This window comes from Lagopus leucura, unplaced genomic scaffold (assembly GCF_019238085.1).
Source record: "Lagopus leucura isolate 7727_CA_CO unplaced genomic scaffold, USGS_WTPT01 Super-Scaffold_100021, whole genome shotgun sequence".
NCBI classification, from domain to species: Eukaryota; Metazoa; Chordata; class Aves; order Galliformes; family Phasianidae; genus Lagopus; species Lagopus leucura.
Genome location: NW_024962274.1, coordinates 4,313,011 through 4,383,464, shown reverse-complemented (window position 1 = coordinate 4,383,464; position 70,454 = coordinate 4,313,011). Strand labels below are relative to the sequence as shown.

Genomic DNA, 70,454 nt, shown 5'->3' with positions numbered 1-70,454 from the left:
GGGGGGGGGGGCCTGCTGCCTGAGTGCTGCTGCTTCCTCCCCCCTGCTGCTTCTGCCTCAGACCTTCAAAAGTCGTGCAACCAGACTGCTGCTGGATCCTGGTGGTGATTATCTCTGCTTTACGCAATTTTTGCTTCTTTCCTATCTTTTCTGTTGCCCTCCTTCCCTTTCCCTTCTCCCTGATTAGGATTTGTAATAAAGTGGTTGGACTAACATATGAACTGTTGTTTTTTAATTTCACACCGGATATATAGATATTAAAAGAACCTTATTTCCCTGCTCTAAGTTGGAGTTAGACACTTCCCTGTCCCCCCAATCCCCGGAGGGACACTGCCTGTGACCACCCTCCACCCTGACACAGCCATTTACCACAGCCCTCTGGCTGCATCCAGGCAGCCAATTCATAGTACTGTCCATCCTTCAACTCCTCTCCCATTTCGAGAGAAGGATGTGGTGAGGGACCACGTCAAAGGACTTGCAGAAATGCAGGTAGATGAAGTCCACTGCAGCCGTCACTCCATTATGAAAGGACTTCTATTGGATTTGGGTAAAGCTGTAAAAGCATGAAAATGACTGGGATAAACCCCCTGAACCCCACCACGTAAGTCATCAAAACAATGAGGAAAGCGTGCTTAAAAGTTTTTTTATTAGCATGTCTGAACTATCTGTAAATGCACCAAGTGTTTCTATTACTGAAACTTGGGAGACAGTTCTTATTAATCTCTCAATAAATTTATTTCCCTTTGATAATAATGAGTAAGGACATACAAAACAACATACACTTCTTGTTGGCATGACCAGGACACCACAGACAAAAGGGTTGAGGGGACAAGGAGGGATAGGTTTGAAAGCCCAGCTACAGAGTGATCTTATTTTCCTCTCCAGTAAAGTATAATGATTAGGAATGGTTTTTAAACACATCTGGCTCCCAAGGACCCAATACTGGCATTTGCTTATGAAGAATGAAACGGGCACAGGTTCTACTTCCGTCTGAGTCTTTGCAAGATTGCTAGTTTCCCAAAACATCCATCTGCAGAGAGCAGGACGGCAATGATCAGCTGGTTTCAACCCCCCTGCTATGTGCAAGGTTGCCAACCACAAGACCAGGCTGGGGCAACCTGTGCCAGTGTGTCACCCCCCTCTGAGTGAAATGTTGCTGGCAATAAAATTGGTGATCTCTATGTGTCCATAATGATAACTTTTTTTTTTATTATTATTATAAATCTAAAACACATTAGTCCTGTTCAGCTTGCAAGGCCACAGCTGTGTTTGTCATCCTCCTACGTAACTCCATGTCCACTATGCTTTAGCATGGTGTGTGGTGCTCCCATTTCCTTTCATTAGCCAGAGCTCTGAGGCATGCAGGATTCTCCATGTGCTCCCCAGCGTGTTCTTCTATACTCCAGTTCTGCTCCTGCTTACTATTTCTAAGAGATTCACTAGCTGTACCTGAAAAAAAATGTTTGTAAAGCATCTCTAAAGCATCAGACAGGATTTCATGCCAAACTCCCTCTGATCTTGCTTCTCAGCCGCTTAGGACCTGGCTGATCTTGAACTTCAATTGTCAGCTCCTCCTCCACCAGGAATTTCAGCCTTTCTGAGAACTTGGCTCCAGCTTGTGACCAGTATATATATAGACTACAAGCTGTTGTTGAACAAAAACCTTTGTGCAGTTATATTTGCCACATTACCAAGACTACTGATTACCACCTGTATTAGTGTGTATTATAATACTATAGTTGATATGTTGCTCTCCAAATATTAGTTTCATATCATCAGTACCATACAGTTTGTGTTTTCCACCTGCAATCCTTATAACACTTTCCTTAACACACAGGCACTCTCAGGTAATTCCTTAATTCAAAATCATAATCCTTTCCCTGTCCTCCTCCCCCTCAATGTAACACTTAACTGTTTTGCACAACTCAGGATGACAGTAACTTAAAAAAAAAAAAAAAAAAGCCACAATCTAGCACACTACTATGCCTCATTCTTCATAATATATTCTCTTTGGTCAGTGATGACAAAGTGATTTAGGGCAATTAAAGATCAACCACAAGTCATCAAAACACAAACTCGGAGTGGATGCAGACCAATGCATCAAAAAAATAGCCATGGTCTGTAACAAGTCTAAATTAGCTAGTTTGCTTTACATCATTAATTCTTAAACCATTAAACTGCACACCTGTTTTGGCAAGTCCTGTTTGTTTCAGCTGCAGCTCAACGTTGCCCTCCTGTGGGCCAAAAGAAGGCAAATGTGCTGTGTTCACACCTCCAGTGCCTCAAGAGTCAGCTGTGCATGGACATCTCCTTCCCAAATTGCAACAAAGGATTCAATTCCCTGTCAATTAAGTAAACCCAATATCTTCCCCCAGATTTAGTCACTTCTGGGTTCCTCTCAGCACAAATCTGCTCCAGTTCAGCCATAGGAATAAGCACTGCATCTTGCCAAAGTAATCACAGCTTACAATATGGTATTTTCATGCAGACTTTCTTCCAACTGAGGGAAGCAAGGTGATGCTTTCTGTTTGCTGGAACAATGATCCACTCTTCTCATCATTTTCAGCATATTTGACTGGCGGAGTGAATTTGCGTCATCCTTTGCCTCCTGCTGGTACAGGTGCCCAACAATGGTGTCTTCAATCATGATGATGCTCCTGTATAAAACTTTTTTTTCCCCTTAATTTCATGAAGGCCTCTCCCCTACCTACCACTAAATTGTTCAGGGGATGCCACACAGCTAGGTCAGCCTCCAGCTAGCCTTCCGCTTCCCAAAGAAAACATAGAGGGGCAAAATTCCCACCAGCAGGAAGTAGGAAATGCTCCAAACCCAGTGACTTGAGAATCAAGAATGGCCCTTAAGGACCGGGAAGCTAATAAGCAAGTTCTGCATACTCAAAGTCCCAGTCAAGAGATGGGATGGGAGTACCTGGTGTAGAGAAGAAAGGCACATGCTCCTGTTCTTCTGCACGATGCATGAATGCTGAGAGTTGTGAGTAACACAGGATACCTGAAGTTTGTTTTGTCATTTGATCTTTCCATCCTTCTTCCCACATCAAAACCACCAGGGAACACCACTGGCTATACTTTCCTTCCAGAACATGTCAGTGACAGCAGCAGACTGATCCCAGAGCCCCAAGTGGGACCATCGCTGTGTTCAGCTCTGTGTTACTGCTGCTGCAGGCCTCCGAGAGAGATGGTGCTGCTTCCAGCCTACCCAGACACTCTCCTCCTCTCCAAGGTGGTATCCGTGGGCTTCTGGTGCAAAACGAGAGGGCTCAGACCTCTAGGTCCCTTATTTATTTTTAAACCGGATGGGCCCCAGTATTGACTCATGGGGGAAACACTTGAAACGGGTCGCCAGCTGGACTTCACTCCATTCACCACAACCCGCTGGGCACAGCCCTGTAGCCAGTTCCTTACCCAAAAAAGCATATCACAGAATCACAGAATTGTAGAGGTTAGAAGGGACCTCCGGAGATCATCGAGTCCAACCCCCCTGCCAAAGCAGGTTCCCTACAGCAGGTCACACAGGTAGGCATCCAGGCAGGTCTTGAACATCTCCAGAGAAGGAGACTCCACCACCTCCCTGGGCAGCCTGTTCCAGTGCTCCATCACCTCACTATAAAGAAGTTCCTTCGCACATTTGTGTGGAACTTCCTATGCTGCAGTTTCCAGCCGTTTCCCCTTGTCCTGTCTCCATTCACCACTGAAAAGAGTCCGCCCTCACCATTCTGCCCCCCACACCTTAGATACTTGTAGACCTGGACCAGGTCCCCTCTCAGTCTTCTTTTCTCAAGGCTGAACAGACCCAGTTTACTCAGCCTTTCTTCATAGGAGAGATGCTCCAGGCCCTTCACCATCTTTGTGGCCCTCCGCTGGACTCTTTCCAAGAGATCCCTGTCCTTTTTGTACTGGGGAGCCCAGAACTGGACGCAGTGCTCCAGATGAGGCCTTACCAGGGCAGAGTAGAGGGGGAGGATCACCTCCCTCGACCTGCTGGCCACGCTCTTTTTAATGCACCCCAGGATGCCATTGGCCCTCTTGGCCACAAGAGCACACTGCTGGCTCATAGCCAACCTGTCATCCACCAGGACACCCAGGTCCCTCTCTGCAGAGCTCCCCTCCAGCAGGTCATCCCCCAACCTGTACCGGTGCATGCAATTATTCCTCCCCAGATGCAAGACTCTACACTTGCTTTTGTTAAACCTCATCCATTTTTTTTCTGCCCAACTCTCCAGCCTGTCCAGGTCTCGCTGAATGGCAGCATGGCCTTCAGGCGTGTCAGCCAATCCTCCCAACTTTGTATCATCAGCAAACTTGCTGAGGGTGGCCACTATCCCCTCATCAAGGTCATTGATGAAGATGTTGAACAAGACCGGACCCAGCACAGACCCCTGGGGGACACCACTGGTTACAGGTCTCCAGCCAGACTCTGCACCGCCAACGACGACCCTCTGCTCTCTGCCAGTCAGCCAGTTCTCAACCCACCTCACTGTCCACTCATCTATCCCACAGTTCCTCAGCTTTGTTATAAGGATGTTGTGGGGGACAGTATCAAAAGCCTTGCTGAAATCAAGGTAGACTACATCCACTGCTGTCCCCCCATCCACCCAGCCAGAGACATCATAGAAGGCTACCAGGTTGGTCAAGCATGACCTCCCCCTGGTGAACCCGTGCTGACTACTCCTGATAACCTCCTCTTCTTCCAGTTGTCTGGAGATGACATCCAGCACCAGTTGTTCCATCACCTTGCCAGGGACAAAGGTGAGGCTGACTGGCCTATAATTGCCTGGATCTTCCTTCTTGCCCTTTTTGAAGACCGCAGTGGCATTGGCTATCCTCCAGTCTTCAGGCACCTCCCCTGTCCTCCAAGACCTCTCAAAGATGACAGAAAGCGGTTCAGCAATCAATATATCTGTTCAGACCACGGGCAGTCAGTTTCCCCAGAAGAAGCCTGTGAGGGACCACGTCAAAGGCTTTGCTGAAGTCTAGGAAGACTACATCAACAGCCCTTCCCTCATCTACCAGACTGGTCACCCAGTCATAGAAGAAGATGAGGTTGGTCAAGCAGGACCTACGTGCTTTCATGAACCCGTGCTGGCTGGGCCTGATCCCCTGGACACTGCGTACATGCTGTGCAATCTCATCCAAGACGATTTGCTCCATAACCTTCCCTGGTACCTCAGTCAGGCTAACAGGCCCATAGTTCCCCGGATCCTCCTTACAGCCCTTCTTGAAGATGGGAGTCACATCAGCAAGCCTCCAATCCTCTGGGACCTCACCAGTTAACCAGGAGTGTTGATAGATGGCCGAGAGGGACTCAGCAATCACCCCTGCCAGCTCCCTCAGTACCTGAGGGTGCAGCCCATCCGGTCTCATGGACTTGTGACAGTGCAGACAGAGGAGGAGCTCTCTCACTGTCTCCACCAGAATTGCTGGGGGCATATTTTGTGCAGTGTCCCAGACTTCCAGATCGGGGCATGAAAAGCCCAGAGGATAACTGATCTGGCTGTTAAAGGCAGATGTAAAGAAGGCATTGAGGACCTCAGCCCTCTCCTTGTCTTCAGTGACCACATTCCCTGCTGCATCAAGTAGAGGATGAGAATTACCTTTGGTTCTTCCTTTCCCGTCAATATATTTATAAAAAGATTTCCTATTGTCTTTTACTGCAGAGGCCAACCTGAGCTCAAGTTGGGCTTTTGCCTTCCTAACTTCTTCCCTGCATACCTTAGCTACTTCTTTGTAATCTCCCCAAGCAGCCTGTCTCTTCTTCCAGAGGATGTAGACTTTCTTTTTCTCCTTGAGTTTCAACAGTAATTCCTGGCTCATCCACACTGGTCGTCTTCCCCTGCAGCTCGCCTTACGGCACTCAGGGACAGCCTGTTCTTGTGCCTTTAAGATTTTTAAGATAATCAACATGAAGCAGTGACTTGTGTAGTCATGTTATTGGTAAATGCCACATTCGAATTCAGAATTGAACTCTGTGGCCAAGCCCTGCTGATTCTATAGGCCAAACCAAAATCTCAAAGCCAAACATAACCTCAGGCTGAGGAAGCTGAGGTCAGACAACTGAGGTTTGGGTCTGTGTCTTGTTGCTACCAAGTCAAAGACTCCCGGCTCAAAAACAGAGTGCTAATGATCAAGTGACAATCCAAACACAACCAACAAAGGAGCACCAAGAAAACATCTGGAAGCAATTCTTGTCAGAAAAGAACAGAGACTTCGTCAAGTGCTTTTCTGCCAAAGAGGGGGAAAGAAGTATTAATGACAAGGGGCTTTTCCCTGTCTGCATTCAAAGGTCACCACTGGGACATCCGTACAGAATAAGACTCACAGAAAGAGTACATACGTGGCTAGGGGAATGAAAAAGGAATAAGCGCTAGAAAAAAAAAAAACAACTCTGCAAGATCTAGAGAAGGCAGCTGTTTGAACAGTTAAGCTCTACCTGGTAAGTAACAACCAATCTGTTGATTAAGCATCAGGATAATGCAGACTCAAATTAGTGCAAAAAATCACTGGAAACTTTTTCTGTAATATATACGAATGTGGTGGATAGAACAAATTAAAACAAATGCTGGAGACTGGCAGGCAAGAAAAATATGCTGAAGCAGAGGCAAATATTTAAAGCAGATCCACACAACTTTCAGAACGTGTAACTTTGCTACTGCTTGTTTGTAAAAGCCTGGTTTGCCTGTAAAAACACCCATTGCCTGTTTCTCATTGCTCACTGCCCAGCTCTGGGTGACTGGGGCTCCACATGGTGGTGGTGGGTGCTGCTTCTCACCCTATCCCCTCTGGGGGAAACCTGTAGTCCATATCCTGAGACAAGCCCTGTCTGCATCTTCCTGCTGAGGTCCTGCTGGCTGCAGACGCAGCACACAGGAGCCAGCACCCCTCACAAAAATACAGTGCCTGTTCTCCACAGGAAAGGCTTTTTGAGGAGCTGGTTGCACAGCTGAAGGTGCTTTAATCTACTGTCAGGTTGTGTAACAGAACAGGGATCAAATTACTCCCTCCTCACAGCCCTGCTCCACAGGTTTTACTCCTTCTCTCAATCATTCATTTCATCTCTACCTCAGTCCTCCAGTTAAAAAGCCATTGCTAGAAGTACCTTCATCCAAACTACAGTTTAAATAAAATATACTACACGCAGACATTTATTTGTGCTTAATAGCAGTGCCTTGATGGGTATATACTTTCCACACATTTTGGAAATGAAACCTTAGAGATTTTTGAAAGGAAGTGAGATCTGAAGAGTAAGCAGCTGCTTTATTAGAAGACATAGAACTCTTGATTTACAGGTTTCATTCACTCTGAGCTGAAGAACATCTCATGAGCCTACTGCTGTAAATGTTGGCAGGGCCCAAAGACAGCACTAGGACATTTCTGTTGCTGCCCAGCGTTGTTGCCTGGGCCCAGCACAGCAAAATGCCAACAGATCCTCTAGAAATGCAGCAGCTGTAAGCTCCCACTTCTGTGCTGCAGATCACTCTGAGGGGCTATGAGAACGGACACCTGCCTTACCAGCCTGCCAGCCCTGGGTGCGTGTCAGCTCTGCTTGGAAACTCTGGACTTGCCAACAATGCAATGAAATTCTTATTGCTAAAGAACTGCTTTGTATTTTCAGAGTACCTAAATCACTCTGGCAGTGACCACGACCCCAGTGGGACAGAGGGGATGACGTTTGTATGAAAGTGCTGTCATGTGGCACAAAGCTGCTCAGCGTATGTTAACACGTGCAGCAACCTGCTTTCTTTTTAAAGAAATCTGTTCTTTCTCCACTTTTAACCTGAGTCAGTACAAGCAACCACAACTGGTTAACTTAACAGAGAATTACTATATTTTGCATTCTTAACAAAAAGTTCTTAACTCTTCATGAGCGGAATCTTACATAACCAGCAAGCAAAATGAAGATGAAACCAGCAAACAAGCCCCTGAGGCTAGTTCAGGATTTTCCAGCTACTACCTTTAAAACGCTATTCTCTCTCACTCTCCACAACTGAAAAGGATATTCTGCAGCATGCAATGGTTCCATGTGGCCCAAAACCAGGTCATTATGAAGAGGGAGTTAATCCCTAATAAGATTGTACACTTGTGTACTCTGATCTGCTGAACTAGTGAATTCAACTTCCAATCCAAAAAATTCAGACTGGTTTTAATTACTAAGAAATTGCCTCTTATCCCAGTAATGACTTCCTCTGACAAATAAATTACACTGAAACAACTGAACTCAGCCAAGGGAAAAATGTATGAGATAGAAAGTAATCTTGGCGCTATCAGAGCCAGTGGCTCATGATCTAGCCCAGAGCAGAAGGGAAATAAAGTTATTTATTAACTATGAACTTTTATCAAACAGAATAGTCAAAGAAGTTTATAGGTTTTGGTACACAGCATTTTGCCATTTTGTCTTTCTCTCTGCAGTATAGGGACCACACAAACAGTTAACCTGCTCACCACGAGGTAAAAAAAGTCTCCCTTTGATTTTTTCTCTAAAATGAGTAGGAAAACAACTGCCTAGAGCTGATCTTAAAGGCTTGCTCTCCCTAGAACTTTTCTTGTCAAAGACTTTAAGAAATTTTTCTGTGGAATTTATTTTTAAGTATAGATTTTTTTGTTAAGTACACATTTATTTTAAACCTGGCTTTGAGAAGGTAGCAACAAACATATGTATCAACAGTCACTTAAAATATTTGATTCTATTTTATTGATAGAGGACTCAAATATCCAAAGAAAACCAAACAGGGCTTTGACTGAGTAAGTAACAAGATGAAGTTTTACAGAGATGAATTATTTTCTCTTGAACACATAGCTAGAGACCTACGAAAGGGGTCCTACCTTTCTACCACACGCACCATCCAAAAAGACAAATCCAACATCAGGAAAACAATAAACAAGTTATTTACTCCATCATGTATTAACACAGCCCCTGTATAAAATAAATATTCAAACAGATGCATCAGAAGTGGTGACATTTCACTTGCATGCCCAATGAGTGCATAAATACCAGGGCGCTGGAGATCTGGTGCTGCACAGGGCAGCGCAGTGCCACCCACAGATAGGACGAGGAAGGAAAGAGATGCTCCCACTGCATTGGCCAGCTCCAGTAGGCCAGAGATTTTGGTTCTGTACCAAGAGACATTTTTAGAAAGGAGCAGAATAGGACCAGGGAAGATAGCCTGCTCTAGACAGCAGCACGTTGGAGAGTTTCTCTCACTTCCTGCTTTGTGCATCGAGCTGGCTGAGAGCTGTGTCTGGTATTTGAGGCACGTCCCATCCCGCAGCCCGCTCCTGTCCCCCCAGGCTGGAGCAGGGCAAGGCTGCAGATGCTCGCCCGGCTACTGAGTCACTGAGCTGCAGCTCAGAGCCAAGGCTGCAAACAGACGCTGCTGTCTCTTCCCAGACCTGGAGCCAAACATGATGACCAAATCATTTTTTCTGATCTTCAGTTCTCCCTTCTACTTATGAAATACTTTGATGAAAGGCTATAGAAGTACTGCTCTATGAGCACACTACTTCATTCCGTCTCAGTGAGTAGTTTGCAACTGCTACCTAAAAAATGGGTACAAGAATATTTTTCCTTTTTTGAAGGCACATGCATCTAAATGCACGCTGTCCACAAATGAACGTTACTAGACTTGAAATTCAAAATTATATCTTCACTATTAAACATTTTCACAGTTATTATGCCTACTCTAATATCATGTGCCTTTCCTGTTTTTAATAAGCAACTGTAAAATTCTGTTCGGCCACAGGATGGCAGGCAGAGTATAAAGACACTATTTTATCTCCAACTTTTCACCAGGGAAAAGTATGTACATATGGCAAAGTAGTTCTTCTTTCCACTGTCCCTATCTGCTCATGCTTTTATTAATTAGATTAAGTACTTGGACCTACACAGCAAATGCAGAACAGAATTTATAGAATAAATATAAAATGGAATCAAATTGACAAAGGTCAGGTCAGACGTGCTGAAATTCAGCCATGTGAGACATGATCCTCAAAAGAGATCTCCTTATTTTACTGTTCAAAAATACTAATTTTAGTTTTCAGACACAGGAAGTCTCACTATTCCCTATTCTCGCAAGCTGCCTTAAGTAACTACCAAATTAAGTGATGCTGTTGTAGTATATTTATTCTGTACATAGCCAAGCAAGCATAAGAAATAACAAGAAGCTCAGCAGCCAGAATATTATGAAAATCCTCAGAAGTTATTCAACAGTTAAAAGCATATTTCTTTGCTGCTTTTATTCTTGACTCTAACTTAGTGAATTTGAGATTTTTGATAGCCTTCAGCACCAACCCCTAAAAAAACCAAGCACTTAAGCACAACCAAACGCTCCAGAGGGATTTCTCTGAGAACTCTGCATTCCTCTTTTGCCAAAGCGTAACACATTCCAGCTCACAGAGAGCAGCAGCTCAGTTCAGACACTTGTAAAGCTTCTTCAAACTACTTCCTGGGAGATAAATAAAAGCCTGTGGCTGCACTAAGGACTTCACCCTGTATCTATGCAAGTCTCTCTGCTGTCTTGAAGATATTCCCTGTCTAGAAAGGTAAGGAAACTTTTTCTTCAGCTTTTGGTTAGGCAACATGTACGTCTGAACTGAAGAAGGGATGGAGACTGTACAGTCAACAAATGTACAGTTGGAAAGAATATTGTAGTGAGATGGCAAAGGAACAAATAGAGAAGGAATGCTCACCTGTATCCAAAGATTTAGGCTCACTATGAAAAGCTCCACAAAGGAGGGATCTCCAGAAAGAGATCATTCCCCAGTGTTAGCCCTTAAATGGGGTCTAGGAGGGGACAAACCAGGTCCCACCCCTTCCGGTCACACAGATGAATTGCCTTCACCTGTGCTCCCAGGCTGACCCAGTCCTTGCTTCAGGTGATCAACCAGTGATTCAGGCTGTGACTCAACACAGCCATTACACAGTTACCATACAGAGGCAAAGAAAGGAACTAGATCTTGGAGGAGCATTCCACACAGAAACCATACTTCCCATTTAAGTATCATTTATATTGCCAATGCTATTGGCTGGCTTGGAGCGTTTGCTCCTTTCCCACAGCATTTTACTACAGAGAAAAACATTCATAATTCAATGCTTAGGAGGTTGGAAAGCTGGCTGAAAAGGGTGAATAATCTCTTTATCAAAGTTCTCTTTACATGGAGGGCTACCAACATTCTGAGCTAAGGCCAGGTGCAAATGCAGAAAGAAGCTCTGTATCTACAACCAGTTTCCAGGAATTTGAAAAAAGTGAAATGTTTAATAAAGCAGTAAGAAAGGACTGCAGGCATGTCTATAATCACTTTACCAGTGGACCACAAGCATTTATGAAAGCGCTGGATTCAGGAAAGAAGTTGGCATAAAGTGTGAAGAAATGCCATGCCTTAGTACTCATATCACGAAACATTTCACCATGCAACACACAGATAAATCAGCACAGTAAAGTTAAAAGTAACAACAATAATAATATACCAAACTGATTAAGAAGCTGAGGAAAGGAGGAGGAAAGAAAAAGCAAAACAGAACAACTTCTAGGATTTCCTATTGTCTTACAGATAATCCTCAACGCTCCCACTGACCAAACGTGGCAAATAGCAGCAGAGACGTTCACTGAGAAATCAGCCTCTACGCAGAATGAAAGACAGAAAAGGATCTAATTCTGACAGTAGCAACCATTAGCACCATTCCTTACAGTCTAGCAACTGGATACAAACAAGGATGCTGTACTTAATGCTGTTTATGATATGCAGTGTTGGTCAGTAGCTTACTCAGCCCTACTGCCTTCAACTTTTTTTTTTTTTTTTTTTTTCCCCCTCCAACTACTATGGGACTCCATTCTTATGCATGAAGATTTACATCTTTGCTTCGTACACAACCACTTGATTGGCTCCACTGAATTAAAAAGTTTTGGGTTTTGTTTTTTTTGGGTTTTTTTTCCCCCTTTCTTCCTCTTCAAAAAAAGAAAACTAAAAAACATCCCAATTTTCCTCAGCAATTATTTTGAATCTGCCACTTTCGTTAGTGAACAGAAATCATTTCTATGATTAGGAATAAATGCTCTTATCTTTTCTCAGATATTTTAAAAAAGGTTTAAAAAAAATACAAAAAAAAAAAACAGTAAAGTTGACTATCAAGATTTTTCATAGGCAAATATTCAGTGGGAGACATTCAATCCAGAAAAGCTTCTTTAGCTTGGTTTAAAGTAAAGAAGCAGCACTACCACATAGCATATTGTACATAAAATTTTCAGCTTGAAGACTGTACAGTAAACAAATACACAGTTAGTAGAGTGATGTGGTTAGGCTGGTATTTTACATGTTGTATAACTAGAAGGATTATCACAGCAGAATGAGATAACCAAAAATAAATGAAAATGCTCACCCATGTCTTAGGCTCGCAGAAAAACTCCAAAGGGAGCAACCTCCAGAATGAGACAGCTCCCTAGCAGCAGTCAGCCCTTAAATGGGGTCTAGGAGAGGTGCAGCCAGGCTCCACTCCTTCCAGTCACACAGCTGAATCGCCTTCACCTGTGCTCCTGCAGCTGACTCAGTGCTTGCCACAGGTGATCAATCAGAGGTTCAGGCCATGAGTCAACAGTTCCCGTACAAAGACAAACATCAGAAAAGAAACAACAGAAGTGGTATTTTGTACTTCTATTATAGGAAAGAAAATTCCACCTACATTTGTAATGTAAAGAAACTGTACTGTATGAGTATTTATGTATGAGTTATAATATGTAGAAAGGTTTCTGTGTGAACAAAGGAAATGTTTTGTTCATTATGAGACCAACTCCTTTTGTGTGAGCAAAGAGCTGCAGTTTTCTTTCTCATAGAGCATTTATCTCCCATTAGGTACAGAAATCAAACAATTCTGAGAACATCTCCAGCACAAAACGTGAGCTTCACTCATTGCAGACCTCCTTCAACCTCAGCTGGGCACTGGATATACTTTGTCTACAGGAGTTTCCTTCTGTCTGCACATTTAAGTTATGTATTTTATCTATTTATTACTTCTCGTGTGTTAAGACATTTCTATATTCCAGTGGCTTATATTGCTCAAGAACTATATGTGCTTCCTTGCTTTGTCCCCTCATTAAATACACACACACACACAAAAAAAACAAAAACAAAACAAAAAAACAGTGCAAAACTCACAATGTAGTAAAACACTCTACAACGATGCAGTGCAAACTAGATTCCTTACCTTATCTGAACTTTCCTTCGTTTAAGAATTTTTTTTCTTATCAAGTTTACCCAAATTCTCTCACTTTACTGGAAGCTAAACTTCATAAATAAATTTTGAAATATTTCCACCTTCAAATTTGAAAAACAAACATTTTAATTACATCTTACTATTTAAATTCTAAGGGAAAGTCTTTAGTTTCTTCTTTATCTGAAGAGGAACTGGAATAGCCCATGAAAAATAAATGAACTTTGAAAAATGTCTAATGTGAAGTATTTCTAAAATATTAAATAGACAATGATACAATATAGTTAACACACAATTAAAGTATAAAAAGCAACACAAACCTCAGTAATTTTTTTCATTTCCTGGCTCTGCCTTCTTTAAAAAGTAAATTAAATTTTAATCAATACCTTGAACACTACTACGTATTGAAAGCCGTCCTGCATTTTAGCTTCACTGCCCATATCTGAGAATAGGAAGTTTCAATTTTATATTTATAGAAAACATACATTAAATCTGTTGAAAACGGTATTTCTAACATTCATCTTTTGTTTAACTATCAGGATAGAATAACTTCCTGACTGTGGAGTTTTAATGCTAGGCATGAGCACCATTAGGCACCCACACCAAGATTGGAAATCCAGACCTGCATTTGAATTCTGATGTTTTTCACCTTGCACATTTTTGTTGTCCTCGAAGAGAAGAGCGTTTACAAAGAAAGCTTGCAGCTAGGAGTGCTTTCTCATTTTTTATTTTATTTTATTTTAAGAATTATTTTTAAAATAAAGTTCAGTTTGTAAAAAATAAAAAATAGACCTTCAGACTGCGGTATTTTGACGACATTCCTCAAGTGTCTCCTCAGGCCTCTGCTCATAAAATACTCCATGCAGAGAGCAGTTCTGATGTCTTAATAGTTCCAAAATTTTCCTTTCCTTTGCAATATAATCTCAATTTTTATTTTTTTTTTTTAAATAAGCTTCTCTTTTCCGGCATTTGAGTGGCATTATAGCTTCATAATGTGTTTTTGTTCCTTTCAGACTAAAAGTAAATAAGAACGGGACCAACTTGGCTAGAATAAAACCATTTATTTGCTCAAGCAACATTTCAAGAACACCTGCATAGCTATTTTGGAAACATGCTGGTATCTCCATTCAGCCTTCCACGTCTGTTATCCACCTTCAGGTACATTATGCCTGCTTAATGATGACAAACGCACAGCATATCCCATACCTTCACATTCAGCTAAAGATATCTCATTTTTCTACTTCTAGCATTTGAATTTCTTCTAACATGAAATGGCCAGTTCCTGGAAAGTTTCTATTTCAGTGATATTTAGATAAAATCAAGCCTTGGCTTGTACTTTCCTGTGCTTCCCATTTTTCCAAATCTGAGGAGTGCAATAAAAAACCATCTCTTCTGCTGAACAAGACCAGGCTATGGAAAAGAGCAAACATGGGTTTCTGCTCTTACAAGGTCACTGAGAAATATCTTTTATGCTCCATAGAGAACCACATCACAGCTATACTCCAGGTATACAATAGCTCACCAGTTCTGCTACTAAGGCATCTTTCATTGCCACAGAAGCAGCAGTTAAATTTTACACTTCAAGGGCACTTTAAAACAAAGATCCCTTGTCTCTGCCTCCCTTGCTCCTAACCTCCACATGCCAAACCTGTGTTGTTGTTTTTTTTTGACTGAGCCGGAATGCTGGCATCTGACAAATGTATGAGACAACTTTGCACAGTTCAGGTGGAAAGCAGCATGTACAAATGAGTGATGATCAAGAGTCAGAGAATGAAGCACTCATAACTTGTGTGGCCAAAGCACTCTCACAGAGATTAAAGCCTATGGCTGAAGTGCAAGAACTGAGAACTTTCTCTTCTTGCAAATAATACTATCAAGATCCGTAATTCATGACAGCACAGCAAAGAAGTCTGAGATTATGCAAGTCTGGAAATTAAGGCAAAATGTTTTAGGTATTAGGGCTGTGACTGTCTGCCCTCATTTACGTGGTACGTGTTTTAAAGAACGATCAACTGTTTGACGTTGCTTGTGATCTCTGATGAATCACAGCTTGCAGAAGTGATTCAGAGATGACAAGTCTCCAAATTTGGCTGCGCCAGTATTCAGCATTGTGCACTTGCCCACTCAACACCCACTGCTTCCAAACATAGAATTTAGCGTTCAGCAGCTTATACTTGATACTTTCTGCCTCAGCTTCTCACACATTATGCCTACTTCATGCTGGTGATCCTCCCTTTGAAATGTTGCAATACTTTCATGCATTTGGAACTTTAAATTCTGAAAGGGACATTTTACAGAAATGCCTTCCAGTTGGCACTGTGCCCAGTTAGAAGCATCTGGGAAAAAGAAAAAATTAAATGCATTTACCTTTCCACAAATCCTCACTGTCCCTTATATACAGAGGCTTGTTGTAAGTCATGAGCTAAAATACCAGAAAAGTTTATTCTTTCAAAGCCCGATATATTTTCTACAAGCACTTTATATGCCTCAGGTACCCTCACCAGCTCCATCTCTCCATCTTACTACCATGGGAGGATGGAGACAGACTTATTGCTCAAGCACAAACAGCAGCAGCTGCATACACCTTTTCTCTGTCAGCAGCGCTTCAGGTTCTGCTGCTGTACTACGTGAAGTTGCCAATTTTCTTAATGTACAGGGAACAATATCCTTTAATTTAAGAATGAAGAATACTAAAATTACTACTCCAAAAATAAAGGGGTTTTATTGGTATATTTTTGTTTGTTTGTTTTTTAAATACAGAGTTACATACCTCATTTTGACACACCACCTGTGTGTGAGTGCACTTTGTGAGAGATTAGTGACCCAAGCCTGAGAAAGCCTAAAGCCTAAAGCCTTCAAGCCCACTTTGGAGAGAGTAAGCCCTGCTGTCTTAAGGTATTAAGAACTGTAAAACATCTCATAGGCTTAAAGTATTGCTCATGTTAATTGCCATTGCAGCCGAATCTGTGAAAATGCAATATTTTCATGCTTTGTCTGTACTAATGACTTTATGGTAAGGAAGCAGCTTATACAAAATATACTCTGCTACCTTCCTCCTCTCTCTGCTCCCTACTCCAAAAAGGAAGGAATCAAAAGGGTATAAAGCCATTAGTGGCTAAGCAACTCCTTTCACAACTAAGCAAAATTTTTGCAAATGGAAGAATTTTGGTTTCAAGCCAGAAGTCCAGTCCCTGAGTAACCCTCTCGCTATGCGACTACGCAGCTGCCTTGCCAACCCTGGCACTAGGGATGTTCAGCTGACACAGACCAGTAATAAACAGAGCAAGCACGCACACCGGGTACGTGCAGGACACAGACACAAGAAATCGTGCAGGTCCAGTGAGCACAGCACCACCGAAAAGCACTGCCTGCGAGGCAATCCATCTAATCCCCCAACACCGGCTGGGTCCCAGCTCTGCTACTTCTGAAGTTGTGCTGATGCCAGTATGGGCTGTAAGCACACTGAGTGAAACACTGCCTTTCGATTCCTGCCTTACTCTAATAAATTACTTAAGATGAATGCACTTTTATCAGATAGTTTATCTCACATTTCTTTCTTGAGCAAAATAGTTCCCAAGTGGCAATGCTATAAGCACAGCCAAAGTTGCTTTTCTGAAGTGAAGCTCACTCCAGAAAGAAAACTTACTTTCCAAAAGCAATAAATTACTTAGGGATAAAGAAAACGATGATCATTTCTGTATGTGTAGCTGCCTTACCACCAAGTCAGAAAATCAACTGCTTTCTCAGACCTCCTCCACAGTCAAGGAACATGCTGAGTGGTTGTGCCAACAGCTGCAGGTTGCTGGGATGGATTTTGAGGTTACCGAACACTGACTCATCCTCCTTCATTCCCCACTTCCAGAAAAGCACTGAAAGATACCCATAAATCCGTAAGTGGGATGTACTGAAGCAGATCTCAAAAGACTATGTCAAACAGATGTATCATTACAGGAAAGAAGTACACAGCTATCAAATAATACGTTTCAGTGAAAATGGTAGAAGCATTCTTTTCTAGTTGTGTTTAATGTTATTTTTGGATGTGAGAACGGAATTTTGAAAAATCAATAATGTTTCTGCAAGGTTCTCAGGTACTGTTGGGAAGGATGGTAAGCTTCAATAGTTCCCAAATTATTTGTTTTGCTAAGTTTTTGGCAGCAGCTGAAGGAAGAGAACCACTGGGGCTGAGTGTCTGAAGTTACTCTTCCCTGCAGCTCTGCTGTCAAACAGCTCCAGCAGTGCAACCAGTAGCTCTAAAAACTCAATATTGGTTCTCAAAATGCATTTTACAAAGGCTTTGCCCACTAATCTATACTCCACCATAAAATCAAACAATCCCATTAAAAAAAAAAAAAAATTAATAAAAAATAAGTGCTTTACCTGACACTTCAATCACAAGGAGTTCCTAAGACAGAATTCTGCTCCCTTGCACTCAGAAAAACAGCAGAGCACTCTACCCTGCCATGCAAGTAAGTGAGTAAAAGAAAATAAAGTTTCACCAGTACTTACTCCGTTCAGAAGTGAACCCATGGAAGACCACAGCAGAAACAAAAGGTAACTGAAATGCATGTGTTCCTTTAAAAGTTCATTGCAGCAGCCAAACAGAAAAATCTGAACAAATCTGGAAATCTGTCTTCTTTTGGGGCCTATCAGTCTCATTCCTATCAGATCACAATAAGAGTGGAGTAGTAATACTCAGGAAAAATAAAATAAAATATTAAGCTACAAGTAAACATTGAAATTCCTTGTTAAACAGTGATATTAAAGAATATTAAAGGTGTGAACATCCCAAGTGCTTCTTAGGAGTATCAAAGAGTCAGTATAGTTCATGAATATAAAATAAAAGACAAGCTATATTATTATCAGCTAAAAGCTGAGAGATCATTGCATCTATACGATGATCTGCTGCTCCTTACCCCCATCACAATCTCAAATTCAAGTACTTAGCAGCAAAAAAAATAAAATAAAATAAATTAGGTGAAAGCAAAACAAGCCAGATACTTCACAAATGTCTCTTTTGTTGCAGAGCACCTTCATGTCCCTGCACTCCCAAAGTCTCACATACACTGCTGGGAAAGCTGCTGCTTTCCTTCCGATGCACATACAAATGTCCCAAAACAAACTGTTAGAAAACTCAAATTTTTTAAAGTGCTTTTAAAATTAATGAAAATTAACAATAATTTCCTAATTCTGATTGCTTGAGATAGCTTAGTGACATTCAGAAAATGCAGCAAAGCTTTCAGAACTAATTTGGGTGAACAGTTAAGATCACACACAGAATCACACAGAATCGCAAGGTTGGTAAACGACCTGCAAGATCATCTAGTCCAACCACCCTCCCATTCCTATTAGTACCACAGGCTACTAAAGATCTTTTTCTGGTGTTTATTACTACCAGTAATTACATTCAGGCAGCTCCGTATGCACTGCCATCCACCTGAGAGTTGATAACCTTGGCAAAAACTTCTTTTAAAAGAAAAAAAAATTAGAAGTGTGAGCACGGTAAACATTTACCCTTCCAACCAGTGTATATTAAATGTAGTGCTTCATCTGACAGTTGATTAGTAGATGCAAGTAGATAGCAATAAGCAAGTCCTAATACACTGAGAGGAAAAAAAGATACGAAAAAAATAACAACATCTAATACAACTGAGGAGTAAAAATAATGCATCTAAGAACTCATGAAAAAAAGATCTCACTCTTTAAAAACTTCCCATATTTTTCATTAAAGGATTGGTTGTTCTTTTGTTGCTCATTTTTCAAGACAGAACCTCATAACACTAAACTATCTTTAACTGTTCCAGTGGTAAAAATATTCCCTGTTCTGAGTCAGTTTCACAGACTGCAAGCAAATGCTCAGAAAGAGGCAATTAACAAAAGCTGCTTTCATTCTGAAGTCTTGAAGACTTTATGCTCTGCAACATTAGCCTAAGCACAGGCTACATAAACATCCACAGACACTCACTAAGACGGAGCTGTTTTGTGTATGGAAACGGAGTTGGGAATACATTTATCGATCTCCAAATGCGAGCCTGAAACTGAGAAGGGTTGACAGTGTAAGAGAAATGAAAAGAAAGCAAAGAATTTCCTGTGAGAAACCATTCTTAACAAGCTCACTTGAGCGTACTGTAGAAATCACTACATTTTGCCGTAATTGCTTCAGTGTAACTTCAAGTCACATTACGACCTACTCCCCTAAGAGCAATGGAACAGGGAAATAAGCAGACAGGCTACTTTGGGGTAGTAGAATAATCTCACTCCTCTATCAACTCCAAACATAACTTTTGTTTAGGAAACCTGATATGAAGTGTCATAAAATATCAGCACGTAAAAGTGATCTGTTCAGATTATCAAAAACTTTTCTACTTAAAGAAAGAAAAAAGATGAGAAACATCCATTCTGCTGGGGTTCTTCTGAAAGTTCAACACAATTCCAGTTGTGATATGATACACCTGTTGGACTTTGGTGCACTTGTATCAGCTAACAGAAGCAACTTAATAACACAGCAAATGGCTGAAGCCTGTCAACGCTTCAAGAAGCTCCTAGCAATCCAAATATATCTACATTTCCTTTGAAAATATTTAGCAATAAATATAATTAGAGTAAGAACAATGGCAACATGCAAGAACTACTTAATACAGTCAAGTAACAAGCTGTTACATTTAATTTAAAATTACCTTTTATTTTTCACAAGTTTTTCCAACACATTGTGCATTTTGGCACCGTAGACTTTGAGATAGTTTGCTTCAAGTTTCTTTAAATTACAAACAGTAGATACAGTAGGATTATTTTAAACGGATTTCTTTAAAACAAATGGCAAGTTAAGATCCTTCGGTTCAAAAGAGGTTTCCGCAATTTCATTTTCCTGATAGAAAATTCAAGTAATTTTAAATAATAGAAAATTGTCTTTACAAAATATCCCGCTATTAGAATTTATCAGCACTGTGAAAATAAACATCAAATTTCCAGCATCAATTGGTTGCAATTACACATTTAGAAAAATAACTCATTTCAAAGGAAGGTCACTTGGTGAAGAAAAATAAATTTCCAAGAGGATGAGTTCTTAAAACAAATGATGAAAACATTTTTTCTTAGCTAAACTATTTGTTGCTTCTTCTTTGCAATTTTTTTTTCTCCTCTAACGATGAGAATGAATTAAGAAGACATGTTACCAAACTGTTTTCCCTTCAGTATATACCAGCTGATGGAATTATTGCTTAACTCCCAATGACTGTATATGACATTCACTCCATACTGTTTTTATGCTGTGCTTTTTAATCGATTGGTACCAAATACACATACCACACAACTTCAGGTGTGTCACTTACAGAATGGAAACCACAATAATTTTTTCAGGCAATTTTGCATCTAGGATGTTTTTTTCCCAACAAAGAAAGAATTAATTATAAAACATTTTTCCATTCTCTCTCCTCACCTATTCTTCAAGACAGCAGAATGGAAAAATAAGCAGGACACGTTTACTTTGTAACTCAAGGCTCAGAGCACATATTGAGAAATCTTCAACAATTTAACAACGGTTTGTTTTTTCATTCTTTTAGCCCAAAGTAACCTTGCTGTCTGGGAACAGTAACTCTGTGTATCACCATCTTCCAGAAGAAAACTATAAATAAATGTTTATGTAAGGAACCAAACACTGATGTTGAAGAGGGCAAAACAATAAAATTAAGGGTCAATAAATGATACTGCAATGTATCTTGTGCCATTCAAGATAGGAAGTCCTTCATGTAAATGAGTAAGTCTTCCTGGGTGCATAAAACTCCATCCTTTCCTTGGTGATTCAATGGAGCAGTTGTACCTAAGAAATTTACATCCACCTCCCTGTAGCAAAAATAAAATCAAAAAGAATCCCATCACTGCACTCATTTACCTGTGTTTTTATATGACTAGGTTCTTTATACTTATACACAGTTATTAATAATAGACTTTTTAAGATTAGTCCTTTTTAATCAAAAAGCAAAGAAAAAAGAAAACACCACAGCAATACAGTTAAAATGACATCGCCTTCAGAACAATAAATATCAAGCAGGATATAGCAACAAAAAAAAGTTTCCTTTTGATTTTCTTTAACGTCCCCTGGATATCAACTCTTTCAATCAGCATCTCTGAGGAACAGTTCATCAATAACCGTATGGTAGGCAATACAAGAATGGAGCAAATCAACATCCACCTTCACCCAAGACAGTACTTAAATTTTAAACAAATTATTCCAACTGTCAGTTTCAAACTGAAGCAGTATTTTCTAAAGGAAGAAATCTGGGAAACATACTTAAAAAAGGATGCCGTGAAGAGAAGCTTATTCAACCTGGTAATATTTTAAATATTTGAAACAATTGCTTTCTACTGCAAGAAGACAAAGCACTTCAAAAATGTTAAAAATGAACATCTCTGAAGTTTTTCTTAAACTTCTTCCCAGCACCATCTGAAGCCATTTTGACTAATTCAACCTGACTGCATCAGCAGGTATGGATCCTGCAACTGAGAAAGTTTAGTACTCCAAAACACCACTCAATCGTATATCTCAATTTGTGTTGCACATATTTTCCCTTTCAACACTGTATTTAAGCATGTCTGTTTGGGTTCTTGTTTGGAAACAATATTACACACTTAAAAGGATGATGTTTTTTAGCTCAATAAATAACTTGCCAACTTACTTGAAAATCCTCTCCTACTTTGTTGAGTGCAATGTTGATTGTGAATGTAGAGGAGTCGTGATGAGGTCTGAGCGATCGTTGTCTGTCAGGGCTGTATTTTACAACAAAATTCAATAAAGCATATCCCTGAAACAAAATATACAATCAGACTTCAACATGTGAACTTCGTTGTCACACAAAGGGCTATGAGTTTTCTTTGCTAATTCAAAACTCAGTTAAGAACACAACACACATCTGTAATACTGCTACATCACTTGTTAACTCATCAAACACAGCATACAGTTCAATAAAATACTTAGAATTATTTATTCTATTCAGAGATTATCTGCAACTTTTAAACACGTACCTTGGTATAATAACCAGCAAACACTTTTAACGTTACTGGTGCAATGAACTCTCTTATGAAGTGCAGCCATTCGTTATCCAGTCCAATTTGCTTCATATGGATATCATCAGTTGGGACATTTTCATAACCACCAGAAATACGGCTGTCCTAACGAAAACACCATAAATAGCTTTGAAATATGAGCATGGAATGCTTCTGGCACTTCTACAAATATGTAGAATCTGCAGAATCACAAAACTGCAGAGTAGTGCTTTAGTGGGCGTATGTGAGCTTGATGCACAGTAATCTCACAGCCAACTGCCATGATATAAATTGCTGAGATATCAGTGGGCAGGAACTGGGCAGTTCTTAGAAGGTGAGTCAATATTTGGACGTACTGCCTGTAAATAAGGATTTCACTAGGGTACCATTTTTAATTATTGAGATGTAGACGCAATAGAATGTAGATGAGTACAGGCATCAACTCGTCATGATAACAAACATGTTAAAATACTTTTATCTTAAAAGTATGCTAAAAAAAAAGTTTCTCTGGGGGCTCCAACCTGCAGTAAAACCCTGACTGTAATTCATCTCCTTCCAAATATTTGTGAAAACGACAAACGTTCCTGTTCTCAAAGCTTTGGTTTAAGTTAGTAGTTAATACTTCAAGCTTGGTGCAAGTACTAACACAGTACTTCATAATGTCTGTGGATACGTGCTTTGAGGGACAAGTCTGATAAATCAAGACCTTAGAGGAAGTCAGAAGAATTATCAAAGACCAGCCACTGCTGGATAACTTGGATAACTAATACAGCAGCTGTTGCTGTTAGTGTCTGAATTTTCTAGTTCAATGTTAACCGAGGATGTCTCTAAATCTACTGAACATCAAACTGCATGGCAGACAAAATTCAGTATTTTACTCCACACAGCAGATGTCTTAGGTTATTAGCATTTCTTGGACACTTTGTTTATTGCAGCATGCTGTGGCTTGTTATAAATGTACTGTCTTAGTAAGGACGTGTTTATAAAGGCTGACACTTACTTGGTGTTTTCCACCAGACCATTGTCCAAAATGTTCCATTTCTTCTACCAATTCATCACAAGCTGTGTCAGAAAATATGGGAAACCAAAAAACATCTGGACATGGCTATGGAAAGATGAAATGAAATCTACATTAATCTCTTTTAATGAAGTTGTTAGAACAGTTATTCTCAATTGCTAAACATCTCATTCCAAGGACATTTTCACTTTTCTGTCACTTACCAAAAAAAAAAAAAAAAAAAAAAAAAAAGCAATTCTTTTCTGTGTCATAATTTGGACACATTTAAATAATTAAATTTTCACTTGGTCCACAAGTGTACTCTGACAGAATGAAGCAGAAACTAAGAGCTACCTTGTAAGTCATAATCCAGCATTATCAGCTCTGTCAGTGTACCCAAATATTCTGTGCATTGTGTGATGACTCCAGTCATTCACACAAGACTCATTAAGAAAAATACTTTCAAAATTAGTATGCTTTTAAATACAAAAGCAATTTATCCTGGCTTCTTAATTAAACAAAATTCATTAAATGACTGTGGATAATTGACATAGAAGTAAGTGTCTAAGACTGGTGCAAGTGCTATTCACAGACAAGCTATGTGAAAGCAGCCAGCCAGACAGAAAAAGACTTAAATATCCAGCAAAAGCCTTCACAGCCACAGACCTTACAGAATTCAAAGCAGAAAAACAACCCTGCAAGAAAAGCATATTTAAGAGCTTGCCTTACATTTGCTTTGCAACAGCAATCTCTTAACAAAAATTTAAATTTTCTGCTAGTTGTACTTGCTTTTTCTAATGAATTAATTACAATTTTACTTTGAAGAAAGCAATTACTTGGACAATTCCATTACTCTGAGCAACATAGCAATTATTTTTTGGACTTCTCTCATCTCAGTTTTTTCAGTGACAAATTCACTAGAGGTCCAAAACTTTAAACTGCTCAGCCACAAACCAAAATAGCAATAGCATGGAAACAATTGCTGTATGAAAATTTATTACGTCAGTCTCACAAATAAGACTACTACTACTTGCCTCTTTCAAAGAGAATTGATACCTACCTGCTCTACTATATTATCAGTGAAGATCTTTGAATAGTTGGGATTTATGTAGGTTTCCTTCCAGTCCTGAAAAGAATGATTTTAAAATATTCAGAATTCATTCAAATGAAAGAAGAAAATCATTTTTATTCTGTTCAGGTGCCCTACTGAAAGCACAAGAAACAATTAAACTATTTCTTATTATCATAGTAAAACTGGATCTCATCATACCTAAATTGAAAAAACTGTTACATCAGGGCCATTTCTCATTACTGTTGTAATCGGTAATTGATTAATTGATATTAAATGGGTGGTGCAGAACACCATTTATTGCAGTAGATGTATGCTGCGCGCTGTTTAAATATTTTCCGTGTAAAGTCTCTAAGTCCAAAGTAGTTAATGATATAAGGTTGCTTTTCGGTTGTTTTTTAATAACTTTCTAATCAGTAGTAAGGAACATACCACAGGATTCTCAAATATCTGCCAGAGGTCATTGTTGTAGTGGGAGGTATTATAATTGGCTGTGGAGATAAGTCTTCCAAATTCATGTCTGTTCGTGATGTACATGAAAACACCCTACACCAAACAGAGAAAACATCATTAGCAAAACTGTCCATCATAGCAAAATCAATGTTTTGTAAGTCTCTATGCCTGCAATTCTTTAATAAAGTATATCACATCCATACAAAAATATTATACAAGTATTGTTCATTGAGTGTCTTAACTCTTCAAATGGTTCACAGTAGTCACAAACTAGAGTTCATGATTTCTTGTTTATAGGCATTGTTTATACTCATTAAGCAAGTTAAACCAAAGCATATATTCTTCATAATGCAAAAACAAAGAAAAGAGAAAACAGAAGTGAAGCAATTGCTTGTTTTCCAGAAAACCTAAGCAGACAAACTGGCAGTATCTATTCTCAAACTGATGAACAAAAGTATAGTTTCTGCTTAAACACTGAAAAAACAAGCTAACAGAAAAAGTAATAGAAAGCAGAACAAGAAACATATTTCAGAGTATTCACTACATGATTCTTCTGGTGCCTGAAATAAAAAGGTTTTGGCAAATACAGAATATAAGAATTTTCAGATCAGGGTGCAAAATAAGTGAGCACTTTGAAGTATGTTCCCCTTAGCAAATACTGGAAAATTATATGCAGGATGTAAAGTGTGGTAAGACAGTTTCATTATCAAACTATTAAGCTACTAACAAGACTCATTTGATCAGAACTGACAGCAGGAAATAGGGTGGTTTTGTGATTTGTTGGTGTTTTTTTTTTTTTTTTTTTTTTTTTTTTCTTAAGAACTTGAACATTTGTTTTATTCACCACTTTTCAGATTCAAATGTTATTTCAGAAGCATTTGCAATCAAGATTTGTGGCAATAAGGCATCCTCCCTTGGATATTTTCTTATTTTTAATCTATCTTTTATCTGAAAGAGAGTCAAGTTTGTTAGAATGATAATGATTGTTAAAGACGTGCCTTGTTTTGGGCACCAATCAAATCATAAAGTAGCTGCAGCAGGAAGAATAAGGAGGGTCTGGCTCAGGAAAAACAGTCTAAATGACACCGAATGCACAAAAGCTCTATGTTTACCGAGGGGCCCTGGCTGACCTGCTTGCCATTTGAGCTTTACTAGGGCTGCTGAATCAATTTTATCCGCTGGAACACAGCTTTAGAACACCTTAACCTTAGCAATGAGAATCCTCCCCAGGGAAATAAGCAGCCTATGTCACTTGGAGCTGGTTGTAAAGAAACTGTTCCTGGTGCTAATTTGAACCCAACAAGACTGAAGAGAAAGATGGAGTGACATTTTGCGAGGAGTAAGGACAGAGGAGAAGGACCTTCCTGTGGCAAAATAACACTGTATGTAATAAGAACTAATGATTTAAAACAAAAAATAAAGCAACACCTTTGGGGGTCTGAGCATTTGGAATGTTTCCGAAGAAGGGGAGTCTTTTTCCCTTTGTAAAGTCTAAAATGAAGGAGAATCATCACATCAGTTTTTCTGGTACATAGTTTCTCTGTTTGTCCAAGATCTACTAGATTTCCACAGTTACAATAGGGAAATAGCAGCCTCTGACAAAAGCTGATACGCCTTTACAGACAACATGCATCTCCAAGCAAAGCTCACAATGTACATGTCAAAGCTGTTTCCACCAGCCCCTTCTTATCTGCTGCAATACAAAAACAAGCACGTACCAAACCATCTTACAGCACAGATTGAGAGGGGGAAAAAAAAAAAAAGAAAAAAAAAAGAAAAAAAAAAAAGGAGAAAGCTGTTTTCTGATGAGCCACAGTCAGATTAGTTGAACGAGCAGATGGGAAGCACAGGTTTGCAATAACTGACGCTGAGAAGGCTTGAATACAAGAGAATTGGATGGGAACATTCTGAGGAATCAGTACAAACAAAAGAAATCATGCCTTGTTATGAGGGAATAAATAAAAAATTAATACTTGCCAACTTTTCTTGTTCAATTCAGCAAAATTATTTTTCAATGTTATAGTGTCTGGAAATAGGTCTGGTTTAGCTCTTATTTGTTTCTGTGCTGAAACTAGTGTAAATATCAGTAGAAATGTGGGTTTACATATTCATATTTTTACAGTACAGGTAAACTTTCTCTCATTACTTACAGCTCAAAGTAACAAATTTCTGGTACAGTTTTAATCTAACCTGGAAGAATTAAGGAGTAACTTCTGTACTCCAAGAAGATTCCTACCATTTCATAAATCACTCAGGCTTTTTATACCAACACTTTCCATTATTATTTTAAAGCTTATACATTACATTGCAGAATGCTCCATTTTAATCTGCTAGAAGTTTTTTATTCTGTGAAAGTGTACAAAATAAAGACATTCCACATGCAATGATAAATTGAAAATTGTACATGAGGTTGCTCCAACTAGGAAGGTATTTTAACCTCAACAGGACATTTCAGTTTAAATAAAAATCACTATATAACCAGTGTACCGACATTAGAAAAACTTCCACTCAACAATTTGAACAAATACATTTAAAAGGTTTCACATCACAAAAATTGGCCAGTACTTTGAATTAGAAGTAAAATATAAAATCTAAGACCAATCAAGCAAAGCAACCAAGTGTAGCAAGACACAAAGTAGTCTGTGTGCATTTAAAAAGCAAGTCGTTATAGATACACCTTACCATTTCCCTGGCATTCCTGCAGAGAGCCATGTCAGGATCCAGCTTATCACGCATGAAGTAGTTCTTCTCTTTCATCTCTGACCTGAGAGTTTGGCCCTTAATCAAGTATATATTAGCCATATAAGGTATATTCCATACTCCTCTGTAACAGAAAAGAAATAATTTAAAGCTGCAAAAACTATTTTGTTCTCCATTCCACTAACTCAGCATCTATGTATTTGCTGACAAGACAAAGCAAGTTTCAAAGCAACAAACTTGAAATGTTCCCAAGACATCTGAAAAACTGCAGCTGGACAGCAAGAAATCAAATCTCAAAAATAGGCATGGGCAGCAATTCAATTTTTACAAAGTATTGTCATAAAAAATAAAAAAGTCAAATTCCCTAAAGTGAGTTTTAACTACAAATGTACTTTGTGTTTCCAGATTTAAGGCAAAGCCTTTTATATTATAATATTATTCTACACTGCCAGATGGATAAAATAATTCTAAAACAGATTTTTTAATGAGCTTAAGCATAGCAGCTTTGACCTTCTCACACAAACACCCACTGACCACCCGCAGGTCATATATTTATGTGAGTTGGGCCAATATTAACAACAAAGCAGTGCTGCTATAATGCGTGCTTTACACGTCCCCTCCCTCCCAGAGCCAAGCCTCCTATGCCATGAACACATCCTTCAGTGCTGTTGAGAACAATCCATTCCTTTTCAAGCAGTCAGTCTGCTTCAGATCTTTTTGTTCTTTCAAGGCAATGAAAACATATCATTTATGGGAAAGAAAAGCTTAGGCAAGGACAAATCTAAAAATGCAATGAAAGTGTTTGTCAAGAGAATATATAAACATACCTGAGATAGCATACAAGAAACAACGCAAGAACAAAGAAATTACAGTCATTCAGTTTTGCACTGATTAAATAATTGCCTCAAAAAGATTTGATGAATACAAGAATCATTTATTTTGACTAAAGTTCCTGGGGTACAGTTTTTCTTTTCTTCCTATTTCTCTGCTTTGCCATTTTCTGCACTGTACATTTGCAGAGTAGAATATCCAAACACTCAGATAGGTACCAGTCATCACTATGTCCATTAGTGATAGCTTGTCATGTTAAACATATTGCTTCAATGGAATACTAGAAGTTGAACAGTGCAACTAACTTTAGACTTCTCAGAAAAAACACAAGACTGTATGAAAACGTAAGAAAACGTTCTGAATAACCATACATCAGTCCCTTGACTTTAAGAATCATCTTAAGGTTACTTACACTCTGTTCCCTTGGACAATATCAATGTAATCTTCTGAACGAGCATAGTAGCCATCTGGGCTCAAAGCACCCCAGAAATTGGACCAAAGCTTCCCATGACGAGTTACAAGCGGAGCAATTATCTTTCTGTGAAGTAAGAATATCCAGTAAAAAGATATGAACTGTGATATGAAGATATGTCAAGAAACACCGGCTTTTCTGACTTGTTGAGTGTAGTCCAAACCCCAGTGACTATCAAACCTGGGAGCAGCTATTCTGAATTTCAGCTGCAAAAAAAGAAAAACTATTCAAGCTCCTACAGCCCAGAAATAACATCACCGTAACAGAAGCAATGATTCCTATAAAGCAGAAGCAGCTTGTATTTCTGTCAGCCAAGAAATACTCCCCACAGCATGGTAGCATAAAAAGAATCACAACGCCAGAGACAAGGAAAAGAATATTAAAATGAAAATGGTGAAACTGCAGGTACAAAAGTTACTTCAGTCTGAAAATTAGCTACCCAAAATTTAGTGTCAAAACAGGGAAGTCCAAAAGAACACAAAGAATAAAAAAGCTCTTTGTTTCAGGGGGTATCTACTAGTAGGTATATTTTGCAAGGTTTTTGTTGGTGGTGGTAGGTTTTTTTTTTGTAACTGTGTGTATAACTTTGAAATCACTAGTTACTGATACCCTAACTCATGTCATAAAACCTGTTTAGACCGTACCATTTTTGCCATAGCAACTTTGAAGCATCTAAAATTCTTATGAGAAATTGCTGCTTGACAGGAACAAAACACTTAATGAATTGTTGGGCCATAGCAATCAAATATCACAAGTAAACAAAGAGGATCTAAATCTGCAAGAACAGACAGGATTTTATTTTCTCTGGAAGGGCCCCAGGAGTCCGAAGAATTTCTGTAGAACCAGGAGATATACTACACCTGTTCTGTTCTATCAGTATCTTTAAAGTCTTTGGGTTTGTCAGTACAACATCTGCATCTATGCTGAAGTAGTATTCGCATGCTTCATCCTGGCGACAAAGGTCCCTAAAAAGACAAAAAAAATTGGTTACCTCACATGTTTCCAGAATAGGTTCACAAATGACAAATGCACAAATACCATAGCTGTAAATTTCATAAACAGCCCTTTAATACATATGCTACAACAGTCAAAGAAAGACAACATAATGTAAGATACATGGAGCACACATCTATGCATTTGTCAGGGTACACTTGTTAGGCAACAGCAGAGTAGAATGAATTCAGCCTCCCTACACCAGCAAAATGGTAGATCAAACAGACTTTTGAGAAAGTGGAATGACTCCTCAAGTCATACTAAAGCAGTAGCTTTCTGTCATGCAAATGGAATTACTGATTTTGTCTGTTCTCCCCAGTATAATTCACTGAACTTGCATTAATTCCATCATAGCGTTAAGTGTTCCCATTGTTTTACTTTCATGCTGTAAAATGCCTACAAACATAATTTTAGTTCAAGTTCTCTTTGATTTGATCATTTCTGATTGGTTTTCTGCAACAGAAAAGAACTCTGTCACTTCAGGGGTAGTGACAAATGGTGGATGTGACAGACTACATACAAGTCAGTGACCGCTGGCACGGCTCCCTGTTTGTGTCTCCTTCATTCTCTTCCACTGCCTAACCTAGCAGGTCAGCACTTAGTACATCTCCTCTATGGTTTATTAAACAAAAGACTTCTTGATAATCAAATGCTCTTATGCTTAAAGGATTTTGGATTTATGGCTTTCCAGAAATTATGGTAGAAGGTAGGGCTTTTTTACTCCACAAATTTCAGCAATCTCTTTTCTTCAAACTCAGTCACTCAAGATATAATAATGATTTGAATCAAATTTTTAAAATACTGAAGTGACAGAAGTGGTGTTCTCATTGCTAGGAAAGCCAGTGCTTGGGCACAGACACATTGCGTAAATCTTTGCTCAGTGTCTGGCTTTGCCTTAACTAATATTTGCTGAAAGTTTCCTGTCTTATGAATACATGCTTATATGACCACAATTCCTTAATCAGCACTTTCTCACATAATTGTCCCAATTGAAACTGGCAGGTTTTATTCCTGCCATAACACAGCCCAACAATTAAGTCTTCATGGCATTTTCAAATTCCATTCAAAGCTTTACAACTACTGAATGCAATTCACCTGTATTTTATATTAGCATAATTACAATTATTAGTAGTAGCCATTCATATTGCACTTGACATTAGTTGTTAAATTCATTCCAGAAATATCCAGCATCCTTATCCCCATTCCACTAATGAGGAACCTAAATTTGAGAGTGACAGCTCTGCGCTGGTCCAGAGTTTCAGCCACAACACTGACAAACCTTTCCAAAAGCTGCAGTACCATCTGCTGATACAAATATATGAATAGAATTGATGTTTTTAATTATCAACAATGAGAACAAACAAACAGAAAATATTTGTATTTTCTTGTAAGCAAATAAAACTGAAAAATTGTTCCATTGTTCACATTATTTCAAAGGTCCTTCCTTCAGCTTCTGCCCTTTTTTAAATAACCAGAGTTTTATAAAATCCCTTTCAATGTGCGTACTGTTGACAAAACTTCTGCTCTTTACTCACATCTTAATTTAAAAAACAAGCAAATAAACAAACAAAACCCTAAATCAAAAGTTTCAGTCTAAGTAGTTGTACTTGGTAATTCAAAAATCCACTGAGAAGTCATTAAAAGCATTACTATCGTAAATAGTCTGGAAACGTAGCTACAGTGCAAATCAGTGTGAAAGCTCTAACTTCAACTTTTATGAACAAGAATATTAAATATATTATAGGTATAAATACAAAAATATATATTATTTTTGACAAGGAGGCTATTCAGTAGATTTAGTAAATTTAACAGAACACGAAGCTATTTTGTTGGAAGTCTGAAGCTCAGCAGATTAGCTTACAGTATTTTGCAGTCAGAAAAATGATTAACTTTACTGACAAACACCAGCCCATCCAGAACTCTGACTTCATCTAAGAAGGATCAAAATCACTGTTCTGCACATTATACCTTCCCCTGAGATCTCCTTACTTCTTCATAGGGGGAACGCATCGTCTATCCAATTTCTTTAGCATTAAGTCATTTGTAGCTGTTTAGATACAATTTGAATTAGCAATTTATCATTTTCACATCCCTCTCAGTTTGGTAGTACAACTCCAGACGTGGACTGTGAGTCAACGGGAGAGCATTCAGGCCATCAGAAAGAACTCTTGACAGAAAAGGTGCCTGGGTGACATGGACAGACGTTGCTACCATTTAGGATCTCATTTTGCACTGCTCACTATCCCAGCTACAGCCATTGCTCCTCCCAGCAGAGCTCCTATCACCATCACTACAAACAAATAAATGTAGCCATGGAACAGATAAAGCACTAACCTTTAGTTTTGCATTTCAGGCTTAGGTAACATCACCACAATTACTACAACTGAAAGCTATTGTAATTAGATACGGGTGGGAAAGTTGTATTTCTTTTGCAACACTGGAAGTTCAAAATGCTGAGACTGAAACCCAAAACTGCCGAAGAGTTCAAAAGAAGCAGCTCAGCAGAAGCAGGAAAATACAAGTCTCCAATGCTTGACATTTGAGAGATCTAATCCTCAGTTTTCCTTTAAACCACATCCAAGGTATCTGCCCTACTCACAGGCTATTCCAGCCATCATTTATCAATACCAAATGGGAGCTCTGAGACATTGATGTAATGTCCTCTAATTTTCAAGAAGCATATAGGAGAGAAAAAGTACATCTCAAAATCCAACCAGCATTAACCACTAAGGTAACATTTTGAAGGAATATACATGCAAAGACAAAAAACTCAATTTGCAACTACGCTTTTTTCTTTATATTCTCTTTTATTTTTCTTCTTTCCCTAATCCCCTTCCTTCTGTTTCTGCCTGTTTAAGCTATGCACTTGTTTGTCTATATTGATGAATCGTAACAACTCTTTGATGGTTATGCAATTTGGAGCATTTTCCAAAATGTATACAACTATCCAAAGCTCAAGAGAGGGCTTTTCCATATTAATAGACATCTGGAAAGTAAATCCCTTGCTATTACTTATTAAATGAACGAGAAAAGCAGGAAGAAGTTTGCTGCATGGATATGGGTGGGGGGAAAAAAAGTTATTCTACTCACATGTATATTAAATGTGAAAATCTTACTCGCTAAGAACTTCATCATGACTTATCACCAGTTTTTACTAAGACAAAATGGGGAAAAATGATGTAAGAAGAAAACTGAGTAGCTACATTATATACTCAAAAGTATTCTGAAAACAAACTGCACCTTCAATGCCCAACTTCTCTTTTGTTAATTTCAATTCCAGGCACTGAATTACATTAACTGTTAGCTGCATTAAAAATAAATAAATAAATAAATGTTAGCTGCACCAGATAAATACCTTTTAGAGTGAAATGTGCAAGTAAGAATACCAAATTCACTCTAAACCTACTAGAAATAAAGTAAAATCAGTTAATTTGGAGAAATAGTGAATACATGTGTGAAGCAAATAAAACAAAATTATCAATGTGTGGAGAGATGCAGGAGAAATAAATATATCAGTGTCTGCAAATCAAGCCACTAAAAAAGATTTGAAGAATCTCTGTTACAAAGCAACTTCTGTTGCTATATTAGTGAGAAACAAGAGAGGTTGCATTGGAAGCTATCTGAATTGAGGGCTAATAATTTGCTTTACTGGAACGGTCATTGTTATGAACATCTAAATTTTGAGCTAGATTTTCTGAGGAAAAAAGTAATCATTCCAGAGAAGCTGATGACAATCAGAAGGCTGGCCAAGAAGAGCAAGAGTGAAAGGAAGTTGCAGATAACCTGATTTTGTCCTATCCCAGCCAAAAGGAAACGAGCAACTGTTGGTGACATGTACATTGTTCACATATAAGATCATACTTAGCTTTCTAAATGAATAATTTTGGGATGATCTCATCTCATACATATTACACTTATTTCTAGTTTAAACAATTTGTGAATGGTGTAGCTAACTGCTTAGAGTTTACTAAAAATAATGCTTTTTTATTATGTGAATGGCTGCTTCTGCCACTGTGGGCATGGATAATATTTCCTAGAAAGGCTATGGGAGAGGCCAGCCTGGAGCCCAGCCAAATTTCAGTTTCCCAGTGGCTTTGAGCAACAAAACCTTGTACAAACAAAATTCCAAGAACATCAAGACAAGTCCCTTCTCTCAACTGATGCCATGCTATACTCTTAAACTCTGAATATAACAAAAAATGTCAGATATTTTAATATATATTCATGTTTATGCTGAGCATAATGTAAAAATAAAGAGTCATCAGTTATTTCTTCAGTCTGTTCTTGTCTGTGCCTTCATCAGAAGTCAGGGCTGTAGACTACTGAAATAGAGTAGTCCAACAAGGAGACATTTTCCTACAAGTAACCAATAGCTTTTCTATTAAACAGAAGCCATAAAATACTCAATAGTAAATATTATATATCCAGGGCTTGTTCTAGACAAAACCTTTCACTTCTGTACTTTAAGATGTGAGACCGTTAGTATTTAATGTGCAAAGTAATATACATTAAAGAAAAAAAAAAGTGTTAGTGGATGCACCATTATAAAGGATTTAAAAATCAGAAATTACATTCCCATGTTCCGGGCTTCTGCTTGACTCAGATTTTCTTCAGGTCCAACAATTTTTATATTTCTGATAATGTTCTTGGCTTTTTCCCAGAATTTCTTGATGTGCTTTTCATGGTAAACCTCCTGTAATCATGTTAACATTGTTTATAGTGAATGAAAGGTACAAATTGCTGTGAAATCATAAACACAGTGTCCAAGAACAAATTGTATTCTATCCTAAGCAAACAGATGGCAAGCAGTATTTGAAGATAATCCAGTACAGCTATCATCAAAAAAATCAAGTGGTTCAGTCCAAAGTTTTAGCAAGAAAAGCCAACACATCAGCAGTATGAATCAAACCTGTACATCCAAACCAGTGATGCAATTCACAAACTGTGTATGCAGCATTTTATCACAATACTTGTTTTACAAACATCAAACTCCATCCTCAACCTCACTGGCACAGAGGGATTTTTATGTCACACCAGAAGGGCTTTAGAGAGAGGGGAGTTGCCACTTGTGGTGCCCAGCCAGAGAAGGACAGCTGTGCACCACGTGCCCCATCTCCAGACCACAACTCCTACTCCGTTCTCCCTAAGAAGAGAGCAGCCAGTTGGAAGAAATCATTCGCTGCTACCAAGGTGGCTGGGAATGAAACCACACTCAAGAGTGCTTGCAATAAGGAAATTTAGAATGTCATCAGCCTTGGCTAACAAAGTAGGCAAAACAGCTTGGTGGTATCATTTCTAGAAGCAGTGATGGTGGCAGAAGAGGTTGAGATTAGAGTTCAGGGGTATTCGTCTATTATCTTGCTCTAACATGATAAAACCAAATCTTATTTTTTCAATCAACTAAAAATGCTGCACATTCATCCTCTCAGAAAAGTAGTCCCAGTGGTTGTCTCTTTAATTTCTCATTACCCTACCCCTAATGTAAGGGATCTCAGTTGTATACAATCCTTCCAGACCACTGTCCTCATTGTTAGGCTTTGCTATAACAGATAACTTCACAGTAACTAAAGGTGATGGTTTTATCCTGCCTATAATTGAAAAGCTGTTCAGTCTTAAATTCATTCTGAACATCTTTCAACTTATGGCTGAAGCAATGAACCCTAGCCTAGTCTACAATTCCTATCTGCAGATCATATTTATGTCTTTAAGAACTCCTTTCCAAAAGGCATTGAGAACTTTAAAACTCAGCTCTGCTTCTGCTCTGCTCTGTTACTCAGGACTGCTGTGCTATGTTAACAGTGATGTCTGCCCAATCAAAAAAACAAAATTCTAATTTTTTCCTGACATTCATCTTGCAACGCTGTTTGTCCATGAGACTTGCACATACATGTCGCCTCACTCATGCAAATAGTAATACTGATGCATGTCACTAGTAAAGTATTAGTATTACCAGATCATTAGATAATTAGCAGAAACCATTAAATCTATTTCAGAAAGCAACTAATCTATACTGCCATTCAAGATCTATCTGTCCACAATGGTCTTTCCCCTGGCACCCAGCAACAGCATCAAAAGAAACATAAATGGGATATCAACAATAAAATGAAAAGCAAATCCAGTGACAACTATTGTTATTACACCAATTAGTACTTCTCTCAGAAGCATACAGCTTAAAATTAAATTTCTAAGTAGTTTGTTTCAGTAGATTTCAGCAAGCACTGACTGAACTTCATTTCACTACTGTATTTTTTCCACTTCTGTAAAATAAATTATGAAACATTACCTCCTCCTATGCAGTTAAGAAATATGTATACAGAAAATCTACATACTTTTCACCTGCATTTTAATTCATACCATGACTTCTATGAAATGAAGCTTTTCAGAATAGTAACATTATACTTACATTATTATGAATGAAGACACTGAGAGCCTCCTTAGGGTAATCCAGAGTCAACAGTCTGTCTAAAAATTTAGGTAGGAAAGGAGTGGGTTGTTCAATGAAAACACCAATTTTTACCCTGGGATATTCCTAAAAAAAAAAATGATATTTTGACACAACCAGTAACTTGACTTGCCTTGTTTCTAAGACTAGTTTTATTAAAAAGCAACTAATGTCATGCTGTAATAAACTTGACTGCACAGTTTTGAAATGGTCTAAGCCAACTAGCTCTGATGTGCTGCTACCCATGTTTTTGTGAATTATCTGACAAAGCAAAGATAATGGATTCAGTATCACTGGAAAACTTTTTGAATTCCAATAACAGAAACTGAGAAATCAAAGTCCAAAACTAATGTAAAAAGATTTGTAATTTCTCTCTATTAAATATGTTTTAACAGCAAAAAGTACAGAACTAAATACAAGAAATGCATAGCAAAAATTGTGGTGTTTTGTTTTGTTTTTGAATAATTTGTATATACATGAGAGATTTACAGGAAAGTATGGGGAACTATTTTTTTAAAAGTAATTAAATGATAAAGAATTATCAAAATATTTCAGTCATTAAGACAAAGACTGCAAAAGCCTTGCACATCCTTTCATATGCACTATACCCCATAGCTATCATAAACGAGTTCTGCATTACTTCCCTGCTTATTGATTTTATTAAGAGCTGTCATAAACTCTAACCAGAGCATCTCCCCTTACACCCAAGGAAGCCACCATCTCATATCAATTCACACCTTTTAAAATTCCTGTTTTGCATGTGTTTGATGCAGAGATCATGGCTGCTAAAATAAACTAGACAGAACTCGTGTGTTCCTAAAATACATTGCATTATTTGAGACAAAGAAATTCAACATTCAAAGATCTTTAAACCTACACAAATGCAGTGACTCAACAGAACTTCTTTCCCCTTCCAAAGTAGACAGTCCATACAAATATCTAAGCCTGCCAGAGGCTCTGAGAGAAACCTTATACGCCTATAGAAGACTGCAAGTTAGTTTTCCTTGAGCAAGCCCATACTTGCTTGAAAAGCATCTGGATAAACAATCAGAGCATGTTGAGTTTTCACAGTATCACCGTCTGCACTGGAAGTCCAGAAACAAATTGGCAAGTGTGCTAGGAAACATTACAACACCAAGTGCTTACCCAGAATGCCTCTTATTTATGACTTCATCTGCAAACCCAGCAGACAGTCACACAGACAGCCCAACAACTTCAGAACAGCTGATGAAGGTATGCGCACCCACACGTCCTGAAAGCAGCAGCCGCAGCATTGCGTGGAGACTACCCTGTTGTGACTGGAGTTGGACTGATACTGATAGCACTGATCACAAGTGATGGGGAAAGCAGCCTGTGCCACTGGGTTTACTGAACGAATGTGCTGAACAAATGTGTGAAACAATAACAGTGCTGCTATCACAATTTATTCTGCATATTTTTCTAATTCAAAGCCATTTCACTATGTTTTCCTGAGGAAAGAGAAGCAGATTACATTTGGATCTGCAAAGATTATAGGGACAAGCACGAATTACTAATAATCCTCCAAAATACAGGAGCATGAACTGATTGGCTCCAATGTCTACACTAAAAGTCAAGAGTGTAACAAAAGCAGGTTTAAAGGACTAGAGTTTGACATTCCTGCAAATTGCACTGCCATTATATCTCCATAAAGCAGAGTTAATTGATCTTGAGCATCGTTCCCCATACTTATAAGGAGGTGTGACTGCACTATCTGAATCTATGTCTGAATGAACAAGTTTAATCCCCAGTATGTGAATTTATCAAGTCTGAACTTTGCTTCTTCCCAGTTATGCCCTGGGAAAAACACTTCAGGAGCACTCAGGCTGCTCTAGGTGATACTGCATTTTCCCTAACAGATTTTCACTCTTTTACTAAAGGACATACGTTCCACATTTTAAAGCTTATTTTTTCACTAGCAGTAAGAAAGTGTGTGATAATTTTTGAAGAAACACAGGGCAGCACTCTGAAGCCATACTGCAAAAGAGTCCAGGAGCTGCCAGTGCAACACAAGGAGCAGTGAAGTCATCCTTGCTGCTCACATGCAAAATTTTCTACACTAGTAAAAAGCCTCAGGATTTAAGCATTAACCAAAGGAACATTAAATTTGTTGTTCAGTTTAATTTAGGCTATTAGAACTGTATTACTACTCAAACTGTCCCCAGGGAGCACCTTGGATGCTACTGCTCAACCAGCAGGGCCCAAGATGATGCTTCTATCCCCTCCACCTTGCATAAACCTCAGAAAATAACGTTACTAAACTCATGTGATGGGCTGAAAACCAAGTGTCTGGCCATTGCATCTTCCTCTGATGTCAAATCAAGGTCTGCATGTCAGACTCAGCCCAAGATGTTTGAACAGCAGCAGCTAAGTTCATCAAGTCAAGAACATATGTCGGAATTCATCTGAAGGAACTCAAAGCTCATAACAACTTGGCATCAACAAAACTGATCCTGACTTTCTTGTGAAAAGAGCAACAATGAAAAAGTCTTCAGGAGATATGAGCGCACCAATACATAAAATCAAATAAAGCAACCCCAGTGCCAGTTAGATGGGGCTCTCGGCAGCCTGATCTAGTGGGTGGCAAACCTGCCCACAGCAGGGAGCTTAAAACTGGATGATCTTTAAGGTCCCTTCCAACCCCAAACAGTCTGTGATTATATGATTGCTTTTTATTCTAAAGATTTCTTGTTAAGTAGCAACCAGCCAGGCCAGAACAGAAAGCGCATTCAGAAAATGAAATACTGCTTGTACTAAGAAATGCCAGAGGTAAACACTTCCACAGAAGCCAAGGAAAAGTCTCACTATTTCTGCTGGCAGAGTGAGTGAGGTATGATGTCCAAAGAATGAGCTACAGTAAGGAAGATCCATTCCAAGTAGATGTACTTAAACTATACAAAAAGCTATCCAGTCAATCATTGCAAGGTACTCTCCATTAATGGCTTTAAGTTTAAACTACCCCTTCGGCAACACCCTCAGACAAAACTTAACTTTTTTTCCTCAGGTAAACTTTAACATATAGCTGAGAGTGCAAAACTTTCAGCAGAACATCAGAAGAATGTTCTACTTTCAAATTAAAGATGTATGTGTAAATATATATGTATGTTAAAAGGATGTGAAAGTGATTACAATTCCTGCAATAACTTCTTGAATTTATATCCCATTCTACAAGCTTCTTATTGTCCAGAAATTGTCACACTACTTTCAGTGCCAAACAAACCATCACTTCTTTTGTGCTATCCTAAACCCTCATGACCCTCTAAGCTCTGTCCTCATTCATGTCTTCACTACAGACAAGAAATGAAATACAGTGAACAGAGGATCTGATGGCTTTTGGGGAAGGGGTTAGTTTCAGTAATATTGGGGAAACCTATATTAAAATGCATGCATGAAATTATTTCCACAAGTATTGGCATTTTCAGTAAATTAAACTTCCTTCCTTATAGTTTCATATACGAGACAAAATATCCTCAGGTGCCTATTAAACATAAGAGTGCATACCAAAGCCTTTTTGAATCAGAAATCACTACATACCTATCAAATGCTTTCACAATGGTTTTGCTCTTGTTTCACAAGTTTTCTTACCGTTACTGTTGACAGATCCAGCATGTCTAAATCACAAATAGTGCATCCAGTTTCCCGTGTCCAAGCATTGGGGATATAGTTTCCCAAGTAATTCAAGTAAATCTGGTAACAAATGAAACAATTCAGGTTAATGAGATGTGCATACAGCTGGTGATTTTTACTCTTTATAGAACTCAGGCTTAATAATTTAATGCCTTAAATCTAAAGGCAAATGACTGTATTTTTATCTTAAAAAGAAAGTAACATAAAAATACCTATTTCTTTCTTATTATTTACAAGCCAGAGGTGATATCCTTTTAATTTCTATGTTAAAAAAAAAAAACTGTAAGCAGACAAACTACCAACTAAATGCATGCAAGACTTACAAGAAACAAACTACAGATCCAGCTCTCAAAAGCTGCTGTGCATGTTTTCATGCCAAAAGATGATTCTAGTTAATTCTCCTAAATCTTAAAATCAACACTTTAAACAAAATGCAGAGACCAACCACATGAAAAGCACGTAGAAATTGTAAAAGACATATTTTCATGATGCATAACGGCATACTATGCCACGACTGAAAACACATTCTACTGGCTGGCTTCTAAAGCAGCATCTACCTTCTTAATGCTTTCAGAATTGGCGCTGAACAAAATGTGTACAGGATGGACTGCCTGGGCTGCCCTGTCCTCCTGGAAGTTCTTTACTATGAGAGTGGTAAGGTGCTGGAACATGTTGCCCAGAGAGGTTGTGGATGCCCCGTCCCTGGAGGTGTTCAAAGCCAGGCTGGATGGGGCCCTGGGCAGCCTGGTCTAGTATTAAATGGGGACGTTGGTTGCCCTGCCTGTGGCAGGGGGGTTGGAGATTCTTGATCCTTGAGGTCCCTTCCAACCTGGGCCATTCTGTGATTCTGTAAGACTCTTTAGCACAGTCTGTGGCAAAAGAACAAGGGGAAATGGCTTCAAGATCAGGGAGGGTAAATTTGGGTAGGATGTAAGGGAAAAGTCAATTATAGTGAGGGTGGTGAGGCACTAGAACAGTTTGCCTAGAGATGTGATTGATTTCCCATCCCTGGAGACTTTCAAAGCAAGGCTGGATCAGACCCTGGGCAACCTGAGCAGCTGTGGTATCCCTGTTCATTGCAGAGGAGTTGGACCTAATGGCCTTCTGAGGTCCCTTTCTACTCTAAGGATTCTACAGTTCTATGATTCTTCACTAGCTTTAAAAATTGTTTTCTGGTAATGAACAAATTAACATCAAGTTATTCACTTCTAATATCTCTTGCTATCGTGAATTTGGGAGTGGAGTGAGTTGTTTCAGCAGTGCTATCAAGTTACTGTGACAACAAAATAATGATGTAGAAAGCTGCTAGAACGGCTTGTTTACCCATGCAATTTTTATTAATATTAATTAGAAGTTAGTAGGGGTCATAACTATTTCAGACTATTCCATTGTTTTTGCCTGAGCTAAAATTGCTGTCTTTGCACAAAATCAAGAGAAAAATGCCACTCACTTTAGTTGGACCGTTTCCGAGAACAGTAATCGGTAATGTTTCATACACAGAATTCCTTGCTCTTACTTTCCCTTCTTCAAAATTCAGATGAACTTCATCTGCAAATTAACAAGGATCATGCCAAAACAGGTTTATAAAAAGATAAAATTTCAGAGTTCTCTGAGTTCTTGCTGGTACTGTACATCCTATTGTTGTTGTCATTGTCAAAGGTATTTATATGGAAGCTTTTTTTGGTTTTTAAACAGACCCTCAATTCTAAATGCTTTATACCAAGAATTGCATGTTACATTAAACTTCAGAGTTTGCCAGCAGCAGCCTTTAAAATTTGAATAAAATCTGCTTAAAAACTTACTCTTGAACAAAGGAATTTATAAATAAATGTTACTTTAGATATGATCTGAATTCAAAGTTGTTACATAATTGCAGGTTAAAGGTAAGGAAGGAAGCTTGTAGAAATGTAGCTTCCAATTTTAATTCAAGACAATTTAAGAAAGGAAATTAGTCATTATTTCACAAACTATTACACATAACAACCAAAATGCAATTTTAATTACAGGAGTGAAGATGGTAATTAAGTTTGTAAAAGGCTGATAGAAATTTGGTTCCTAATTTCAGAAATATTGATAACTTCATTTATTTAAAATTATTTTTGCTATTTTAAAATCAAACTTCAGCCTGTGGCTGAACTGGAAATCTGGTTTACCCACCCAAATATTTCATCACAACAGAAGAGCGTATGTTTAAGGAACTGTATCGATGGCTTTGCAATTACAGTTTTAATAACATGGTTAATGAAACACAACATACAAAGCATATGCTTACCAACAGCTCCATTTAAAGTCTGGAAAATAGCACACTTGTGGTCCAAAGTAATGTTCAGGCTTTCCTGAAATAAAAGTAGCAAAGATATTGAGGTATTCTAAAAAGCCAAAGCTTTTGCTGAAATCCTATAAGAAGCAACAGTAAATTAAACAGGCCAAGCTACCCGACACTCAATTCTCAAATGGAATTCTTAGTTTTACACTGTTAAGTTTTTCCTAGATTCCTGACTTGTGCAGTTGTATAGCAATTAGTTTTACATATGCAAAAGCCTCATCTAAATTTGTAGAATAAATTCCATAACTCTTCAAAGAAACTGCAATTTAGGAGGATATGATAAAGAAAATCTATATCTTATCTTAGAAATACTGACAGTTCTCGGAACACCAACAAAGCACACTAGCAGTTCTTAAATCAAAATCACTGCATTTCACTGTTTCAAAATAACAGCGTGCCAAATCTGAGTATCACGTCAGAACAGAAAATACCTTCGCTCAAAACATATTCCTAGTACTAAATTATTAAACTCACCTACACTCACATTTAGTGTACCTTGTTCAAAAGTTTTTAACACTTGCTCAATAAGACATATCCTTTAAAATAGATTTAAAAGCTGTTATTTAGATATGAGTACTTTGTTTCGAATCATCCAAGATTTCCTTGCATATTCTACAGTTCTGAGCACTACTGTACAGAGGATCAGTACTTAAGAAGCGTATAGAATCTTACAGAATCTCCACATCTCTGTATGTAGCCAGTAACTATAGGCAGTACTATAGGAGCATTTTGAACCACTGTGTAGTGGTGCCCTCTGCAGAGGTACACACTTTTTGTCTAGAAGACAATCAGTTCAGACAGCTAAATACATTACTTGTGAGCTTGGTGCAGAGTCAGCTCGAGCGTCTCTACGCACTGTCCTTTCAATTGCATATCTAGCATCTGACTTAACTTTCATAAAGACAATTCAAACATTTCTGTACTTGTATCTAAATATGCCCTACATCACAGGCATAACTCAACAGAACTTAAAAGAACATACATACATTTCAAAGACTTTAGACCTGCCTTATGCACCCAAGCGACCAAAGTCAATCTCGAAATTCTAAAATATCAGCTTCTAGAAGTCTTCTTGCATCAAAATATTGTTTACTCTTTTTAACCCACTTTTTCTTGTACCCAGCCCATGCCTCTGATCTACTATGTTTTAAGGCTCCTAATCAGCACAGAGCTTTGTTAAGCTAGGGCTTGGAGAGGTCTCCCCCCACAATTTATGATGCAGACTTACTGAACATATCTGCATAAAAAGCTGAGGAGTTGGATGCAGCTCCAGGCAGGACCTGAAATGGCAGCAACCCAAAATCTAAAAACTCTGGATCAGCAAGTAGTTCAGTGAAATCCTGGAAAAATGCCACATTCTCTGGCTGTCAAACTGCAGACTACATGGGACCCTCATTGAGATGAATGTGCCTAATCATATACCTCAGAGCTATTATTTCTAACAACGAAGCACAGCCTGCCTAGATCCGCAGGCAGCCTGAAACTGTATTTCAAGTCATGACCCTTCCGAAGACTGTTCATCACTCTGACAGTAGGAACCTCCAGAGAACAAACACCACTGTCAACATGGCATTCAGGAAAGAAGGAGACAGCATTCCTTTTATTTTTATCTCCTGATGTTTTATGAGGATCAGCATGTTATTTCAAGCAGAAAGAGATGAGAAAGCCAGCCACTACCTACCCTCGCCAATGGGTCAACATAGATTTTGGTGTAAAACAGCTGGTCATCATCATTATCCTGCAGATCCCATTGCTGCACAATACGATTTATATACGGAGCATAACCAATAAATCCTGCAATATTAAACACACAAGTTATTTCCATAAAAAGCACTTCTCCGCCAATGCTGTCCCTCAGTCAAGGACTTCATTCAAAGTGTTTGGTGCCAATGTATGAAATTCATACAGTTTGGCTTAAAAATCTAGTTTTCTGTGATATGCATTAGTTCTGCTCTAAAGAGTTTGCAATTACAGGTTATTTTTATTGTAACGCTATTTTAAGGTAAAAAATAGCAAAGAGACATGTTCAAGATGGAAACAGATATGCTTCAGATGGTCCAGCAAACTCCAAAGCATGAGACCAGGCTACTACTGTTCCCAAGAAAGAAGCCCACTGTAGAAAAAAAAGCTCCATTTTCACCAGTCACTGAATCACAGATGGTTGAGATTGGAAAGGAGCACTGAAGATAATCTAGTCCAACCTCCCTGATCAAGCAGGGTCCCTGTGAGTACATTACCCAGGGTTGTGTCCAGACAGCTTTTGAATATCTGAAGGAATCACTTCCTACTGGCAGAAAAGCCTGAAACTGATCCTGCCAGAACTACAAGTGGAATTCAATTTGAACCTGAAATGCATTACACTTAAGCCAAATCAAACCAAAACAAAAAAACCCAGACAGAATACAAAAAAAAAAAAAAAAAAAGAAAGAAAAAAAAGGGATGATAGCCTGATAGCCTAGGCAAAGAGAAAGTGTGGGGACACTCAGATCTGCAGCGTGCCTAGACTGTTCATCCAGGTAGAGGGAAGTACTGTGCTCTATAGCAGATAAACAGTGTCAGAGTCAATGCACACATGTATTAATCACCTGCAAAACAATTAACAAAGTTGGCATCTAAAGGAGACTTCAGAATTAACACTGCATTGAGATTAATGGGAGTAACCCACAATTCCCTTGAATCAAATGATCCAAGCCATGCTGAGGGGACAGGCAGTCATCACCAGCATTTGTGCACAAGGTCCAGAGATACCTTAGAAACCAGGGTACCAACAAGGCAGGAAATTCTGTGGCCCAGCTCATGATCTGTCCCTGTAAACAGCATGTACTACCTTATGCTTCTACCCCTAGACCAGTAACTGGGTGGTCCCTGCATAGCATTTCATTGCAGGGCATTTATGCCCCAGGCTTCACTTGATTTACATGCTTCACTCAGCGGCATTGTCAAAAATACCATGGGATTTCAAAGGAAATCTATTCCTGAGAACAAAAGAGCAGACGTTCAAGGGACAGAGTGGTAAACAGCAATGCAATCTTCAGTGAGTTCCTCGGGAGTTCAGGAATACCTACACATACAAAGACATAAAACATAATGAAAGCATCACGCTCTAATTCAAGATTTAGCATATTCACAAATCACACTTACCTCCTGAGTTCAGGAATCGTTTTCCACTCCGGACCACAGGATACTTGTCAGCTAGCCTTTTATCTGGCCAAATTAGTCCATCTGCTGCAAACACTACTTTATGATTTGTTTCCTGAAATTTCTTTAGCAGTTCTTCAGGTCCTCCCGCAAAGATTACATCATAGCTGAAAATGAAGAAAAGATGTCCACTGTTTGGTTTGATTTTAATGATTCTGTGTTCAAAGCAACAAATGGTTTGATTATTCAAATGTAAACATCAAAATCAGACAGCCATTCTTTTCTGAAAAGTGACATCATATTTCTGAAAACTGTACCATATGTAAAAATCCTACAATCTTCTGGGAAAATAAGTCCTCAATCAATACTATTTAACCAACAGTTTCCCCTTCCATTTCCATTTATTTTTTCTGAGCCTTCCACATTTCTTCTCCATTCAGAATTTTTCTACCTGAAACTGATTTTCAAGTTTCATGTATTTTGAGTAAAATGTAAGTATGCATCTTTAAAAGAAGGAGTTCTATATTTAAAAGGAAAAACATATATATTTGTAGATGAAGGAGAACTTACTGATGACTTACTGGGAAACTTGGGGTGATCTTGTTCCAAAACACATTGGCACAGACTTCTGTCTGACATCTCCTTAGGCACATACATCTATTTCTCAAAATATATCATTTCTCAACACAGACTATCGTTAAACTGTGTTACATCTTCACAATATTTAAATTTCTGCTTTAACTTTTTTGATGTGCTGAAGACTTCAGAAGACCCTAAACTTCATAATATTTACTTATAAAAGTAGCCTATTTTTTATGTGTTCATCAGATTTAACTCCTGATTCTCAATCACAAAGACAGAAAGTTGGAAAGGCTGATATCTAAACCAAGGAGCCAAGGAGTTATCCATAAGAGGAGGCCAGCATTAGCCAAGAGCAGAAAAGGTGAAGCTTTGGCAAAGGTCATATAATGATGGAGTATTGTGAACCCAGAGGTTCCTTGCTGTAGAACAAAATCTAAATCAAATCCTCTGAAAAACCACGAAATGAATGTAAATGATTAAATAATTTAAAGCATAAGGCTCCTTTGTTCATGCTCGAGATCAACATATAAAAGCATTAATGCACAAAACACTTCAAGGTTCATTTCACATGGCATGAAGTGAGGAAATATTGGGATCACAGCATAACAGACTAATCTCTGGCTGAAGAAACAAAATATCTGAATTTAATGGTAGTGTTTCAGCTGTTTTGTTTATGGGGATATTCTTATTTCATGCATCTGCCTTAGGTACCTAAAATCTGCAGTCCTGAAATAGGGCAGAGGAAGGGTACAGCTACCAGCTCCAAAGGTCTCATCTTTATCACGATTTTGTTCTTGCTAAGTATTTAAGCCAGGCTAGGAGATAGGACAGCAGTATCCCACGAGCAGTAAACAGAATTTTTTGCATTGCAATGTGTTACTCAGCAATAGTGCCAAGAAACCAACTCTTACTGCCTTCTGGTGCTTCTTTGTTACAGTTCCGAATTATTTAAAACGTCCTTTCTTCAAAGGGGATTTCATGCAATTGGACTAAGAAAACTGAACAACAGCTGGCTTACAAATGCAATGGATCTCCACCGCAGAGCAAAGCAAGAGCCCTGGAGAGGAAGTGTGTTATGTAGTCTATATAAAGTAAGTGGGGTTCTGCAAACCTTCACTGTTTTGTTTTTCTGTAACTTTGGCAGAAGAATGTATGAAGAAAAAAAAAAAAGAAAGAAAAAAAAAAAAATGTAGTGTACATTTTGGAGCTTCCCCAGTTTTGCAAAAACTGCCTGCTTCTGCCCAAAATATACAGAACAGTACTTTCCTCCCTTTTCCATTCAGCTAGTGTAGTCTGATTCAAAGCCAGAATGGGCCTGAAGAACAAGCAAGAAACAGGAGAAGAGTTGAAGACAGACAAAAACAGAGATTTGTCTGAGGCTTTAACTTAATAGCTTATGGCAGGCTGTGCTTCTCCTCTTTGATCAGGTTAGTGCTGCTGCTGCAATGATTTGCAGCTGCAGGAAGGAACCAAACACCCCTGGAACGTTGCTTCCCAATGAGTGTCATTCTGGAAAAAAAGCCAAAGCTGAGCAACATGCTGCGCTAGCCACAGGCTCTGCTTGGGAAAGGATATGCTACTTAGTGCAGCACAGTTCATAATACAGAACACAGCACAGAGCTCAACTCAGAACAGCTAAATTGTATTAGCAATTATTGTAAACGTTACATACAAAGGGATATTATGCAAGGGCATAAGTCTATCATGTATGTACATTTTCCACCAATTTTTGTGGCTCTGTTTCATCAAGAAGTAACCTACACCCCTCCCCAAACAGGATCTCCACCAGCCTCCTGCTCCTCACCATTAGTCCTCATCTGTGGCTTTACACAGTTCTACTTGTCTCTGACAAATGGAGAACTTCTTGAGCCAAGCTCAAACCTATCCATTTGCCTCTCTTCCCTACTACGTCAGGCACAGCACCAAATTCCTATCATAAGAAAGATCCAGCTGAGGTCTACCCCACTGAGACCATCGCAAAATGGGTTCCAGGACTATCTTTGACAATTAAGCAGATGAGCCGTGTTCCAGATTTGAAAAGGACTTTAGAATTGGACAGAGAAGAATAAGTAAAGATATATCCAGAAGGAGGCAGGTCATTTTGACAAGCTGGAAAAGCTCACATACACTTATTTGTTCTTTGTAAATCCTTCTGATTAACTAGGAGGTGGAGGGGGTAAATAAAGTTTCCACAACTCCAGTCCCATTTCCTGAAGTTCCCAGATGGTTGATGTTCAGGGTTGGAATCCACCCAGCCTTCCTCCTTTTCTGGCCCCAAGTCACACCCTCTGTGCACCCAGTGCCTTGTCACAGCTGGGAAGTGATCACGGGGTGCAGATCTTCCAGAACAGAACGTGCAACTTTGCATCTACAGCTTTATAACAATAAAGACCTGTTCCTATTTGAGCTGCAAGTTAAAGAGCTCCATGTACAAACAAGGGGGATTTGCAACTAGCAATGCAGGTCCCATATTTCATATTATTTAAGTGGACTGTTAGGCTGCACACTTAGTTGTTTACAATGCATTTCCGCCAGAATCATACCTCAATGGCACTTTCTGCATATCTCAAAATGGTTATCCCTCATTTCCCGGCAAATGTTTTAAAAAATGATCGAGACTTCAACAGTGTTCTACAACACAAGCAGATTTCTGTGGGAGTTCTGGGTGAACAGTCACAGCACCAACCATTTCAGCCCAGTCTGTGCTGGCCGTTAGCCAGTTCAGTCTGAAACAGTCCAAAATAAACCAGCAGCTAGCTCTCACAAAAACAAACCTAATTTCAATTGTATTCCATCTGCACCTAGACACAAGCTGACTACTAAAAAAGTTGAAACTATTTCCAGAATTGCGAGCCACATAAAAAACACTGCTCAAAAAATAGCAAGAAGCTGCACAAAAAGTTCATTGTAAATTATTCACCTAGTTACAGTAAATAAACCAGGAGATTCCTTCTACCCCCCACCAAGATTAACATCCCAAATGCTTCACAGAGAATATAAAGATAAATACCTGAAAAAGAAAGGAATTTCCTATAGATATGCTACATTTCTCAGTGCTTAAATCAATAACAAGGATTCCTGGAAATGCAAAGACTCATTATAATTAAAACATAATGCTAGAACCAGAAAGAAAAATATTTTTTTTTCCTACTTGGAGTCTGTTCCAAAAGCTTTAAATCAACATGTATTTGGGATTATAGCCTTCAAGAACCCAGGAGGCTTAAAATGGCAAGTTTTCATGGCAAGAAAGATTATGACATCTGTACTTGAACACACATGGTCTGCTGTATTCTCTCATCTATCTCCCTCTCAGACAGCCCATCCTGGATATAAAAAATTATGTTGGAGAAATTTGAGCTATACCCAAATCAATTTAAGTATTTTACCATATAGGGAAAAACAGTGAGGTACTGAGATTATACGTTAGAAAACAATAAGACAATATAAGCAGTGAGCGTTAAGTAAACAGATGATTTATCTGAGCCTCTTACAGATCAGAACTATTCCCCTCATTACTCTCAAATATCTTTCAGGTCTCACATGATCACCAGAACACTACGAGCATGTACATATTGATTTTTACAAAGTTACTTTTTCTACTTATTGAACAGAAAACTGTTAATCAAGTTAGAAAGAAAACAAATGAGCGAACAAGAATATGTAGCTCTGAAAGTTACATACAGTTTGAAGTTACAGAAGTGTAAAAATCCATTTCCCATATAAAGCTTGCTCAAAGTACTGAAGGAAAATTTAGTAGCAGACATTTCAAGATGAGCTGGTAACAGAGTGTGAACCATGCACAAGCTCCAGGCCTGCCCCACATCCTCCTTGTAGGATCCTTCAGTGACCCTAGCATGGGTGTGAGAGGCCTTAGTGGCTACCATGAGCTGGACCCTTACCTGCTCTCAGCATTCTCTTGTCACGCACAGGAAGAGAAAAAGAAAAAAAAAAGTAAATGTGTTCAAAACCCCCTGCTTTCTGCAACAGAAAGAAGGCTATCTGGCCTCCAATGAGGAGGCTCATTATATTAGGCTCATATGCTTAGGCACATTATATAGGCTCATATGCTTAGGCATAGCCATGCTGTGACCAGTAATCTGGCACCCACAGCAGCCCTGTCTCCATGCTTCCATCTGCAGACACAGCAGGCACTGGGGGTCTGTATGGCACAGTGCCTCACTTCAGCTCTCCAGCACATAAAAGGAGTTCTCTCACTAAGTGCTTTCCTCAAGAGCCTGTTTTCCAGCTTCCTCCATGTCACTGTTACTTCATGGATGGAGATCACACTCCGGTATCTTCTGGCCATATTATTTCTGGAGCTGCTTTTGCCAGTCCTCCAGCTCCCAGCCCTCAGCCACATCCCACACTACCGCAGCAGAAGGAGGGATGGATGCACGATTGCCTGATTGCCTGAAAGCTTGTCAGCTCCAACAACATTTTTTCACCCCCTCGAGGCAGCAGAACTATGAGCAACTCTTACATCTGTAAATCCTTTTAAAAAAGCAGTGATTGCTCCAAGCAGAATCTACTATTTTTATGAATGAAAAAAAAATGGGAGCAAACATTCTCAAACAAACAGAGAAGCATGCAACTTTCAGCACATCACACCAGCTACTTCTGTGTGCACACCCAAGCTTAAATGTAATGACAAGCCAGGTTTGCTCACCATTCAACAAACATTACAATCAAGTCCTCTTGATCAGCATAGCCCTGTATGCCTTCTTTCAGCAGTCGGACTTTCTGCCCTCCACCAATGGAGTTTGCCAACTCACCACCTTTCCACTCTTCACCTTTTCCAAGTACCTGGAATAAGTAAAAAGTCTTTTTTTTTTTTTTTGCTGGTAACAAAAAACAAGAGGCTTTTGAAAGCAGACCCTTATTGAAAACAGATGTTAAAGCAGAAGCAATGCATTAAAGCACAGCAAGCCAGCATTTCCAGCATCATAAGTTTTCCATGTCTGAAGCAGCATTCAGCACGATGACATCACTGCAAAAACATGAGACAAAATTCTTAACCAAATAAGAATCAAGTAATTGCCTGCTACCACTGTTTATTTAAACACATTTCCATCAGAAAAAGGAAAAAATGAATAATTGTTTCAAAACTTATATTAGAAGAACATTCTGAATGAGATGTTTAGAAGACAATTTCATCATTTTAGGAACAGGAAGTATCAAAAAGCTTGAGGGATCAGGATGTTACTAATACAAATTCCAAGCTCCACTATTCCTGAAATACCCCCAGAACACTTTTATACAAATGAAGGATAGATTCCCCAGTTTACAACTGGGTGCTAAAATCAGCTGAACAACATTTCTGTGTAGCCAAGTGCCAATTTTACCTTAACATTTTTGTGGGTTTTGAGCATTTGAAAGATAAAAGATTTTTGGAACTCCTAAAACCTGAAACAAATGAATTGCACGCTGTTTTAGACAAATCTGCAAAGCTAATAGCTGTATGCAGAGCCCGGGCTCCTCAAGTGCTTTAGAACAACATTAACTTTAGGAAAGGTTTTCTCAGGTTTTCAAGTTCAACAGCAAAAGTCAAACTTCAGAGACCAAATCATTTCCTAATTACAGTTCAGACACTGTGGTGAGTAAGCAAGCAGAAGAATGTCATAATACAATCTGAATTCCTGGATTTTTTCTTTTGCAGACAAAAATTGTGTGGAAAGTTACAAGATAGTTAGGGCTTTTGCTTTTTTCCCAAGGTCACGTAAAGGCCAACTTCAGTACATGACATATGGAGACAGGGAACAAGACACAAGAGGCTAGGAAAATCATTAGAAATGTTTTGTACTCTCATAGAGTTACGGAGTCTTGGGTAACAGAAGGCAGCTTGCAGTTGTGACCCTCCCTCCTTTTCCACAGCAGGACTCCCACCTTGGTTAAACAGGATGGGAACACTCACCACCTCCTGTGCTGCCAGTACAGCTTCCAGCAGCAGTTGTACAGCTGCTCAAAACAAACAAGTTGCACTGCAAGGCCAGACTAGATGATAAATTATGACAGAATGACTGAGGGTCCTGACCACACTATCTACTAATCTCCTTTCGCTGCCATGGGAAGGTTTCAACAGATTCAGTTATTACTGCACTGTTTCTACCTTAAAGGCTGTGTAGTATGACTACTTGGCATGAGAACATACTGTACCTTCACTGTGTAGTTGAAGTGCTTTGCAGTTTGCATGAAGCGATGAAAGCCATCGGTTTCTTTAGTTGCTACAGTAAAAACTAGGAGGTTATCTGTGAGAGAAAAAGAAGGAACATATATTAAGCTTTCAGGCCAAAGTTACAACAGTTACAACAAAACAGTTACAACAGTTACAACAAAAGCACACTGTATCAATGACTTCACAATTTGCCCACATCTGATTCCAAGAGACAGGCAAATATACAGTCATGTTATAGGCATGAGACATCACCAGACAAGAAATCCTACAGACAAAGATGCTGTATTTAAAATTATCTTCAGGAAGAGGAAGCAGAGAAGTATCTGCTCTGTAAACAGCTAGCTCAAGAGATAAAAACAAAGCTAGTATGACCTCTGGACAGGAAGGAATCTTTGAAACAAAAATAGTTTATTACTACTCTGCCTGAGCTAATCCTGTCACCTCTTGTCTCACGAGTGAATGGTAGCAGAGAGCTTCACCCAGCAGCGAACAGTGGACACCAGAGTCCAGCAGGCTGCACTGACTGCTTTTAAGTCTTTGGACAGTGACAAAAGAGCATGGGTTTTTGTTTTATTCAGAATCTGGTGTCGGCAAATTATACTAGTGCTAATTTTGCCTTCTTACTGAACGCAAGCAAATGACCATGCAACCAATTTCCTTTTTATATCCCAGGGCTTTTGACGCAGTTCAAGCAGGGCCAAGAATTCCCACTAAACAGCTTGATATTTTCCTGATTATACTATTGAACAACATTCTGTACTCTTAGTAATATGCTCCATAATCATGGTACACAATTCAAAGCTATCAAAAGTATAAGACACCTATCCAACATTGAGTACTTAATCAGATCTGCCTGGATCCCAGAGCACATTGTAGTTCCTCCAGTTGGTCTCAGTTCAAGCACCGGCTGCCCTCTAAACAGAGCCCAGGAGATCAATCCATACAGAAAGTAAAATGAATCACCTCTAATCGCTATACCAGACACAGCGCCTGTTCTTGCCTCACTTTTCTATAAAACATCCTCTGGGTTTATCCTGACCAGCACAGTAACATTTGCTAGAGATGGCTGCTGCAAAAAACATTCCTATTAACCCTTTAGTCTTTTCCACTAGTGCTAACTTTGAAGTTTGCACAGAATACAGGCAAAGAGTTCATCCTGAGTGTACTCAAATCTGTCACAGCCTGCTATCTTATTTTTGTTTGATGCCCACAAAACTGACACACAAGGAAGCAGCCTGCTTCCCTTTTTCTTCATATAAGAAATGCACTTGCTAGAGATGATAATGCTTGACAGACAGGTATCAATATACTTTAGAGGGTACCAATGAGCAGTCAGGCTAGCAATAATAGTTGTATTAACACAGACATAACTTGCAGAGCAACAACAACAACAAAAAACAACAACAACAAAAAAAATCACTCTAATGAAATTCTAATGAAATCTGTCTAATACAACTGCAGCAGGAAATCTATGGAGATTGGTCTCAGGACCCCCTGATTTCTTCTTTTCCTCCCCCAGTGAAATAAGACAGATTGGGTATGAGTCACCAGCTCACTCCCACAAGCACTCCAGCCAGGTCAGACAGTGATGTGGTAGTCCATTCTCAGCTGAAGCCATCAGAGTACCATGAAGAATAGCAAGGATAAGGAAATCATATACAGTGCTTTCTTACCACGCTCAGTTTTCCATAACCTAGACATGGTTTCTCTACATTTTCAAACACAAGATTGTTTTTTAACCTCACTCTTAGCCAGTCATCCAGCAAATTGATGTAAACCTTACACAATGACAGCCCCACATACCAATACCTACTCAAAGGAAAACACTAACTTGTTTGTTTTGAACAGGCCTTCTACAGCTGTTACTTGGTGCTGCCCAAGTTAATTATTGACTCTGCCACACCACAATGATGCTCCTGCACCGGGCATCAAAGAAACTGGGAGTATTTGAAACTCTTCAATCAACTTGGTATGGACATCCAAACATTATGGAAAGACAGTTTTAAAAGGTATATTACTCCACATTTTTCCAGCTTGAGTGCTAGCAGCCTTTTGTGGTCAAGAGTCAGAAGAAAATCCCATGTGCACACCTAAAAAGAGCAGAGCCATCCCAGAGAATTCCAGTGCAGTGCACTCACAGACACACTGACTCACAGATGGACATAAGTTCAGCGATAATGGTATGATATGTTCTTCTAAAGGTTATGCAATTTAAAGTAATTCTACAGCAGTCACCAGCAGTCACCACAGAATGGATGAAGAACATGCCATCTTAGATTATGGCTAAAACAGCTGGAGACAGAGGGTAGGATTTTTTTCTATGGAACAGATTAAGGAAAGTCTGATCATACTAGACTGCACCACCAAGCCAAGTGAATCCGTTGCTGACAGTTTCCTAGGAGAACAGTCAAGCACTGACTGTAACTGCAAAGTTTGGTTTGGGATAGACATTTTTCACACCTACAGCTTCCCGAGGAATGCTCAAAGCAAGGATTTCAACATCAGTTCTTGACAACATGGCGTAAGTGATAAAATGTGGGCTGCATCGGATTGATCTTATTTTCTCCCTCGCAGTCACTAAGTGTAACTAAGACTGTCTTAAACAAATGTACAAATACATTTTGGTAAAACAATCTACTATTCTTTATGGGATACTGTTACTCTTTTTTTAATGAAACTCACAGTAATTCTACCTATACCTTGTTCATGCATTTCAAGACTCACTGCAAAATTCATGCAAAAAACAAAAGGAACCTGTATTGTGCTCATACCCAGTAAGTCTAAATAAGCTGCCTAAGTCAGTTTTGCAAATAGTCACAGAACAGACAGGAAGCTATTTTTATAAAGGTACTATTTACTTTGGAAATGCTTTCAGTATACTTGCCAATGGTCAGTTTTTTAAAGTTACAGATGAAGAGTTTTAAAAGGTGTTATTTCAGTGTCACTGGATTTTGTGTGCATCTGGTATTTAAACAGTTTTTAAATGGAGAAGAATGCAGAATTTGGAATCTCAGATTCTAGACAGACTCTTCACAGAATATTTAGTCTTTGGAGTTTTGTTTATTTTGCTTTCTTGCTTGGTTGGTTGTGTGTGCACGTGTGAGCATGCATCTGCTTTAAATAAAAGAGCAAACAGTGTATGATTTTATCCTGTTAATAGCATGCCTGAAGAAAAGTACATTAAATGACAGTTACCTTGGCACATTATATAGAGGATTACTAACCAAATGAGGAAAGTAGCTCCTTTTTGATATAGCAAAAATGTTAACAAAATTCCTGCAGGCTCCTCTGACTTGATTTAAAAGTGATAACTTGCATCAGCTTTGCTGGCAGAAAAGATGCATGCTTCTTTCTGCAGAAGTGAGCAAAGAGAATGCTTCTGACCATTACTCCTTTTTAACCCTTTAACATCATTCATTTTTTAGTCTATTCCTCATTCCCATTTAGGTGCAATGAATGGGATCAGCGTTCTAACGGTTTTCATCCAATAACATACGCAAAGCAACTTTCAAGAACTCACAATAAGACAAATGTGCAAGTAAAACACAGATTCTGGGGGATTGATTACATCCAAGCCACTTTAATCACATGCTTGGCTACACCTGCTTTAGATGCCATCACGGCCCATGCCACAGCAAGCATTCTGGTGGCAGGAGCAGCATCTGACCTGTGTTGGCAGCATGACTGAGCAGGCTTCCACTGTGTGCTGCAGTACAAAGCTGCCTCCAATTTCTCAGACCCTGAGTTATGGCTGTGACCAGGTGTTTGTTTTCCAGTGAGAGAGACAAAAAATGCTTCACTCAAACACCATGATGACTTCTGGCTGAAGCAGTACAGTTCTCGCCTTAATGTTGTTTGGGAGCAAACCCTGTCCTCCACACAGCAGCCTACCCACAGGGAGCTCTGCGGTGTGGTCTAACATCCACACTTGAGCTACCCAGTTCCTTCAGATTGACTATCCCTCTCACAGCAGGGATGAAGGCACATTCGGTAGTGTTTTCCAGAAGTAACAGCATCCCCCAAACACAAACACAGATGAAACCACGAACGCAGCAGGCAGCCAGCACCCTGCCCATTCTCAGGCCTGGGCTGCACGGCAGCATGCAGCCCACAGCCACCATAGCAGACACAGAGGATTGCTGCCTGGCACTCTCTGCCACAAGTGAAATCAGTCTGTGTGAAAAGGAAACGTAAACCCTACACAGAGGTTCAACAGGAAGACATGGGAAAAAAAAAAATTCGGAAGAGCTTCATGCCAGATATGAGGGTGCCGATGTTATTACAGTGCAATTATTCCAGACAGCTTTCAGATAGTTGTGTTCACAAAGCAGCTGTTCTGTTTTGAAAACAAGCCTGAGAGCACATGTTTGGCCACGGGAAGTATATCCAGTGTCAGGCAGAACTCATTTTTATGTGCAAATTAGGAAACGGTTGAGTACTCAAGTTGTGAAAGACAACGCTGCATAAAGAGCTCATGCAACATATTAGCAAACTCAGTGACTATTTATCAAAACACTTCACTCCCTCACTCAATCTTTTGGGCTGCCACCATCGGGAATCTGCCTCATAAATACGTATTTCCAGAAATAAGAGCTGTAAACCAGTGCCTTTGCTTTCACCGATTTGTGTCGAGGTCTCAGCCAGCGCGGCCGCGGCAGGACTGCACTCAGTTGCAGTGACCTCTCTGCTCATACCTTGGCAGAGGAACACGCAAAGCGCTGCAGTTGCTCCTTGTACACCCACATGGTTCTTATTCATCATGAATGAACACTGACAGAGATTACTACATAATTTCTACCAGGGGTTGCGGGCACTAGTACAGTAGCTTTAAAGCAGCCAAAAATGAGGATATTGCTTGCAGCCATATGGGAGCTGACATTCTGCTCTTGGACTCAACTGCCGTAGACTTCTCTGGAATAGGAACATGCAGTAAGATCAAAGGACATATGTGCATAATACTGCATTATGCCATCAAAACCTTTGCCTATCTGGAAAACTAGTGGCTTATAATAGTAAACGATGACTGATTTTTTATCTGTGTCCTAGTGCCTATAAAACACAGCCCTATTGCAAAATAATCCACTAAAGGCTTCCAGCAAACAAATGAACAAATTGCTATAGGCTACGGAAAAGGCTTGGGAACTGAAAACCTAATAGGATTTAAAAGTAAATAAACTATATGCATACATACAAAGTCAAAGAAAAGCTGAACTATTACAATCCTATCACAGGTAGCCTTGGCAGTTATCTGTGTGACCTAAATTTAAGGCATAGACTGAGCATTTATTGGGAAGGCAGAAGGCATGTGAATGCATTCAAGCACAATAATAAAGCTATTGTGGTTGTGTCTGTTATGTCTTCCACACCTCCATAGATGTGGGAGACAAAAAGAAGTCAGTTTTCCATAAAAATCAGACTGGATTTAGCTTGCCTTTACTCTATGTTGGAGCATGCTTCTCCATCACTGGAGAGATGCACTAAAACGCACAGCTGAAAAAGCATTTTCAGTTTGGATTCCTCCTCTGTCACAGTTCAAATGCATAGTAACAAGGAATGTTAAAAATTATGCTCAACTGAGAATTAGCTATCAAGAGTGACACTAAACGGCCTTACTTCAAACTTCTGACTAAACTTTGATTATGTACTCTTTCCACATATTAGCTGGTGGGGGGGGGGGGGGGAAGTTTGTTTAGTTTTAGATTACAGTTTCCTATCTGCCTGTTTTTCCCAAGGCAGACAACCTACTCCATGGGTGTCCAACCTTTTGGCTTGTCTGGGCCACATAGAGTGAAAAGAAATTGTCTTGGGCTGCATACAAAATAATATATAATATAATATACTTAAGGCATGTAAAAAAACAAAATAAGTTGTTTTGGTTTTGGTTTTTTTTTTGTTTTTTTTTTTTTAATCAAAATATTTTTAAAAGAGCAACAAAAACATAAAATCATTAGAATATTTGACCTTGTTTTCGGGAAACCAATGCATCGGTTCAATTTGATGGCAGAGGTTGCAGTTCTCAAGATGTTTGTCAAAGATTTTTTTGATGAAGTTTTACTCTTTCTGCACTTCATCTTTGAAAACATTCGTTCAAAAATGCGCAAGCTGCCAAAAAGTAATGATATTATTCTATGGTATAGAATTCTGGTAAAGAGAGGTGACCAAATTCTTGAGTTGAATATCTGATGGCAACTCTATACATTCCACTGGGAAATTCACATGTAAAGTCTTTATGTCAACTGAAAATGGAATTGCAAATTGCCGTCCCCAGCCATGCACACAGCACAGGAGCTTGAGATGTTCCCAGCTCCTAATGGATACGTCCCAGCATGTTACTAACCCAGCTTGGGAGATATGTCACTTTAATATCATTGGCCTGATAAGCATGATACCACAAGCCTGAGTTTGAAAAAAGGAATCATAGTGCAGGTCAACCAACACGTAGTGAAAGTATGATCCACAACTGGAATTCTAGATGTAAATTTTTGCCATAGCTCATGATAAAATGTTAAATTTTGGAAGAATTAAATGGTATTTAGCAGCAGACTACAACTGTACAACTAACCTCTTGTGATACCTCTGACAGATGTGCTATATTTTTGGAAGATACACTAGAAAAAGTAAAATACTCTACAATGTATTCTAAACAAGATAAAAACATAGGAATCCAAAGAACTGGCTAATATAGTCTTTTTAAAAATATCATGTATAAGTTATTTTCTGGTTTTGCAGCCAAAAAAGCTAAAAAATATATACAACAGTGAGTTATCAATTAATTCCTGAGCTCTGAAAGATCTTTTAAAGCTTGTGCTACATTTTCTTTAAGCCCATAATAGAAAAGTAAAAACTGAAATGGATCCTTGGCCTATGCAAAACTGTCACCATCACTGTTTCTATATAGTCAAAATAACCAATTCTCTTCCCACGCAGTTTTGATGACTTTGCTAAATCTGATTATTCCGTATGCTTCTGAGACGTGTTGAAGCTCTGTAGATAGGAGGTCACTGGTGGTGCCAACAGCCATGCCCTTTTGATGTTTATACATTCCTCACACAATACACTGAAAGCTCAAAGAACTGTTAAGTCATCTAAAATCTGAATACCGAAGAGTACTTCCACAGTTCTGATTTCTAGAACAAGATGAGCTTCCACTTATCGCACAGTAAGACAGTATTCGACTTCTTGAAAAGAATGTTCTTATTTTTTCCTCCAGAGTCAGAGCCTAGACTTGGAGTCTTAAAACAAACAAACATTTAAAAACCCACACACTTTAAGAAGATGACAAATGGAAACAGCAGAAACCCATTATGTGCAATATAACTATGATTATAAGTTATACCTACATACATATACTTGCTTAATGTAATCCAGCAGTAAACAAACAAGATCTTAAGTATACAATGCATATGTTTAAAGTTCATGTTTTTCACATCTACTCAGAGTCAGTTTATAGGATGTACTTATGGTCAAAGAAAGCAGTAGGCCAACAGAACAGTTTCTGGACAAAAAAAGCTGCTGGCATAAGGAGGCGAAAGATAGAGCCATATGACAACTGTTTATTTTCCCTTAGGATGCAGAACAAACATACTGAGTTAGCAAGCACAGTCTTTCCTCTTGAGAAAGAGTTACTGAATCACACTCCAGGAGGGAAAGAGACGATTGGTACAAAGAGAACACTATTTCATATTTGGAAGTTCTGTTGTTGCTTTTGGTTTTTGTTTTGTTAGTTTTTAAAATCTGATCTACATATTATAGAGTTGACTTCTGTTCCACACAGAACACTTTCCTGCATGCCACCACTCATCCCACAGCTTACAGCTATTCAAAGGTACAAGGCTCATATCAAAGTCTCATTAGCTACAGCCACAAGTACCTTGTAAGTCTGTATCCTCCAATATTTAATAGTGTGGCTAGGTTGCTGTGGATGAGAGATAATATGTCTGAAAAACCTCAAAAACAACAGGAAAGTGAAAAAATTTATAACAAAAGATGAGATTAGAATTAATAGATAGCAAGTACAGTCATGGGTTGCCAAACACAGGCTGCATGCTATTCACATATGCCTGTATGTGAAAGGGATTTCTAAGAGTCAATGCTTCAAATTAAACTTGAGTGCCAGATTTAGAAGAAGCAGATTTTTCTGCACAGACTTCTCTGAAAGTTCTGTTTTCCTTTTTTAAAAACCTCTTGTTAATCACTGCATTTCTGCACTTGCATATCTTACTATAAAACACAAAGTGCAGAACAAATATTTATGTCAGTTGCAAAACAGTACCAGATTTGACTTTGCTAGCTGTCAGACTTGTAATTACACTTTAAACCAGATTGACTAAATTAAAGCAGATATAATTCTGCCTTTATAATGGTACAAGCATAGTCACTGTAGAACTTGTGCCATAGGGTTATTTGTAAATGTTCCTAAAAATCACAGAGCAACAGATATCAGTAACAGAACTCCAACACCATTCCTGGCCACAGAACAGAACTAGAAAGGGCAGGAAGTTTTCAGCAGTTCTCCCAGGAAAGAAATATAGAAGGTGTAACTTCTCAGTTTACTTTCGAGCAGCTGGTACTGTTGCAACTTCCTCAGCAACAATCATTGCCGCATTTAAATCTTCTACTTCTTTCCTTGTTTTCAAAAGAACCTGCAGAAATGCATTAAAATAAACAGAACTTACTCTGAATTTTCTTGTAATACAGAAAATATACTAGATTAGTTCTTGGCTAACACAAAGCCCCTGAACAGGGTATTAAATTTTACCAGTCCTTTCCCCTCTACTAAATGAATGCAGATTGATTTTCAATACAACTTCAGGAAAGATTTAACATTCAGGAGTCCAATTATTGTTAAATATCATCCATAATTCAAAACCATTTATAAAGAGTCAAAGAGTGCTGAACAGTGCCTGTTTTTTCAGAGTCTGAAGGATGGTACACAAATACTAAAGATTCTTCATATAATTGAATTCTGTCCCTTTCTTTTGCAGTCCCTAAAGGATGTGAACAGCCATTTTACTCCTCTGACATCCCGACTCCATCAAGAAATTTGCTGTGCTGCAGCTTGCTGCTTGTCTTATACCAAGCAGTTCTGATCTCACCTCTAATAGTGTTTCAAACATCTACATGGAAACGATCAATTGTTGAATATACCTAGTTCTAATAATAGTGAAATACCACTCATAGACCACCTCTTTTACACATGTACACGCTTCCAGATAAAGGCCAGCAGTTACTCACAATATTAATTCATTCCCATTTTTAGAAACTGTTTGCAAGTTGGTTGGCTGAGGTCTTTTTTTTTTTTTTTTTTTTTAAATATTTATTTTTAATTTCGCAGTACCACAGACAGTCAACACAGGCTCATTAGGGCCTGTGTGTGCACTCATCAATCACCGCAGCGCTGGCTGTGCTCAGGCTTGTGCTCCTTCCAATGCAAGATTTCCTGAGCAAAACGAGGCACTAGCGGCAGCATTCATAAGTTTTTTTCTCCCCCACTATCTGCAGTAGACTTGGGTGAGACTCTGTTTATTGAATTGGTTACTTCATAGTAAAGCGCAGATAAGAGGTACTCCTTAGTCCCCAGACATGAACGTTTACACAGAACATCACTGTAATGCATGAAGCAAACTCTCCAGGGAGAGCTGCCCAGATCCTGGTGAGTGGGAGAGGGTCCAGTTACAGCTGTTTATTAGCACACAGATGGCAGCTCAGCTTCAGAGGTCTCCTAAGCAGTGGGGATGGGGCCATGACAGTAGCCTGGCCATGCGTGCTCGCAACCATACACTGCCACAGGGCTGTAGGCTGGGACCAGGACAGCTAACCCCAGCTGTCTGAGCAAGAAAGTTTATCAGCTTCTGCTTTTTAGTAGCCTTGCCCTTGCTGTCCCTCATAAATGAGTGTCTAGAGAAGAGCATGCTGCTGTTTAAGCTGTTATTCAGCATATCCAGCTGTTTAAACAGGCAGTCACAGACTGCACCAGGCATCATTAAATCCTGCTTTCAGACAGCTAATCAAGCCTTCAGTGAAACTTGGCAATTAAGATTTGTAATAAAGATATCTCCTTCAAGAAATCTTTGTTTAACAAAGGAGAAGCAAAACTGGAGCTGTCTGAAGGAGACATAACTGTCCCCACATTGTCAGCAAGAACCACCACCCCACAACTCTGCACATCACACTGCTTCCAGGTTGTGCAACACATAGCCCCAGATCTCCACAGCCCAGCTTTGACTGTTCCAGTAACTGGACAGAAATGCAGTACAACAAACTTCAGGAGGAGAAAAACCACACCTGTCCAAGAGCCCTTTTCTGCATCAAGGGCAGACTGCTACTCCACACTAGGCAAGAAGGGCAGCGCCTGCTCCAAGCAAGCCTGCCCTTCAGCCTGTGGAGCAGCACCAAAGACCCATCCTGTTTCTGACACAAAACCTAAAGACGTGCAAGTTATGACGTATATTTTGGAGTGCTTTTAACAAGGAACATCTGGGCTAGCAACTTCAGTTATTAGGTTAATGGACCTGGTTGTAATCTCATGCTAATGATGTGTGTATAGCTGTTTCACAGTGATATAAAACATAATTGGTAAGCTGCTTATGAAGATAGTCCAAATAAAGTTTGTTTGTTTGTTTGTTTTTAAAACCCTTAGTTCTCTAGTTAGCATGGATTTTTTAATACAAGAATCGGGTAACTTGCAGTTATACTTTAAGAATTAATACTACCATCAAAAAGACATTTGATTTTCCTGGAAAAAGACACTGGGATATAGAAAATAACAGTGGACCGACAGAATTGCAACTTGTACCAGGAAGAACCCTTAGAATACTTTTCAATGGCAGCCTATAAGAGCTGATGGGACAACCACTACAAGATTGGCTTTCTTCACAGTTGTCCTATAAACTTGGATGTTTTAGACTAAAACAAGATCCTACTATTTAACTTTGAATTATTAAGGAAACAGATATGTAATTAATTTGTTCTCCATTACAAACACATTTATGCATTTGAAAGGAATTACAAAGTAATCCACAGCATCTTTACACCATATTTGGTAGAAACAGACTGAAATGATTGAATATGATAACTGCATAATTTGCCAATAATAGCTAATGATCAGCAGATACCTGTCTGCAGTCACATTTGCAAACATTTCATCAAAATACTAATTAAAATACACCCACATACTCAGACACTGAGAATATGAACAAGATGTTACTGTTATGATCATAAAAAAAAAAAAGATATTCTGTTTCTTTAATGGACTGCTTATTCTTCCCCAGCTACTGCAAATTTTAATAGGAATTCCAGCTGCTCGAAATAATTTGGGGGTGAACCAGAGATTATACATATTTAGTCTATTCATGCACAATATAAACTTTACTTTGAGAAGTGAATTAATCCTAATGAAATACTCCAGAAGTAGTTCTGTTACAGAACCAGAAGTCTGAACACCACAGCAATGTCAGACTGTGCTTGCAAGCACGTATTCCTCAACGACTGTCACTTATCCTATAGAGCTACAACATTCCTACACATACAGACACATTCCTGTCATGTTGTGCTTTCTCCTGAAGGGAACTACACTGCGTAGAAATTAAGAAGGAACAAAGATTCTTCACTTTCAAAGTTGCTCTCCTTGCAACTGGTCCCTCAAGAACTATAAAAACAGATGTTATAAATGAAAACAAAAATGCCCTTACTGTGATCCTACCTACCATCTGTGCCAAGGGAATTCTCTGGAGCAGAGTGTCAACTAATTTCAATTTTAAACAGATTAGTGGCTTTACACAAATGGATCGATGTTCCTTTTGATCATGCAATGTAATAATGGTAATTCAGCAGACAAAACAAAATGTTTCCCTGTGAAGAGGGAGTCAATTCTCCTTAAGTAAGCAGTAATGATGGGGGAAAAAATATAAAAGTCAGGAATCTGGACATAAACCATGACTCTCCAGAATATGCAGTCAGTGCAAAGAAACTTTTCAGAAGTAACGTTAGTTCCTTGACAGGAATACGTTCCATGCAAAATCATCCTGACTCAGACAGCAATTGAGAGTATCAATTAGAGATAAGAACTATCACAGAATCACAGAATTGTAGGGGTTGGAAGGGACCTCTAGAGATCATCGAGGCCAACCCCCCTGCCAAAGCAGGTAACAGCTGTTTTCTGGTCAAATTTCCTACGACCTTAGCCAAACACACTGCCCATCACAGACAAAAGCAATGTCACATCCACTACTGTGACTTACCTTCACCATTTGAGGAAAGAAAAAACCTGGCCAAAAAGCTCCTATATTTTTCACTCTGCATTGTACAGCCTCTCAACTTCAAGAGAGCGGTCTGAGTTCTTCATCACACCATTTCTAAGGGGAAAACAGGCTGCCTTCCATTTCTATCAGAAAGTACACCGGTACATGGTGTACTTGGTTACATGATCAAAATCCCTCGCTCCTTTACTGCGCTGCCTCAGTGAAAGGCTTACAGTCACTGTCATCACCACATCCATTTTGGAGGAGCCTAAAAATGTCAATAGCATTCACAAAGCACCTACTGTCCCTCCAAGCAGGCCCTCATGCAGCCACATCCAATACCCATCACTGCTTGCAGCGCTTGCGGCCAGCAGGGAAGGCTCACTAAGGCGGAGCACAGCCGGCAGCTTGGCCACGGGTACCGCTGCAGCTCCAGGACACATCCTGGCCACGTCGGCTCTGGAAGCTACCTCCGCTCCCTGTGACAAGCCCTGACCCCCACCCACTCTTCATGTTTTGGGTGTACTAGGACAGCAGCAACACAGCAGGCCTGCTCAATGCTCTTACAACACATGGTGGCTACGTGGCCACACAGCCAAGCGGCCAAGTCCACAGCCACTGAGGAATGGACTCTGAGAAGGCAGGGTAGCTTCCTGTGCAGAGAACTGATTGAAAAAACATTCTCATGGGCACACCCAAAATAACGACAAATATCTTTTCCTGCAGTGTGTTACACGATAAGCAACAGGTACTCAGTAACTGCAGCGCAGCAGGAATACATTAATGCTGTTGTTCTAACACCAAAACTTTTGCATCTTTATTCCATAGAAGACTGAGCCCACGTACATGTATGGATTCCTACAAGGGAGGGCACACTATGCTCTATCCCTAGCCAAGCAATACAGCACAGACTAGAGGATAACATCTAAGGGTTAAAACTGGTACAAAATCAAGTAACACGGCAGGCAGCACTACGGTCCAGAAGCTACCCAAAGAGCAGCCTGCACTCAGCAGTTTGCTACAGTCCAATACAGACTACTGTTGTTTAAATTAAGAAGAATAGGATTTTATTGTTTGATCACTTATATAAAATAGAACAGGGCTTTCCAGTGTTGCAATTTGTACAGAATCACTTCTATCATTTACCTAGATACACCAGTCCATTTCTGGTTTGCTATAAAGCACAGTGCTTCATCTACCACTGAACTATGCACTCTCTACTTCTCAAGCCTTTGACCAGCAACAGGGTTTAAAATCAAGAGTCATTACTGGGCCAGTCGTTACTTGGTATCAGCACAAGATGTCACACCTAGATCAAGTTGCATTAAAAAAAAATACATTATTAGCATAGATACTCTAGAGGGGGAAAAACACAGTTGATTGCAGTAACCAACTGCCACAGGAGCATCCTCACAGCCCCTCTGCCACAGACACAGCTCTGTGTTTTGCCCAAAACACACCCCAGGAGGACACAGCCCCATGGCCATGGGACAGCGATGCTCACACTGCCTGGAGAGCAAGCAACAGCCATACACAGCCCGCAGGGAACTCTGCAGAGTGTCCAAAAGCAGCAAAAGGAGAAAGCTGGGAGAGACCAGCACAGCAAGCAGCCTGGTGTTCATCAATGCCGACTTATCTTACACTGGTTATGAGCTAAAGCAGCAACTTTCAAACTCAGAAGTTCTGGAATAAACTTGGCTCTCAGAAAAACGAGCTGCCTTCAGTGCAGCAAAGCAAGAATCAAGCTAGGTAATAAAAATAACTTTATTACACACTTGAGTAAACAAGCCAGGAAATAAAACTACTTTGATTTCATGTGGTAATAGTTCAGCAGGATGGAATACCTTTCTATTTCCAGAACAGAAATCAGAAATACAGATGCTAAAGCAGTACTGGATAAGAAATCGGTTCTGGCATATAGCTTGACACATATGTTTGGACACCTCTCTGAGGGAATTTCCTGCGTGCATTCTTGTATTCTACATACTGAAGATACAATTGCTTTCTACCTTCTCACAGACGTGACTACAGAAAACAAGGAACAGAAATCTGGCGGCCTCCGAGGACCAGCAAAAAGCACGGCAGCCTCAAGATCACTTTTCTCACGAAGTGGGAAACTTCACCCCGAGCTGACGAAGTTCAGGCAAGGAGCGAATGACACCGTGCTTTTCCCTGCCGTGGAAAACCTCCCTGCCCATCAACACTTTGTCACGGGAGCAGGGAAAAGGAAGGGGGGGGGGGGGGGGAAGGGGGAAAGGAGAAAGTCAGAGGCGCTCCCTTCCCACTGAGGTCTATTTTTACTTTTTTCCGAAGCTGAATCCTGCGTTTACCGCCGCATGACTCACTCCGGCGATTTAAAATGCTTTCAGCTCCTCCGGGCGACAACGTGGGGAGCACCGGGGGCCGCACCCCTTCCCCGGGGCCGCGAGCAGCAAGGAAAAACGCGGAGCGGAGGACTTACAGAAGAAACACAGAAATAACCGGGGAGAAGCGGCAGCTCCCACGCGCGCACCGCGGACCGGCGGGGTTCCCTCCCGGCAGACGCACCCGAGCCGGGAAGCACAATGGAGCCGGCGGCGCATGCCGGCAGCGCATCCCCGCCGCGCTCCGCACCTCACCTGCGGGGCCGGGGCCGGGCCCGGAGCGCCGCTCCGCCGCCGCTGGCAGCGCTAAGGCCAGCAGCAGCGGCAGGAGGAGCCGCGGGAGCCGGGCGCCGCTCCACGCCATCTTCCCCCTCCGCACCGCCGCCGCTCCCCGCGCCGCCAGCCCCGAGGGCGGAGGTGGGAAAAAGGAGAAAAGCGCCGCCAGGAGCAGCCGGTGCCGCGCCCGGGATGCCGCTCCTCCTCCGCGGCGGGCAGAGCAAAGGGCGCTGCCGCCCGCCCCAGGCTTTATACGGCGGTGGGAGGACCCGGGCGGCGAGGGCGCCCGGCGGCGCAAGAGGAGCCGCTCGTGGCCTCCGCGTCCGGGCGCACACCGCCGCGGGAGGGGCGGGGCCGCCAAGCTCCGCCCTCGGGCGCCGCGGGAGCGCAGCGCTGCGCGGGAACGGCGCGCCCCGGCCCGGCGTTGCGCGGGGATGGAGCGCGTCCGAAGGCGTTACAGCGGCAAAAGCCACCCGGGGCAGCGGTAACAGCACTGCGCGCCCGCTCTGCTCGAAAACGGCATCGCTGCGAACACCCCAGCGCAGGAGCGTCTGCATTTCCACATCCAAACGCCAAACAAAACCGACAAAATTAATTTTTCATTGGTACCGTCATTTTCACCCAGGAACACGGTGGGAATGAAGAAGATGCCCTGAGATACATAATTCCCGTGTTTTTCTTCCTGTTGCAACGCAAGATGTATTCAAAATAATAATAACTTAAGTGCTAATAAGTCACATATAATCCTAAAAGCAGATGGTGGCCTATTGAGATCAGTAAGAGTTTACGCCTTGGAAACATTACTGGAGGACCAAGGGCATCATCCAAACTGAAAATTCGTGCTGAAAGAAGGACTCGTGTATTTAAGATCCACCTATATAGCAGTCAAGTACACACCTCATTTTTTATCTTAAATGCTTCTATGGGCCTACCAGATGTGATTTTTGGATCCACAGAGTGAAAAATAAAGGTGAAAGAAGGGAAAACTTGACTGTGGCATCCTTTGGTTTGGAACCTCAAGCAGAAATCAGGCCTAGCATTACGTGCCCAGCTGCCTGCATGGCTAATTGGGAGAACTGCATCACGCAGTACGTGGCAGAGAGCACAGGAGAAGTTCACCCCTGGGTCCCAGCAGCTCTGAGGACAGAGAAAGCTCAGGCAGGGGAAACAGGGAAATGCTGAAAATGAAGGAACCTGTCAGTGAAGCTGCTGTTGATAATTACAGGATTAAAAACAAAAGCCCCTTTGCTTCTTGGACAATTACTCATGGCCGACTTTCTCCTGCCACCTCCTTCAGGCTCACAGAGACTCAGAAGAGAACAAACATCACCTGAGTACAGACAGTGAGCACTGCTCAGTTCACATCCCTGCATGGCTGCTTGCCCTCCAAGGAGCAGCACTGCTGCACAGCGTGAGTGCTGTGCTGGCTGCGAGTAATGCCATGACCTGAGCAGTCTGCGAGCAGTTCTTTGCTCATTTCAAGAATCAAGTTCAAATGTTAGACAAGAAACCGGGGGAAGATGGAAAGAAAATAGTTACAGCTATAGTCTTAAGGTAGAATACAGGTAAGAAACTTTTAGAAAGAGGTCCTAACAGATCAAACCTCATCTCAGGTCTGGTAACAGTTACACTTGTACTTAGAGATGTAAAGAACATGTAATTACAAGGCTGACAAATAAGAAATCATTGGGAAGGAATTAAATCACAGTAGATATGTAGAATATCATCCACCATGAAAGAAAGGACAGATTTCTTCAATAAAGCCAGAGTGGAAAAAGAAAGACTGTTGGGCATCATTTCAGAATAGCATTGAACTGAGGTCATGGCTCCCACGGACAGGAAGCAGGAAAGTTCAGCCCTCAGGATCGAGGATAAAGCCATCAGCTGAGCGTCACGTCCACGCAGTGCTCCAGGGAACTGCTCCCTGCAGCCCAACCCTGGCAGCAGCACATCTTCAGTAGACAGCAGTACACAGATCCTGGAACTACACCCTGACATGAACACCAATGGTTTGCAAAAGAGGAGGAGGTATCAGAGAAATCCCAGGAAGCATTTTGTTACCAAATGTTCACGTAGGCAGCAGTAGAAAAGAATGAAAACTATTAATGAAAGAAGGATGTAATATGCAACAATTAAAGGAAAGGAGGAAGCTGGCAAGAATACATTTCTAATGTATGACAAAAATGGGTGGAGAGAACTGCAATAGAAAAAAAATACATATACATAGCAAGTTCATGCCCAGAATTTGACTAAAGACTTCTACATTTTCTTGTTATTTTCCTTGGTCTCTTCTAAACTAATTTTATTTTAGAATTTTCTTAGAAAATTCAAGCTTTTTCCTCAGGAGAACAAAGAGCTGAAAGCAATGCATGCAAGGCAATAGATGTGGTGAAGCCATCTCCTATCCCCAGAGGCTTTGCTCTGCCCGATGGAAAGGAAAATGCTTGTGAAATGCCAGAGCTGAGTGCGGCTGGCTGCAGAATGCCCAGGAGCTCTCTCTGGCCCTGCCTCTGCAGACACAGGGTCAGACGGGCTGCTTTTGTCCAGAAATGCTAACTTCAAGGTCTGAGTTGGCAGCTGGAGGTTAGTGCTGTTACAGCATTCCCAAATCTCTGAACTAAGTAGGAACTTGTCCTCAAATTAAGAGTTTTGAAGAATAATGTAGGCAGTGTGTTCTGTACCATGCAAGTATGCTCGTTGTGCTACAGAGGTTAACTGCAGAAACAATTTGTACAAGTATTCCAAGACATAATCTTACACTGTCACCATCTGCACCTTTGACTTTTGACCTTATCAAAATTTCATAAAGAATAAAACCTTCCTTTTTCTGTGAAACAAGGCAATTTCTCCACGGGAAATGAATAGATTCAGTGAAGCAGACATGGAGGAGGGGAGAGAACTCATTCCTGTTAGCTGTGTGGCTCTGAGCATAGGAGCCCAAAGGATTTTCTTACCCTAAAACTCCAGAAACAATAAGCAAAACCAGAAAAGGGAGCGAGCAGCCACAAGCAGTGCTCCCTTCAGAAACTTACCATGAAAAGTGATTTTCTGTAAACTTACAGCCAGTTGCCAAACTACTTTTTTTTTTCTTTCTTTCTTTTTTTTTCATTGTGGTGCATTTTCACAGGACCAGCAATAACATTTAGGATTCAGATGGCAGATATTTGAGGAGAATTCTCAGGGACCTCTGAAGAAGACAACAGCTCCCTGAGTTGTTTGCAATACCCATTCCTTCAGTGCCCCTTTCCTCAGATGTCCAGATACTCCTTTCTATCCCCATCTCCTTCTCCCATCTGTTTCTAACTGCATGAAATCATCATACAGCTGGCAACTTCCATCTTGCCTAAACCACCAACGTTATGTTTCAACATATGGATAACTATTGCAACGTGGAATGGAAACAGACATAGTTCACTGCACTGCAAGCCTATCATTGCAGCCAGATGGAAGCAGGTTCCATCACAGGAAGCTGCTTTCTGAACTACAAAAGTTGTAGTTATGCTT

The 70,454-nt window shown here is 39.8% G+C and overlaps 1 protein-coding gene and 1 long non-coding RNA gene across 2 annotated transcripts; one reads left to right on the top strand and one right to left on the bottom strand.

Moving 5' to 3' along the window:
• The first annotated feature begins 13,981 nt into the window (after nt 1-13,981).
• Nucleotides 13,982-14,621, top strand: LOC122183949. The gene is made up of 2 exons (XR_006180431.1): nt 13,982-14,374; nt 14,464-14,621. It is a non-coding gene; the product is annotated as an uncharacterized LOC122183949 (long non-coding RNA).
• Nucleotides 14,622-19,874: 5,253 nt separating this feature from the next.
• PLOD2 (procollagen-lysine,2-oxoglutarate 5-dioxygenase 2) lies at nt 19,875-67,473 on the bottom strand. The gene is given in 20 exon segments (XM_042878450.1): nt 19,875-21,052; nt 21,886-22,011; nt 22,232-22,378; nt 23,253-23,357; nt 24,310-24,375; nt 24,751-24,864; nt 26,200-26,262; nt 27,454-27,595; nt 28,715-28,840; nt 29,635-29,739; nt 34,339-34,460; nt 36,171-36,296; nt 39,813-39,914; nt 41,305-41,402; nt 42,127-42,190; nt 43,862-43,974; nt 45,322-45,485; nt 50,567-50,703; nt 52,054-52,145; nt 66,930-67,473. Coding segments are annotated over 20 exon segments (2,712 nt in total). The 3' UTR covers nt 19,875-20,896.
• Nucleotides 67,474-70,454: the final 2,981 nt, after the last annotated feature.